The sequence below is a fragment of the Vanacampus margaritifer genome, chromosome 3 (genome assembly GCF_051991255.1).
Source record: "Vanacampus margaritifer isolate UIUO_Vmar chromosome 3, RoL_Vmar_1.0, whole genome shotgun sequence".
Lineage (NCBI taxonomy): Eukaryota > Metazoa > Chordata > Actinopteri > Syngnathiformes > Syngnathidae > Vanacampus > Vanacampus margaritifer.
In genome coordinates, this window is record NC_135434.1 from 26,982,192 (window position 1) to 27,054,280 (window position 72,089).

At 39.4% G+C, this 72,089-nt stretch overlaps 1 protein-coding gene across 1 annotated transcript; it reads right to left on the reverse strand.

Moving 5' to 3' along the window:
* Positions 1–15,629: 15,629 nt before the first annotated feature.
* tm2d2 (TM2 domain containing 2) lies at positions 15,630–30,383 on the reverse strand. Its single transcript, XM_077562439.1, has 4 exons — positions 29,991–30,383; positions 27,839–27,926; positions 25,863–25,978; positions 15,630–18,452 (listed from the first exon to the last, which is right to left on the reverse strand). Exons 1-4 carry the CDS (start codon positions 30,263–30,265, stop codon positions 18,239–18,241), a joined length of 693 nt encoding a protein of 230 aa, XP_077418565.1. The 5' UTR covers positions 30,266–30,383; the 3' UTR covers positions 15,630–18,238.
* Between the last annotated feature and the right edge of the window lie 41,706 nt (positions 30,384–72,089).

A 72,089-nucleotide genomic window follows, 5' to 3' on the forward strand; every position in this document is an offset into this window, starting at 1 on the left:
TATTCCCCGGGAAAAAAGGCCGTCAAGAAAGTGTAACGTCTGCACGCAAAACGGACAATCGAAGTGAAACGTATCTGTTGTGCAAATCCTGCTCCCTCTCCTTGCACGCAGGGCAGTGTTACAAAAAGAAAAACTGTATTTGAAACATCCACATAATTGTAAATAGTACCACAGTTGCACACATTTGTAAATAGTTTGCGAAATTGTTTTGTCAAATTGTTACACTGTTGAATGGAAATAAACGTATTTTGCAATCCAAAAACACTTTTTCATTGTTGGTGGTGGTGTATTACAGAAGTAAAGCACTATTTAGGTGTTTGTGGCATCATTTATGGACAAAAAGAAGTGTAGAATTCACTAGAGTGCATGAAATAACATCGTTTCACAAAAAGCTCTTTTTCTCCGTTTTTTTGTTTCAAAACAGAGCATTTTGGTGAAACTAACCTATTTTCTATTGTTGATTGCTGAAGAACGGAATAAGGTAGAAACAAACTTTCTTTTCTGATGAAAGATGAGAGTCCAATCTTTCATTTGGTAGTATGTGTGTTTCCATAGTCCAAACACAACATTTTCTGTGGACCTTGAAAGATCAGTCAAAATGCTTAAATCGGCTGGCACTGGCGACATCCCGTTTCTGAAAACGTCTGGCAGTCAAAGAGTTAACATATATAAACCCATCTAATTGAACCCATCCGAGCCGTTTGATAGCCATTATCATTACTCTAAAGCAAATTTTAGCTTTATCATCAATACCTCAATAAACTCAAAGCTCCTCCATATGTTTTAATCAGCTCATCCAATTACTTTAAGAAAGTTGTCCCCGAGGTGTATCTGAGATAAATGTACAAAGAGACAAGTATGAGTCTTGGCAGTTGAAGAAAATGCAAAAAGAAAGCAAAGCAAGAGCCAGAAATTATTTTGGTAATGTAACGTGAGGGTTCATTGGCAGTTAATGGCACACTCTCTACAAGATGAGAAAGCAGGATGGAGACGATGTCGGTACGAGATGTGAATGGGCTGCCAGATCATATCGGGATATAACGAACACATCACGCTACAGGATTGGCTAGAAAATATTGAATATGTAATTTAAATAATAAAATGTACGGGCTGAAATTGTAAAAACGTAAATAAACCTAAGAATATAAAAGCAAGATATATTGAATACATAATAAAATAGATTGAATAAATGATAAATACACAAATGAATTGCCTGAGATGTGACAAATATTGTCAGTTTAGATTGCTAATGTGGTCCTATAAAAATTAAGACTATTTTTGTGATGTATTGTGATTTGTGAACTGCTAAAAAAGAAACCAAACCGAAGTGAACACGTCTGAATCGCGCATTTCGTTAGCACTGCTGCACTGACGTCATCTGCAAGTTTGACGGTGCTTGAACCTTTTTATTATTTTTTTTCTTAAATCTTAAAGTATCCTGCTTTAATATTCTTAGGTGTATTTATGTTTTGACAATTTCAGTCCATACATTTTGGGATTTAAATGACATCTTTAATACAAACTCCAAAATCCAATTTTTTTCTTTTCTTTTCCAGCTCAGTGGGCGAGTGGTTAGAGTGTCCGCCCTGAGACTGGGAGGTCGTGGGTTCAATTCCCGGCCCGGGTCATACCAAAGACTATAAAAATGGGACCGATTGCCATTCTGCTTGACACTCAGCATTAAGGGTTGGAATTGGGAGGTTAGATCACCACATGATTCCCGAGCGCGGCGCTGTTGCTGCTCACCGCTCCCTCAGGGGATGGGCCAAATGCGGAGAACAAATTTCGCCCCACTTAGATGGGTGTGACAATCAGTGGATCTTATCTTATTAATTTTATTTTGTCTCTGCAATGCGGATTGGATGTACGCGCTTTGTCCTCAGCGCGTGACAGGCAGCAGCGGCTATCGTGCAGCCGCATGTATCACACGTACTGTGGGCCCGGGTTAAAAAATGGGTGGGCCAATGGAAAAAAATTCTTTAACTTTACGCCTTGAATTGAAATCTATTAATAATAGATGCAGTCACCAGGTTTGACAGATCACAGTGTATGTGCTATTATAATCTATTTACATTTCTCCTCCCACTTTGCCAAATAGTGTGTAAATCTTGCATATTCATTGAGGCAAACGTACTACCTGGATTAGGGCTATTTTATAATAATCATAATAATAATAATAATACATTTCATTTAAAAACAGCACCTTTCAGAACACCCAAGGTCACTTTACAAAGCATAAAAACACAGCAAAAGTTGAGCTAAAACAATAAAAATGAAGCTATTGGAAAAGCTGTTTTAAATATGTGGATTTTGCACATTTGAAAAACGCAGTCCTAAGTGCACACTATAAGTAAATTGGGTTGTACATTTATCTGTGTGTTTTTACTGTGCTATGAGGTCCAAATGCTCCTGGTCCGGCCCATCTGTCAAAATTTCAAACCCATTGTGGCCCGCAAGTCAAAAAGTTTGCCCACCCCTGTATTAGCCCTTGAATGCTCTGAACCAATGGCAGGACAGCTTCATGTTGAGAAAAAAAAGCCTTGGATATCGGCATCGGCCTATACTGCAAAGCTGGGTATCGGTATCGGGGGCCAAAAAACGGTATTGGAACAACACAAATTTTCACCACTGTGAGGCATCCCCTCTTCTTCGTACAACAGTCTGCCAACATCTGGGGATCGAGGAGACAAGTTTAGAAATAGGAATGCTGCCCCATTCTTGTCTAACACGCGTCTCTCTAACTGTTCAACTGTCTTGGGCTTTCTTTGTTGCACCTTCCCCTTTATGATGCGCCAAATGTGCTCTATAAGTGAAAGAAGTGGACTGCAGGCTTGCCATTTTAATACCCGGATCCTTTTCCTACGCAGCCTTGATTGTAATTGGTGCTGAATGTGGTCTGGCATTATCGTGTTGAGAAATGCAACGGCGGATGGCACGGTGAATTGTGTTCACCCACAATGTTTCCTGGAAGTATTGTTGAGCCCTTTCTTTTTTCTTTTTTCTTCTGGAGAGCTCAGTATTGTTCATTCGGTAATTTTACCGATTTGACATGTCATCATCATTGCTCTCCTTTTTTTAATATTTCCTTAAAAAAAAAAATAGTATGTGGGTTATTACGTGTATGTGCGTGTGTGCGTGCGTGCGAGTGTGTGTGTATTCATTAGTTCACCTAAAACCTATTTAAAAAAAATCCCATACCGTTCACCTAAACCAAACACTTCCAGCCAGAGTCGTGAGGCCCGTGAAGACCTCAAGAGACCAAAGGAGAGACTGAGGAAAAGAAGGAAGGACAGACGAAGCAGAGTGAGATCCACAGACACCAGCCTCCACCGATTCAATGACCCGAGGAAGATTGTGTCTGAGTTTCGATAGATGCTGGTGTGGTGGATCTGGCATGCATGAAAATCTCCACCAAAGAGGGGAGCCGTCGACCCCCGCCAGGACAGAGCAAGCGCAACACCTCAGGGCCCCCCAGGCCGCAGCAGCGCCAAAGGACAACCGCCGGGCCCCGCAGGGGCCACCGGCCAGAGAGCAAACCCAGGAGCAGGAGCGCCCCCCCACCCCAACGCGGCCCGCGCCCCCAACCCAACGCAGCAGGACGGGGCACTGCAGGTCCGCCAGGAACCCCACCGGTCCACAGCCCCTGCTCCCCCCACGACCTCCCGGCCCCCATCCACCCCCACCATCCACCCCAACCCAGCCCCAGCCGCCCCCAAACCCCCAGACACCCTCCCACCCGCAAACCCACCCCCACCAACCGGCAGCCCCCCAGATCCCGGGGATCCCCCGCACCCAGGCTCCGGCGCCGAAGAGGGGCCGGGCAGCGGAGCGGAGAGGGCATCTGCGCCCACCCCACCCCCCACCGCGTGGAGGGACGGAACACAGAGGGCAGAAGGGGAGATGGGGGCACCGGAGGACGGGCGGCACCCCCGAACCCCAGGCCCAACGGGGAAAGGTCCCGGTCGTCACTCCAGCGTTCTTAGTGAAAGTTAACCCTGTTGCTGAGTTCGCCAGCTCGCCGACTGGCGAACTCTACCCCTAAACCTTGAATGTGACCCCACCCAGTGTATATACAAGTGTGTGTGTGGTGCATTAAAATTGGGAGCAGGTGAACCGGAGCAGAGGGTAATGATATCCCCATGCTCCGATCCACCCGCCTCCCAGGCATGTCAGTGAGTGTATGTGGTGCATTAAAAAAAAAAAAATAGGGGAGGGGGGGGACACCGACAGGGGACCGCAGCACTGCTCTATACTGCGGTCTGCCCCAACCGATGGCGCCCCACCCCACACACACACACACAGTTGTGTGGTGCATTAAAATTGGAGGGGAGTTGTAGGGCGAAGACGGTGTTTCCACCTTACCCCTTCCCCCCCAAAAGTGTGTTATGTGGCCTATATGTCTATAAAAGTGTCTGGTGGAGATTGTTTATGTGGTAAGTCAGTTGTTGTTAGGTCACCTAGCAAACACAAGTTTGGAGATAAAGCTATCCTACAGTCCAAGATAGCGGAAAGTTTTTCTAAGACTTTAGTCCAGAAATACATAACCAGAGTACATAACCATAAAGCATGAAAATAAGTATCTGTAGTGTTTTGTAAACACTGGAGACAAATGTCGGAGTCTGTTAGTCCCATTTTCTTCATCATATATTGAGTAATGCATGTTCTATGAATAATTTTATATTGGATAAGTTGTAAATTTGTGTGTTTTGTCATTTTAAATGCGTTTTCACAAACTTGAAGTCTGTCTCCCATTTCAAGATGGGTAAAGACATTTTATCAGTATATGAAAGTAACTTATATATTTTTGAAAGTTTTTTTCTTGTTGTCGGAGAAAGCTTGGTAATATCTTTAGCTAAAACAGGCGGTTGGAGCGTACCCCGAAGTGTTGGAATTTGTTTCTTTATCATATTTTTAACTTGTAGATAATGTAAAAAAATTCCGTTTTATATTTTTGGAGCAAGGATGTATATGATATAAACATATTATCTGAGAAGAGATGGTGGAGATGTGTAATTCCTTTCTGCTCCCACACACCTAAATAAAACGGATTGGTTGTTAAGTTAAAAGTCGGTAATATGCCATAGGGGAGAAAGCCCACAGGGCTCCACTTGGGCTTTTGAAATTTCTAGTGCCTTCCACCAGGCAGTTAGGGTGGCGGAAATCATTGGGTTTTTAAAACAATTATGTCGCTTAATCGATGTTGTAATAAAGAGTAAATCTAGAAGTCTGAGGTTATTACAATCCTTCTGTTCTAGTTCCAGCCAACATATAATGATATATTGTAGCTGGTTAGCTATATAGTAGTACATAAAGTTTGGTGCCTCTAGACCACCTTTGGATTTACTTTCCTGAAGATAGACTAATCTTTGCTTCTTTTTTTTTATTCCAGTAAAATTTTGTAACAGCTGAGTCCAACAACTGGAACCAGTTAGCCGTAGGTTTAAATTGAATCATTGAGAAAAAATAGTTTATTTTGGGTAAAACTTTCATTTTAATGGTGGCTATTCGTCCTTTTAGAGAAATAGGAAGATTATTCCAGCGCTCCAAGTCACTATAAATGCTATCCAGAAGTGGAGAAAAGTTTAAATGAATTAAATCAGTTAATTTAGGTCAGATTTTTATGCCTAAGTATTTTAAATTACCTATAGGAAAAGAGTAGTGTGGGTCCTGGCTTGCAGGGTTCCATGAATTTTCTGTAATAGGTAGTAGTGTTGATTTTGTCCAGTTAATAGAATAATCTGATAACTGTGAGAATTTAGTTATTAAGTTAAATACTTCCCCTAACGAAATAGCAGGCTTTTCTAAATAAAGTAAAATATCATCGGCATATAGATTAATTTTATGTTCTGTTACCCCAGAGTGAATTCCTTGAATCCTTCTTTCCTGGCGTATGGCTAATGCAAGTGGCTCAATAAATATTGCAAATAAAGGGGACAAAGGGCATCCCTGTCTTGTGCCTCTCTGTAGAGTAAAACTCTGAGATATAATCCCATTAGTAGTAACTGTAGCTTTAGGAGAATCATATAATACTGACACCCAGTGGATAAACGATTTCCCAAAGCCAAATTTATTTAAAACAGCAAAGAGGAAGGACCAGTTAACTTTGTCGAAAGCTTTTTCTGCATCCAACGATATAATAACTGCCTTTTTATCATGCCGCTGTGACATGCTAATAAGGTTAAAGAGCCTCCTAATATTATTAGTAGAGTGATGATCTTTAATAAAGCCTGTTTGGTCGCTATGAATGATTGTCGAGATTACTGTTTCTAATCTAGATGTGAAAGCCTTAGTGATAATTTTAATATCAGTGTTAATTTGTGAAATCGTCGAATCTGTATCTTCAACCGTTAAGTCGTGAGAGGCTTTTGTTCAAGGGGTGCTTCTCTCATGCAATCTCAATGGAATGTGGGGCGCGTGACGTCTCCAAGTCAAATGTGCGTGCGTGAATGTGCATGTTTCTTAAAGGGTTAAGTAAGATACTTTTAGTTGATGTTGATTATAGTTAACTTCCACATTTCTTGACCGATTCCAGTCGTTTAAATTTTAAACTGTTCAGCTCATTTGCATTTTTTTAAATATATGTTCAGGGACAGTGAGATACTTTTAGTTGATGTTCATTATGGTTAACTTCCACATTTCTTGACCGATTCCAGTGGTTTAAATTTTAAACTGTTCAGCTCATTACCAGAGTCAGCAGTCCCATTCAAAATTTCCGCGGGAATTTTTCTAGTTATGGGACGCTGCTGCTCCGCGCGGAGCAAGCAGGCACATATTGTTATCCTACCTAGGACAGTGGTTTATTTTTATATTTTTTTTTTATTATTCCAGCGATTTTTCCGCTAAAATGCGGCCCGTACCGTACATCGCACCGGCACAAATGAGGTATCAAACGATGCAGCTCGATCTGACTCGCTGCGCTATTATTTTTCTAAGAATTCCCAGTTACCATGGCGACGCTATTCCCAAAAAACTCCCAAATTAACTCCCCATTGGGAATGAATGGGAAAAGGGAAGAGAAGATCACACATCAAGCACCTTTTTCCAAGACACGCTGCGCGCGCATACGTTATCCGACCGATACGAATTTTAGCTCATTTTGTAGGAATTTTTCCCATCTTTAGCTCAGTGTCGAAATCTTTTTTAAGGAATGAAAGCTCCCCCACCCCCCTGTGCGGGTTCAAAGACAGTGACTGAATTAGCTTTCTCACACACTCTGTTGGCTAATTAGCCATCCAGTGCCGGGAACCAAATAATGTATTTGAAAACATTTCACTTCAACTCGTCACCATGGCCACAATCTTTTGTCACTAGACGTCAAATTCTCACATTTTGTAGTCACGAGTGTCTTCTTTCAGACAAACTAACTTTTATTTGGCTAAGGTGTCATTTAGTACCTTTATTTTTCCTTTAAGCTCGGACAAGTCGGACCAACTCGCCCATCTCTGCCATGTTAATTTCAGGCGCCTTCCTCTCTCCATTTCTGATAAATCATAAGTTTTCAACCTGCTCTCATTTGGTCATTTTTCATCCGATTAAAAAAATGAGAACATGCTCGTGTTCCCCAAACCCTTGCCGTTCTAGCGAGCCATTTCTTGAATCTGTATCTTCAACTGTTAATTCGTGAGAGGCTTTTGTTCAAGGGGTGCTTCTCTCATGCAATCTCAATACAATGTGGGTGCGTGACGTCACTTCAACTCGTCACCATGGCCACAATCTTTGCTCACTAGACATCAAATTCTCACATTTTGTAGTCACGAGTGTCTTCTTTCAGACAAACTAACTTTTATTTGGCTAAGGTGTCATTTAGTACCTTTATTTTCACCTTAAGCATCTTGAACCGTTAAATCATGAGAGGCTTGGTGCGTGACGTCTCTCCAACGTGTTAGTCCAATGCGTGTGCGTCAATGTGCATGTTTCTTAAAGGGACAGTAAGATACTTTTACTTTATGGTGATTATGCCTAACTTCCACATTTCTTGACCGATTTCAATCGTTTGAATTTTAAACTGTTCAGCTCATTTCCATTTTTTAAAATACATTTTCAAAAATAACACATTATTATTATTATTTTTTCTATTAACTCTTTTACTGCCAAAGACTTTAAATGACGTTCTGCAAAAACCTACGGAGGAGCGCCAAAGACGTTAAAAGACGTCCTCACATTTTTTTTTATTTTTTTTTTGAAACGGGTGCTGGGAAGGCTTGCGGAGCTCTCCTGAAAGTTTCAAGCAGGTTTTTTGAGCCTAATGACTATTTTTGGCCCCTAGAGGGCAGCGATGACTCTCTTTTGACAAGATCGGGTGGGCGTCAGTAGAGGCGGAGCTAGAGCGTTGAGCAGGAGATCAGAATGGAAAACAAAGGAAAAATGGCGGCCGGTCGCGAGGAGCTAACGCCAGAGCCGTTTTTTTCAAAGACCAAAAGCATCGCTAAAAAAGCACATTGTTGATGACGATGATCATCATTGATGATGAAGATGATGGTGACTCCGTGGTTGGAAAGCATTGACGCGGCAGTAGAAGACGTTAGATGGCGCTAGATGGAGGAGGGAACGGGCAATGGCGAGCGTTTGCAAGCAGCTCTACACTTACAAGACGAAAGGCATCGACCAACGCTAAAATAGTACATTGATGACGACGGTGATCATCCTCGATGATGATGAAGGTGAATCCGAGCTTGACGGCGAAATTGGAACCGCTGACGCGGCGGCTATGACGGTGTCGTAACGCGGAACGCAACCGAGCACGCACATGCGGACGTTCGATCGGACGACGGAGAGTGCCCCGAGTCCAATGCATATTCATCGGAGGAAGTGTGTACAGTCTGCTACTTGCTTTTTATTCCCCGGAAAAAAAGGCCGTCAAGAAAGTGTAACATTTGCACGCAAAACGGACCAATGTGAAAGTGAAAGTAAACTGTTGTGCGCGTCCTGGCGTCTCCTTGCACGCAGGAGAGCGTTACAAAAGGAAAAACTGTATTTGAAACATCCACATAATTGTAAGTAGTACCACAGTTGCACACATTTGTAAATAGTTTGCGAAATTGTTTTGTCAAATTGTTACACTGTTGAATGGAAATAAACGTATTTTGCAATCAAAAAACACTTTTTCATTGTTGGTGAAAGCGTTTTACAGAAGTAAAGCACTATTTAGGTGTTTGTGGCATCATTCATGGACAAAAAGAAGTGTACAATTCACTAGAGTGCATGAAATAACATCGTTTCACAAAAAGCTCTTTTTCTCCGTTTTTTGTTTCAAAAGAGAGAATTTCGGTGAAAGTAACCATTTTCTATTGTTGATTACTGAAGAACGGAATAAGGTAGAAACAAACTTTTTTTTCTGATGAAAGCTGAGAGTCCAATCTTTCATTTGGTAGTATGTGTGTTTCCATAGTCCAAACACAACATTTTCTGTGGACCTTGAAAGATCAGTCAAAATGCTTAAATCGGCTGGCACTGGCGACAACCCGTTTTTGAAAACGTCTGGCAGTCAAAGAGTTAAATGTAACGGATTGGCAATTGATTAGGTACACCCTGGATTATCGCCACTCTGCCCACCCAGGGGGGCGGCCATCTTGGCCAATTAATTAGGTACACCAAGGATTCGCTCCCCTCCGCCCACCCAGGGCGGAGGCCATCTTGGCCAATTGATTAGGTACGCCCAGGATTCTTGCCACTCCGCTCGCCCAGGGCGGCGGCCATCTTGGCCAATTAATTAGGTACACCCAGGATTCTCGCCACTACGCTCGCCCAGGGCGGCGGCCATCTTGGCCAATTAATTAGGTACACCCAGGATTCTCGCCACTACGCTCGCCCAGTGCGGCGGCCATCTTGGCCAATTATTTAGGTACGCCCAGGATTCCCGCCACTCCGCTCGCCCAGGGCGGCGGCCATTTTAGCCAATTAATTAGGTGTGTACCTAATTAATCCCCACTCTGCCCACCCAGGGCGGCGGCCATCTTGGCCAATTATTTTTTTTTTTTTTTTTTTTTTTTTTTTTTTTTTTGGGAGATCTCAGTATTGATCATTTGAAATGTCATCATCATTGTTCTCCCTTTTTTTTTTTTTTTTTTTTTTGTATGTGTGTTTGTGCGTGTGTGCGTGCGTGTGTGTGTGCGTGCGTGCGTGCGTGCGAAAAAAAATAAAAATAAATAAGAATTCCCATACCGTTCACCTAAACCGAACACTTCAAAATCCAGCCAGAGTCGTGGGGCCGCCAGGAGACCCAAAGGGGGACCAAAGAAAAGAAAGAAAAGCGAAGCCCAGCACCGACCAGACACCACCCACCGGGCCACTAACCTTCACCAACCCCAAAGACATCCCAACTCCAACAAATCAGGGAAACCTCAAGGGCCCAAAGGAGAAACTGAGGAAAGGTAGAAAGGACAGACGAAGCAGAGTGAGATCCACAGACACCAGCCTCCACCGAATCAATGACCTGAGGGAGAAACAAATTGTGTCTGAGTCTCGATCTTGGCCAATTAATTAGGTACGGCAAGGACTCTCTCCCCCTTGCCCACCCGGGTCGGCGGCCATCTTGGCCAATTTATTAGGTACGCCCAGGATTCTCGCCACTCCGCTCGCCCAGGGCGGCGGCCATTTTAGCCAATTAATTAGGTACGCCCTGGATTACCGCCTTTCTGCCCACCCAGGGTGGCGGCCATCTTGGCCAATTAATTAGGTACGGCAAGGACTCTCTCCTCCTCGCCCACCCGGGTCGGCGGCCATCTTAGCCAATTGACTACTACTAAAATTACTACAAGTACTACTAATACTACTACTTCTACTACTACAAGTACTTGCTTACTACTTACTACTATACTACTACTACTATGTCTACAAGTACTACATACATACATGCGTGTTTCCACCTGGCAAGAGTCAGCAATTCCACATTTCTTGAGCGATTCCAGTGGTTTAAATTTTTAACTGTTCAGCTCATTTACAAGAGTCAGCAGTCCCATTCAAAATTTCCGCGGGAATTTTTCTAGTTAACATTTAAATTCTTTATTTCATATATTAACCATTGTTATACATTATTAACATTTTAATTCTTTATATTAACCATGTCGAAATGTTTTATAGATGTGAGATAGTGTTGAACTCAGTATAATTTGAGCTTGAACTAAACTGGAACATATTGTTTGGTCTAAAAAATTCCTTCTCAGTGTTCTGTGCGAAAACACACATTTGGTCCTTGAGAACAGAATCTGCTTCGAACACACACACACCCCTGACTCTGTTTAACTATAAGAAGCCATTTTCTATTTCTATTCGGAATAGATTTCACACTTCAAATGTGAAGTTGTCTGGATCTGAAAATTATACTTATCGTCCCGTGACGTGTGCGCAGCTCATCTAACGGACTACATTTAAAGAGAATGCGTTTGCATTCAGTATTAAATAAATACAATAAAAGTAATTTAATCAATCACTAATTCAATATGTGGAGCGTTTCCATTACTGTAGTTGGAAGATGGAATAGTGCAGGATATGTGTGAGAGAAGGAGAACAATGGTGAGGTGTAATGGAGGTGGGGCCGCATCACGTATCAGCTCTATATCTCCTTCCAGTTTGCAATAGTGATGGAAAGGCTGATGGATGTGAGACTGAGCAAGCAAGGTAGTGGTGGAAGTGAGAAATGTATTCTCATTCAAATTAAATATTGTAAAATATGATGCAGTTGGACATTGGCAAGGCTACTATAGTGACTTGAGTTAAACAAAAAATAGAACTGTGCTTAACATCCACATGCACAAATTGATTTGAGATTTTTAAGTCATTAGCTTTGACATGAGAAAACTGGACTTTCAGGGAACACCCGCGAGAACAAGGAGTGCGAGCTCCACAATGTCCAATTATGAGGACTGCAGTTTTTCATGGCTCAAATTGAGGCAGAGGTGGTATCACCCTGACTATGATGGGTGACTACCAATACCAGGTATCTGTATCGGTGCCAATACCAGTCTTATATTAAGGTATCGGTACTCACGGCGGTGACCGATACCATTATGGGCCGCCCCTCCTGCAGACATTTTACTGACTAGAAATTAGAAATGATATGAATGCAAAGTTGCCATTTTTAACTACAATCATTACAAATTCATCCACTATCACATATTAAATTGTAAATATAGTTCAGCGTTGTTGTAAAATACTATTATGTTTATTTTATATACAGTGTTTTTATGACTTTGGCAATGGCTGGAGCGTGCCACCTCTGCCTCACAATTAGGAAATGGGCGTGTGCAGCGATTAGTTTAGTTTAAAAAAAAGAAGAAAGAAAAGCCATTTCTTCTTCGGTTGTTGCTTCAGGTCTTTCCAATCCACTGTTGCTGATATAGCGCCTCCACAATGGTGCAACATTGCAACTGCAGTTCAAATAAGTTGTAAGTTGGTGCTGAGCTCAATGTCTTTTTTTTTTTCCTTTTCTTTTCTGGAGAGCTCAGTATTGTTCATTCGGTAATTTTACCGATTTGACATGTCATCATCATTGCTCTCTCTTTTTATTAATGTTATTTATTTATTTTGTATGTGGGTGAGTATGTGTATGTGCATGTGCGTGCGTGCGAGTGTGTATTCATTAGACACCACCCACCGGGCCACCAACCAGAGTCCTTCACCAACCCTAGAAACATCCAAATTCCAACAAATCAGGGAGACCTCAAGAGAACAAAGGAGAGACTGAGGAACGGAAGGAAGGACAGACGAAGCAGAGTGAGATCCACAGACACCAGCCTCCACCGATTCAACGACCAGAGGAAAAAGCAGATTGTGTCTGAGTTTCGATAGATGCTGGTGTGGTGGATCTGGCATGCATGAAAATCTCCACCAAAGAGGGGAGCCGTCGACCCCCGCCAGGACAGAGTAAGCGCAACACCTCAGGGCCCCCCAGGCCACGGCAGCGCCAAGGGACAACCCCCGTGCCCCGCAGGGGGCACCGGCCGGAGAGCAAACCCAGGAGCAGGAGCGCCCCCCACCCAACGCAGCAGGACGGGGCACTGAAAGGCCCGCCAGCACCCACCCAACCAAGCCACCCTGCCCCCACCAACCGGCCCCCAGATCCCGGGGACCCCCCGCACCCAGGCATCGGTGCCGTAGAGGGGCTGGACAGTGGAGCGGAGAGGGCAGCCGCGCCCACCCCGCCCCCGTAGAAGGGGAGATGTGGGCCCCACCCAGTGTATATACAAGTGTGTGTGTGTGTGGTGCATTAAAATTGGGAGCAGTTGAACCGGAGCAGAGGGAAATTATATCCCCACGCTCCGATCCACCTGCCTCCCAGGCATGTCAGTAAGTGTATGTGGTGCATTAAAAAAATAAATAGGGGGGGGGACACGGACAGGCGATCGCAGCACTGCTCTATACTGCGGTCTGCTCCAACCGATGGCAACGCAGCAACCCCCAAGAAACCCAGGGAATGGTCAAGACGCAGCCGCCAGCCAGCAGCCAACAGAGGGGCATCCACGACCAGCCAGGATGGGGACAGCACCTATAGAATTAACCCACTGGCATGCAGTGAATCCCAATATTAACCCTTGGTGCCCATTGGAGGTGAATCTTGAGGAGTTGATGATTAAGGTGTCGTTTGATGTAGTCTGATCCTGTTGGCAGCAACTGGGTTCCTGACTATAAAAACACAACCATTAGTTACAAATTGCCAAATACAGAAACATCAATGTAAGTTATCGCGATGTGGAGGCTCTCGCTAACAGGCAGAATTAAGTAACCAGATTTAGGTTAAAATATTCTATATACGTAGACCATGTTTCTATGAATTTGGTTTTTATTTGAGGCAGATATTTTTTCCATTAAAATGTGATTTATGAGGTTAGACCATTGGTCGATATTCAGAGTTTGTTTATTTTTCCAGTTAACAAGAATTGTTTTTTTTGCGATAGTAAGAAATTGTTTATGTGATAAGTCAGTTGTTGTTAGGTCACCTAGCAAACACAAGTTTGGAGATAAAGGTATCCTACAGCCCAAGATAGCGGAAAGTTTTTCTAAGACTTTAGTCCAAAAATATATAACCGGAGTGCATAACCATAAAGCATGAAAATAAGTGTCTGTAGTGTTTTGTAAACACTGGAGACAAATGTCTGAGAGTCCCATTTTCTTCATCATATATTGAGTAATGTATGTTCTATGAATAATTTTATATTGGATAAGTTGTAAATTTGTGTGTTTTGTCATTTTAAATACGTTTTCACAAACTTGAATCCAAAAGTCAGATTCCGGAGCTATAGACAAGTCTGTCTCCCATTTTGAGATGGGTAAAGACATTTTATCAGTATATTAAAGTAACTTATATATTTTTGAGAGGTTGTTTGTTGTTTTCGGAGAAAGCGTGGTAATATCTTTAGCTAAAACAGGCGGTTGGAGCCTACCCCGAAGTGTTGGAATTTGTTTCTTTATCATACACATAACTTGCAGATAATGTAAAAAAAAATCCGTTTTTAATTTTGTATTTTTGGAGCAAGGATGTATATGATATAAACATATTATCTGAGAAGAGATGGTGGAGATGTGTAATTCCTTTCTGCTCCCACACACCTAAATAAAACGATTGGTTATTAAGTTGAAAGTCGGGGTTATGCCATAGGGGAAAAAGCCCACAGGGCTCCGCTTGGGCTTTTGTAATTTCTAGTGCCTTCCACCAGGCAGTCAGGATGGCGGAAATCATTGGATTTTTAAAACAATTATGTCGCTTAATCGATGTTTTAATAAAGAGTAAATGTAGAAGTCTGAGGTTATTACAATGCTTCTGTTCTTCTAGTTCCAGCCAACAGTTAGTATCTCTGTTGGGTTGTGCCCATAGAATGATATATTGTAGCTGGTTAGTTATATAGTATGTATGTATATATTTGGTGCCTCTAGACCACCTTTGGATTTACTTTTCTGAAGAGTAGATAGACTAATCTTTGCTTCTTTTTTTTTATTCCAGTAAAATTTTGTAACGGCCGAGTCCAACAACTGGAACCAGTTAGCTGTAGGTTTAAATGGAATCATTGAGAAAAAATAGTTTATTTTGGGTAAAACTTTCATTTTAATGGTGGCTATTCGTCCTATTAGAGAAATAGGAAGATTATTCCAGCGCTCCAAGTCACTATAAATGCTATCCAGAAGTGGAGTTAAGTTTAAATGAATTAAATCAGTTAATTTAGGTCAGATTTTTATGCCTAAGTATTTTAAATTACCTATAGGAAATGAGTAGTGTGGGTCCCATGAATTTTCTATAATAGGTAGTAGTGTTGATTTTGTCCAGTTAATAGAATAATAACTGTGAGAATTTAGTTATTAAGTTAAATACTTCCCCTAACGAAATAGCAGGCTTTTCTAAATAAAGTAAAATATCATCGGCATATAGATTAATTTTATGATCTGTTACCCTAGAGTGAATTCCTTGAATCCTTCTTTCCTGGCGTATGGCTAATGCGAGTGTCTCAATAAATATTGCAAATAATAAAGGGGACAGTGGGCATCCCTGTCTTGTGCCTCTCTGTAGAGTAAAGAGGAAGGACCAGTTAACTTTGTCGAAAGCTTTTTCTGCATCCAACGATTTAATAACTGCCTTTTTATCATGCCGCTGTGACATGCTAATACGGTTAAAGAGCCTCCTAATATTATTAGTAGAGTGACGATCTTTAATAAAGCCTGTTTGGTCGCTATGAATGATTGTCGAGAAAACTGTTTCTAGTCTAGATGTGAAAGCCTTATTGATAATTTTAATATCAGTGTTAATTTGTGAAATCGCTGAGCTCAATTTTAACACAGCTAGAGCGCTATGTTGAATAATGGCTCAGGCTGGATGTGGGGAGCAGATTAGGTGGAGGTGGCCGCCTCAGAATTTTGTACACAGGAAAAACCCTGGGACACAACGTATCAGATCATGTTCTAATTAAGAATGAACACATGACAATATGGGTCTCTTATTTAGTTCACAATTGAGATAATATTTTCTAAAAAATACATAATCGTAATTTAGAGAGCAGAGAAATATCCAACATAAAACAGTTGGGTAGGTTGTTTGTTTTTGTTTTAATACTTACAACAATGTACAGTGCCTTGCACAATTATGCACGTCGGGCATTGTACCCCTGCTCCCCGGAATAAAGTTCAGGCTCAGGATTTTTTTTTCTCTTTTACTTTAAGCCCTGTATATATATTTACAACGTACATTCAGAAACAATGGAGAGTGCCTTACAAAACAATTGCACCCCCCCAATCAGACTTCAAATATAAAGCTGTAGAAAAAGTTTTTTTTCATTCCATGGATCCCACAAGTTCACAAAAAAAACATATATTCAAAGACAGAAAAAAAAGTTGTAACCCCCCCAACCAGACAACTTAACATTCACTCAAACATTGTCATTATTGTTGTCATCATCATTATTTTAAACATCATCATTGTCATAGTCATCAACCCAAAAACATAACAGAAGCAACATTTAAACAGAAAACAGTAAACACTCCAACAAAAAAAAGAAATGAACATAGGAGGGCACACATCATCTTAACATTCACACAAACATTATTATTGTTGTCATCCTCATTATCATTCTAAACATCATCATTGTCATAATCATCCACCCAAAACATGACAACAGAAGCGACATTTAACAAAAAACAGTTCTAGCACCGTCTGGTGGCTAGTTTTTTAACGCAGTTTAATTTTCACAGGGCATGTTTTGCCCCTTTTATGTTTGAAATCCATGCTAATTGTCAGATGAAAGGGAACGTAATATGCTTGTGAACTGAGTCAATATGTGTGCGTGCATAAGTGCCTTAATATTAAATGTTATTAGAGATTATAGGTTGTTTATATGCATTGCTGTTATGTTTAAAATATTGTGCATTTTTTTTTAGTATGAGCTAATTTTTTACAATATTGTGACCCCTTTTTATATCACCAACCTCCCCACAATATCGTGATAATTATCGTATTGTGACTTTCATATAGTGATATTGTATCTTGATGTTTGGGTATTGTTACATCCCTACTGGTGACCAGCTCAGTATTTGTCCCACGAGTTTTATGGACTATATGCCATGGAGAAGGCGGGACTTCTGACTTTTCACCCATCAACGTTGTTTCCGTTTCCGGTTTGCGACGTGCGGGCAGCGTCCCAGTACTTGCGCTTCCGCCTTTGTGCCCCTTGGTTGTGCGTTCCCGTCGACGGATGCGAGTGTATAGTGTCTGTCTCAGTGTCCGAAGCATTTCAGATAGCAGAGACGGCCCTTCCGCCGATGAGCGGGAGCGCGCAGTTCACACACACACACACACACACACACACACACACACACACACACGGTGAAAAGGGTCTCTGGATAGTTCTAAGTACTAAGGGCATTTGCAATATTTAATTGATATGTCCCATGAAAAAAAAATGCATGGATTAAAAAAAAAAAAAGACAGTGGTACTTGATGTTACCTATAAAAGACAGTGGTACTTGATGTTACCTAAACTCAAAGATGATCACATTTACACTTCTATTTTAAAATACAGTAATAAATAACCAGACAAAAACGCACTTTCCCCATCGTCCAGTGCAGTTGTACTTGCAGCAGGGAGTCACGTTACATGAAATATATGAAAGAGTTAGGAAAATAGTGCGGCAAAGCAATTTGTCCGGAAGCAACTGTCGGTTTGTAAACTAAAATAAGTCATTTGAAGTTGTAAATGATGTTACTTGAAGGACGTTGCCTCAGATGGGAATTTCATCTCTGTGAGCAATATTATTTGTGATTTCATTAGATGTAAATTCTGAAGGTCAAATATTTACTAGCAGTTTAAAAACCCACTGACATGCATCTTGCAGCAATGACAATCAATTTACTTGCTGCAACCAGCACAGTTGAAGGCTATCATCGAAAAATATTGCATCAAATTGTTAAGAGACTTATGTTGACTTATGCTGAAATCCACACTTCAACATTTTAATGCATATTCAAGTGGGTCAGTGTCACATAAATGATGGACGATAACTTGATTGAAATATATACAATAAATATATACAATACTTGATTTTAAACTATTTTGAAAGTAAAAAAGATTTCATGTTTGTTCTTTGATTTTTGACCGGTGTACTGTATACACATGATCAACTGGGTGTATGCTCGTGGCCAACAGTACAAGTAATGCAATAGTATGTTTTTGTTTCCCTTGCAGTATCTCAGCTGGGTCGTTCAAAATCAGCCAGAAATCACATTTCAGTTCAGAGAAAATTTATGGCATTGTTCTTCTGGTCAGTAGTAAGTGCACCAGTTGCTATAATCACTCGGCATCAAGCCACCAGTTATAAGCAGGATCAGGTCCACAAACCACCAGATTCCGAGGCCTCCAAGTGTGAGCAGCTTCCCCACCGCTGTCCCTGTGTGGCCCAGGCAGAAACGGTCCACCCCGAAACATCCGAGGAAGAAGGAGTACAGCAGAGTGGTGATGAAATAATGTCCGGTATACCTGTGTGGGGGTTGGGCGGGGAAATCAATTTGAAACACCAACAAGTTAAATGTGACTCTCCAGATGTTATGCTGGTGAGTTGATAACACTGCTAATTCGTAAATGTGTTCAGGACTAGGGCTGGGTATCGATTCTAATTTCCTCAATTGATTTGATTTTGATTCACAAGCGTTAACTCATTTGCTCCCATAAACGTACACATTTGTTATTGGATTTTTTAAAATTTTATTTATAAACGTTTTATTTTAAATATTACATTGCTCCCAAATACCTATTTATATGTTTTTTTTTTATGCTAGAGCATCCAGAAGGCTTTGATGCAGCCTCTGAACTGCAGAGAATGGTTGAATGTCAAGGACATGATAAAAGATTAAGTTCTTAAGTAAATTTTGCAGAGGCAGTAACTGGTCAAATGTCAAAGTTTATGAAAGAAAGTAACACGTGTTATAATCAGTTAAGTGTTATACAAATATTGATATTGAATAATTGTAAAGATAAATTAAAAGATCCGGAATTGCTTTTAATACTCAATACATATGACGTATCAATACGTCATAAGCTTTTTTTATGCACAAGTGAACAGGAGGGTCTGGTGCAGCTTCTGACTGAAGGAATAGGCTTGACTGCAATGTTATTTAAAATAAATGGCCAGCAGGTGACAGCAAGTATAAGATCAGCCAGTATGCACGGATCTTGTTGTAGAAGAAGAGAAGCAAAGTGTAGATTGGGACTGGGAGAGTGCGAGTGTCATGCGTTGTCGGTACCAGATGTGATCGGGCTTTCCAGATTGTATCGGGGTTGCCTACCGATGGCGTCACACTACAGGATTGGCTGGAGATTATCCGATTACAATTTTTCAATAAAGTTAATTAAAAAAAAAAAATCAGGTTGACGTCAAAACATTGGAAAAAAAATATTTAAAATGTCATTTAAATAACAAAATGTATGGACTGAAATTGTCAAAATGTAAATAAACCTAAGAATATAAAAGCAGGATAGTTGAAGATTTAAGAAATAAAAATGAATAGGTTGAAGCGCCACCGTCGAGCTTGTTGATGACGCCAGTACAGCAGCGCAAACGAAATGCGCGATTCAGACGCGTTCACTTCGGTTTGGTTTCTTTTTTAGCAGTTCACAATCACAATAAATCTCAAAAATAGTCTTAAAGATAATAGGACCACATTAGCAATACTTTGACAATATTTGTCACATCTCAGGCAATTCATTTGTGTATTTATCATTTATTCAATCATTTTATTATTTATTCAATATATCTTGCTTTTATATTCTTAGGTTTATTTACGTTTTTACAATTTAAGCCCGTACATTTTGCTATTTAAATTACATCTTCAATATTTTCTTTCCAATGTTTGTCGTCAACTGGATAATTTCTAGCCAATCCTGTAACGTGATATGTTCGTTAGGCAACCCTGATACGATCAGCCCAATCACATCTAGCGTGTTGTAGAGCAGCGAAGAGGATTGGGGAACAACCGGGAACAGCGGACTGAGCGGAGAGGAAGTAGAGCGATCGGCAAAACAAAACAGTTAACCCTGCAGATTGCTTTTTGGCAAAAAAGAAAAAGAAAAGCATCCTGATCGGCTCATCAAAGCATAACAGCGGCGATCGAGTTGCTGCACGTCGAGAAATGACGCTTCATTCATCGAGCAAACGCAACAAGCAACCGTTGAACGATGATCCGCGGGGTTAACGGCTCGTTTTGCCAGTCACGTCAACCCCTGGATGACTGGATTCTGCGGCAGAGCTGCAGTTAGACCAGTCAATTGTTTATTTTTATGTGCAAAAAACTGTTATTTTGTTATCAAAAGCACTTTTTGGAACATTTTAGCTGAAACTCTTCTATCACACATCACACCTGACACTTTTCTCCACCCGTTCCAGCCTGCTTGCACACGCTTCTTCACTTCTTTTCCACACTCTCCATTGCTCTGGACTGTTGACCCTAAATACTTAAACTCCTCCACCTTGTTGGTCTCTTCTCTCTGTAACCTCACTCTTCCACTTGGGTCCCTCCAATTCACACACAGATAACCTCCACGCCTCTAGCTTCTCCTCCATCAGTTCTCTGCTCTCACTACAGAAAACAATGTCATCTGCAAACATCATAGTCTATGGAGATTCCTGTCTAACCTCATCTGTCATCCTGTCCATTACCATAGCGAACAAGAAGGGGTGCAGAGCTGATCCCTGATGTAGTCCTACCTCCACTTTGAATTCCTCCGTCACACCTACAGCACACCTCACCACTGTCTTACAGTCCTCATACATGTCCTGCACCACTTGAACATACTTCTCTGCCACTTCAGACTTCCTCATACAAAACCACAGTTACTCTCTGGGCACCCTGTCATAAGCTTTCTCCGGATCCACAAAGACACAATGCAGCTCCTTCTGACCTTCTCTGTAAATTTCAAGAAAACGGTAAGATACAAAAAAAAGTAATAAAATTTGCCTTTAACTCTTTTACTGCCCAAAACGTTAAATGACGTTTAGTAAAAACCTACGGAGGAGCGCCAAAGACGTTAAAAGACGTTCACCAAGTTTTTTGGGGGTTTTTTTGGAAACGGGTGGAGGAAAGCCTTGGCCAGCTGTGCTGAAAGTATCAAGCAGATCTAGTTAGTATAATGCCTATTTTTGGCCCCTAGATGGCAGCGATGACTCTCTTTGGACAAGATTGGGTAGGCGTCAGTAGAAGACGTGAGGCGGAGCTAGAGTGTTGAGGGGACAATGGCTGAGGAAGCCATAATGGCGACCGGTTGCAAGCAGCTCACGCTTGAGCATTTTTTTCAAAGACGAAAAGCATCGACCAATGCTAAAGAGTACATTGATGACGACGATGATGATGATGGTGACTCCGAGGTTGACGCCAAAGTTGGAAGCGTTGACGCGGCGGCTATGATAAAGCGATGCTAACGCCGGAAAACGCGGAGCACAACCGAGCACGCTCAGGCGGACGTTCAATCGGACGACGAAGAGTGCCCCGAGTCCAATGCATATTCATTGGAGGAGTGGATACAGTCTGATCACAGAGAAGACACTGGTTATGGACTACGATGCCACCATGAATGGAGCGGATAAGATGGATTAACCACCCGGTATAGGAACTGAAGGACATGAGGAAGCCAGACGTAACACCACCGTAACGTCACCGTATCATGATCCTGAGAGTAGACTTGATGGCAACATGGCCAAGCACACACTGCGTTATATACTTGCTATTCCCCGGAAAAAAAGCCAGCAAAAAAGTTTAGCATCTGCAATCGCAGTGAAACTAATCTGTTGTGCAAATCCTGCTGCGTCTCCTTGCACGCAGGGGAGTGTTACAAAAAGAAAAACTGTATTTAAAACATCCACACAATTGTAAATAGTACCACGGTTGCACACATCTGTAAATAGTTTGCCAAATTGTTTTGTCAAATTGTTACACTGTTGAATGTAAATAAACGTATTTTGCTATCAAAAAACACTTTTTCATTGTTGGTGGTAGAGTTTTACAGAAGTAAAGCACTGTTTAGGTGTTTGTGGCATTCATGGAAAAAAAAGGTCTCAAATTCACTAGAGTGCATGAAATAATATCGTTTCACAAAAAGCTTAATTTCTCTGTTTTTTGTTTCAAAACAGAGCATTTGGGTGAAACTAACCATTTTCTATTGTTGATTACTGAAAAACGGAATAAGGTAGAAACAAACTTTTTTTTCTGATGAAAGATGAGAGTCCAATCTTTCATTTGGTAGTATGTGTGTTTCCATAGTCCAAACACAACATTTTCTGTGGACCTTAAAAGATCAGTCAAAATGCTTAAATCGGCTGGCACTGACGGCATCCCTTTTCTGAAAACGTCTGGCAGTCAAAGAGTTAAAATGTTATTTTCTTGAGAATTCATGGGAAAAAGATGGTTTTATGAATAAATATCGGGCTTGAAAAGGAAAATCAATTTGATATCGATTATTTGATTTTTTTTTTTTTTTAAACCCAGCACTAGTCAAAACATTATCTCAAACCTTATTACAAAAGATATGGTATGCTAGAGTATTGTCTAAAATTCTTTGTTTCATGTAGTAAATATACATTCATGAGTAGATATAAACTATGTGTTTTATAATTCCTTGATCAATTATTAACATAAAGGAAATATGGACCATAAATTTATAAAACATTTGACGTTATATCTGTGTATCTTTTCCGTATAAGCATTTACAAATTTGTCATGTATAAAACAAGATCCGATTATAGCTTCTGTTGTGTAATTTTCTTTCCTGCTTGGTATCAATATGATAAAATGCTGCGGTTGAACACAGAACACAAGACATTATGAATGACAATCAAGTGAAGACTGGGTGTAGGACAGTACTTGATACGTTTGTAAATATTGTCCTCTAGAGGAAAAAACTGATCGCAGAGGACTAACCCAATGATTTGTCTTGGAGTTTCAAAATACAGAGGGCATAGAAATGACAAATAGTAAAGTAAGACATTCATTAAATCCATATCATGTTATGTGTTGTCTTGCATAGATTAAAGCCTACAATATTTGACACTTCATAGCATCATAGATGAATACAAGTGCAATTCTCCTCAATAGAGATGTTCTGTTTTTCAAAACCGATACCAGGACAAGTGCTCAACTCGAGTATTCACTGATAGAATCTAGTAACTGACATCACGAGTACTTTTGATACATACAATTTGAATTAAACCAATGACAGATAACTTCAAAGACCGTTTATGAATTTAAGATTTATTTTTAACAAATTACCAAAATAAAATTGACAACCCCATGAATTTTAGTCTTTGTTCAAAATACGGCCACAGGAGCATGCCATTAAGTATCGGCAGCCATCTTAAGTACTCGCTAACATTGAAATAAGGCTGTTATTGGCCCGATTCAGATACCTGGTGCCAGTACCCCTCCCTTATCCTGAATATTCCTTAACAAAAAAAATATATTTAACCTTAGTACACTAACGCCGGGTGTTTTTCAGCCAACATAGGCTAGTACATGAAGACATGAGGAGGGGTCATGTCAGCTGTCGAACAGTGCGTCCTCACCATTGCTACCCTGCCTGTACCGAGTGCTTGTAAGGCATAAGTTAAGTTGTACCAGAATGCGCATGTAATTCTTAATTAGTATAATGGCTACGAATAAACATCACTGAAAGGGATACATGACTCATTGAGACATTTTCAGCAGTAAGGAGATAATATTTTGTCTATAATTAATGTGATACCTTCATTATTTTTCATGAACAATTAGTACCTTTCAAAATTATTTTGCCACTTGTCGACTGAAGATGATATCACACGTGCTGGGGGAAATAGGTAATGAACAATCATGGCTCAGTTTGCTGACCAAACCCAGAAAACAGGCGAGTATGTATGTACTCATAAATTTTGGTGACAATCAGTCGTGTTTTTTGGAAAGATGTCATTTTTTTTGTGTCTATGGCGACTGAGCCAACGTACGAAGTGGGGTAAAAAAATATATAAAAAATACTCTGAGCTTCATTTTATTTTCAGACTGTAAACACATACACATGTACTCATTTTGGGAACAGTCAGTCACGGTTTTAATTAATATGCCAACGGCTGTGCACTTATGCAATTAAATGTATTTTTTTTTCTCAAAGAAGGAAAATGAAAACTGAGATCGAGTGATATAATTATGGCAATACTTGACAACGCCATTACTCATTTTTATAGAACAATTAGACCAGGAAACAAGTCCAAAATGAACAGGGGCATGTTGCTTGCATGCAAAACCGTTCACAGCAATGACATGACTGGACAAAAATGTCCAATAATCACATTTTCATACTAAGGAAACAAAACAACAAAATAATTTTAATCTGTTGGGTGGGTCAATTTGACTTAAATTTTAGGTAAATTCGCACACTGCCTCAAACACGTTGCAGTTATGTTGCATTGACAAACGACAGGGACGACAACCTCATATTTTGCGAATCCAACATTCGCAACGTTCTGCAATGCTCGCAGCTCAGTGGGATGCAGGCAGCCTTTAATAATCTGTTTGATCTGAGTAGGCTTTTCATGTTAAAGGTACAATGTGTAATAAGTGACCACTAGGTGTCACTAAATCATAAAATGTAGCCAAAGTGCATGGATTTAGAAGCATGCACACTACGGTGGCTCAGAGAGACCAAATTTCGCAAGCCTACTACCAATACTTATTTTGTGTGACCAAACGAGCGTCTCGCTGAACGACGGCAATATGGCAGCTGCTGTGAAGCCCGGCGAGCAATGCGAAAACACAGAGGAGCAGCTAACCAGAGCGGCTAGCGGGAGTTAGTCGAAGCTATAGGCTGGAGTGGCTAACAAAAGCAGCTAGCGGGAGAAGCTAGTAAAAAAAGAAGCCAGTAAAAGCATGCGAGAGCAAAGCAGAAGGTGACAAGTGACGGGAACCCGAATCACGGGACTCAGCGATGACCACCTGCAGGCCCCAGCTGTGGAAGGTAAGCGGTGGTCAACCCTTTGGCTTCGACACGAGATGAAAACTCCACCAGGCCTAACTATGCTTGCAAGCTTGGCCTTTGGGCATCCGTAGCAGGAAGATGGCAGCGAAACATGTCAGCCTCTTGTAAAGTGAGACCCCAGCCATGTAATATAATTAGTGATTAATAGACCTACAATTATATAAAAATATGTAGATTGATGTGATAGAACATATTTTTGTGCATATTATTGAAATCAATAGTGGGGTTATTAAATTTAATGAATTATTAGTTCACCAATAGATGGCACTAAATATTACACATTGTCAGTTAATAAAAATAAATACAAAAAATTACTACACTCTAATATATATATATTTTTTTTTAGTTAAGTATTGTGTTACTCTACATAAAGTCCTCGGAATAATATTGCTATGAAATTCATGTCACAAATAGGCTTATATTGTAAAATTAAAGTGCGTTTAACAACGAAAAATGCACTTTTAATTTTGCACCGTGAATTTGTCTGAATTAAATGGAATTTCAATTCTGATTCCTGCAATTTGAATTGCAATTCTACTTCCTGTTTGCCAACTCTATTCAAATTCAATAATTGAATTGGAACTTAGGGGTCATTCTCAATTCAATTCAAAATTTTGCCCAGCCCTCCACAAGACACACAACAGGGTTAAAAGCAAATTATCGTTCAAATTTTAAAGCACACAACAGAAGCTGGGAACATCCCCGGAATGAACAAGACTGATCGCAGATGTGATCAATAACGGTGAATTATGACATTACAACTAATCACAAAATCTGCATAAAATGCTAAACATAGACCAATCCGATATAGTCTACTTTTTAGCCACTGACATATTCTACATAAAGTGTAACCTATAAAGGTACAATATATATGTACTTGTTTATCCACCAACTTACTTGATGCAGGGTACATTCCCCCTCAGGAACTCTCTTGGCCCGGCACATTCAATATCATCAAGTGCAGTGCAGACAACTGGTGTGTGGTTCACTTCTTTCTTAGTCTGTCCTCCCCACTATCAATGAAAACAGTGAATCAGTGTTGTTAATATAAAGCAATCAAATATGATGTTAAAGTTGTGCAGTGGCTGCTTTCTCCAATTTTACTTCCTTTTTTATGTTAAAAAGATAGTATAAACAAATGTTTGTTGCCTGATAATATGTTTACAGGCACTTCTTTTTGTATGTATAGTTTTTTATGATTAGTATTCAGAGTGCATAGTTTTGGTTCAATTTTCAAATGCATGAAACGTTTACAGCTAAACATGTTATGGCCGGAGTATTGTCTTCAATTTAATTTGCACCATCACATATAAAAATGGGTGGCAACTAGATGTGCACAAATCAATCAGCCAGGATCGGCACCAATTTCCTTGATCAGCCAATCCCTTCAAGTAAACTATATTTTGTCCACCGATCTCTACCTCCACAGAGGGCTGAAAAAGTCAGCCACTGTCCTCCCCCGTTGCGAGGCGACAAATAGGCGTTTCATGTTTATTTGTGAACTTATTCATGTGAAGTAAAAAAAAAAGAAAAAAAGAATGAGTATTCGTTCGTGGGGGGGGGGGGGGGGTAGATGGCTGAGGAGGAAGTGGTGCCCGTTTGCAAAGCAGCTCTACACTTACAAGACGAAAGGCATCGACCAACGCTAAAAAGAGCACATTGATGACGACGATGATCATCATCGATGATGATGATGGTGAATCCAAGCTTGACGGCGAAATTGGAACCGCTGACGCGGCGGCTATGACGGCGTCATAACGCACAGCACAACCGAGCACGCACAGGCGGACGTTCGATCGGACGACGGAGAGTGCCCCGAGTCCAATGCATATTCATCGGAGGAGTGTGTACAGTCTGCTACTTGCTATTTATTCCCCGGAAAAAAAAGCGGTCAAGAAAGTGTAACGTTTGCACGCGAAACGGACAAAGTGAAAGTAAACTGTTGTGCGAGTCCAGCGGCGTCTCCTTGCACGCAGGCGAGCGTTATAAAAAGAAAAACTGTATTTGAAACATCCACATAATTGTAAGTAATACCACAGTTGCACACATTTGTAAATAGTTTGCGAAATTGTTTTGTCAAATTTTTACACTGTTGAATGGAAATAAACGTATTTTGCAATCTAAAAACACTTTTTCATTGTTGGTGAAAGCGTTTTACAGAAGTAAAGCACTATTTAGGTGTTTGTGGCATCATTCATGGACAAAAAGAAGTGTACAATTCACTAGAGTGCATGAAATAACATCGTTTCACAAAAAGCTATTTTTCTCCGTTTTTTGTTTCAAAACAGAGAATTTCTGTGAAAGTAACCATTTTCTATTGTTGATTACTGAAGAACGGAATAAGGTAGAAACAAACTTTTTTTCTGATGAAAGATGAGAGTCCAATCTTTCATTTGGTAGTATGTGTGTTTCCATAGTCCAAACACAACATTTTCTGTGGACCTTGAAAGATCAGTCAAAATGCTTAAATCAGCTGGCACTGGGAACAACCCGTTTCTAAAAACGTCTGGCAGTGAAAGAGTTAATTTACACGAAATGATGGTTATATAAGAGCAGCTGCTTTCTGGTGCGATACGCATCAAGTTTCACATGATCCGATTTCTCGACTAATCGCAAAAACAAATCAGTGAATAATCAATTATCAAGATTGTTTATGCGAGCTCTAGTAGTCACTAGTGTTTACCAGCCAACTGGAAGTTATCACTCCACTTTAAAACAAACGTGGAAGTGCTGTACTGTATGCATAGTCCACTACTGTTTTTTTCTTTTTTCATTGACAACATATAAGAATAGTAAGAAACAATGATTACTACATACTGGGAGTTTGTACACTTGAGACCACAACTGAAGATGATAAAGTAAATTACACTTACCCCTACACACCCATGGCCCATCTCCAGAAAGGCGCTATGATTTCCAGCATGATCTACGGGGTCCTGACAGTAGATGAACTCCTCAGGCCTTCATAGAGTAAAAACATGAGTGAAATGATATTGTGAAGAAAGGAATGCGACAATATTTGATCTAAAACATTATCTTGGAAAACCTTTATTATTGACACTTTCTGAAACATATTGTGTATTTTTCACTGTAGAACTACAGTAATCTTAAACAAAGTGGATATTTTGCCGTGACTGGCAACTCGCCACCTACTAGCACTACTTTGTCGTGAATCAGGTGAGAACTACAAGTACAAAAAAATTATGCGGCACTGAATGTGGAACAGCATCGCATAGTATTTAAAGCTGTCGGCCGAAAAGGGCTGGTCCATGGGATCGAATTCCGCTCTGTACATTTTTTTAAACTACAATTTCTGGACAACAGCCTTATGTTTCTGCTGGTGATCCCAATAACAGCCTATCTTGAGTGACAAAACTAAATGAAAACTTTGTGAAAAGACAGGAGATGAAGCGAGGCAGGTCCCACCATAGGGTCCACGCCCAGTGCCTGACTCAGTCCAGGTGTTGTGCCAAAGTAGTTGGCCCCGGAAAAAAAATTCTAACCCCTGCCGCGGGATCTTATAAATTTTACCACACTTACCCACTTTTAAGTGGCTATTTTTCGAAAATATTCCTTACCCTAACCATAATCATAAACTTCAAACGTGGAAGAAAACCCGAAAATTCATTAACATATCAGTCGTTTGAGCTTTTTCTATGTATACAGACGCTCCCCTACTTACGAACATTCGAGTTACGAACAACGGTACATACGAACATGTCTGCGCGCATGCGCGCATGTCAACAAATGTTCGGAAAGAGAGCTGTAAGTTAGATTTTTTATTGCGCACCTTTTTCCGAGTACTGTAGTGCTTCTTTCCGCCGCTAATACCGACGCTTGGCGCTGTGAGAGCTCACCCAGCATTGGAGGCTCAGCAACGTGTCGAGGAGGAGGAAGAAGAAGAAACGCCTGTCGCTCATAGATAAAGCCATCGCACTCTTCGAGCAGCAAGACCCAAATATTGAACGTTGCACAAAGGTTGCAAATCAATTGAATGATGCCATACAGTGCTACCGCATCATTTATGATGAAAAAAGAAGAAAACTGTGCAATTGTAGTTAGATCGCTTCTTTCGGCCAGTTTCTAGTAAATCCTCCAAGGAAGATACTCATCAACCCTCATCTTCTTCTCCGCGAACCTCAACTTCTTCCTACATTGAAGTTACGGAGGAGGAAGTAACTTTTGAAGCCCATTCCAGCGACGACGAAGAACCTCTCATGATATAAAATCCTCCTCTTCCTCCTCCTCCATCAAATATTTAAGCATCGAGTACATCTTCCAAAAGTAAGTTAAACTTCATTTTATTTATCTTATTACGTACATGTACATACTGTGTGTGTCTCTCGCTCTCTAACATACGTAGTACAGTACTGTACGTATTCTCTTTAAACATAAATTATAATACAAAATATAACACTGAAGCAACTTACGAACAAATTCGCCTTACGAACGATCGCTCGGAACGTAACTCGTTCGTAAGTTGGGGAGCGTCTGTACTGAGATTTCCTACTGCCTGCGTGGTCAAGGAACACACCTAGAGTCCATCGCAATGCGAGCGTGTTCTTGCTTTTCTTTTGTTTATCTGAGATAAACATGATTTTTCTTGTTACAAAACTTTGTTTCTAAAACTCAAAAACACATGTGCCTTCTTCACGCGTTTATTGAAAAACATGCGTACCCGCAGCAGGGGATACACATTTTTTCGGGGTAACTACTTTGGGACAACGTCGTTCCGGCGATTGACCAATCCTAGCCGTTCACGGCTAAAAAACAACAACAAAAAAAACACTGGCAGGATAGTTGCTAGTCACTGCAAAAATATCCACTACCAATCTTAAATACAATGAACCAGAATATATATAGGAGTACTGTTCTGCGTCAAACCAAAGTAAAGCAAATATCTATATAGGGTAAAAGTGCCAACCATACGTAATTATAAGAGCAAAGTAATAAACTCGACTGCGTTTTTGAGCTAGCGTTCAGCGCTAGTGTTAGCATATTTGCATTAACAACAAGGCGACTTACAAATAACTGCAGAGTACGACGGGTGACAGAGCCGTGTACTCAAATGCGTCTGTAGAATTCGTATTCTCCTCTGGTAGTTCATATTTTACAGTTTCTGGGGTCTCTTCGGAAAAAGGAACTACTGTCGAACCAGGACCAGGGGAAGCCGTAGTTGCATCTGTGGTGGACGAGTTTTCGGAGTGGATCCCTTCCAAACATTGTAAAAAAATGACTGTAACTAACAAGAGGAATTGTCCACACAACAGGATGTAACTTACGGAAATCATTATCAACATAAAAGAAAAACATAAATCCCGTTTATATTGTCATAATCAGCAAAAGACACCATCCTGTGTCATTCAAAGCTGGGTCCTCCGACGGCCGAATTTGTCGGCTGCATGACGTCACTCCCGGCGCGACTCGACAGCACGCGCAGAGACATGGGAATGTAGAGATTGGTGCGTTGATACCTCTTAACCACCAAGCAGCGCCAGAGACTAATTATTGATTTTGCAAGCGTGTGCGTAGGGTTCAATAAAGGAGTGTTTCTCAACCTTTTTTGAGCCACGACACACTTTTTTTTCATCGAAAAAATCTCGAGGCACACCACCCATAGAAAATGTAAATTGAAAAAAAAAACGGGGAAAAAAACGATCTAAACTAAAATGGCTATAGCGTTATTTTTTTTTCAAAAGTTTTATATTATATCTACTGTACATCATTGAACAACAAGTTCACATAACTTGGAAAAGCGCAAATAATTTCTTAAAATCAAAAGTAAAATATTCTTACGTTATGCACATAATCAAACTATATAAAATAACTTGCCAATGCTAAGAAATATGCAGTGCTGAATTCTATCATGACCAACATCATTGCTATAACTACTACTCCATACATTTCCTCCTCAAAATCATCAAATTCCACTCGATATCTCTGAAAAACATACTTTTGTACACTTTCAAATAAGAGAGCATTGTGATATATCTTCAGTTTATAATTCTACACATTTTTAGACATGTTTAATGATTAATTTACATCAAGAAACTGCCCAACTCTAGGCTTGATATGCATCATTCACAATTTCACATCATAATGTACTAAGTACTGCGCACAGTACAGTACAATTTGTTCGGTGCTACCGACAGACCTCGACTCCATCGCTTCCTGTAAGTGTGATTTGCAGAGAGTGCATATTTCTTTCAACACTTTTCTCGTGTTTAGCACTTGTGAAACACTTGTCGAAGGACGGCTTTATAGTTCACCAAAGCTTTAATGCAGATGGTCCCAATATTGGTTTGCATGGTCATTTAATTTGCCGTGATTCCATTCATCCATTTTCCAAACTGTTTATCCTTACGAGGGTCCGAGCTTTTAGGTGGTAAACGCTTCGCATTTTCTTTGCGGTCAATGTCAACACATTCACTAGCATAAAAATATCTATGTTCTATAGCGTCTAAAAACAGGATTTGACATGTAAGCTTTCTTCTTCATGAGTTCAGCTTGGACGTGAGGGCTTTCTTCTACCGCCCGCTGAGCTATTTCAGACAAAAGAACCCAAAACTGAAGTGAAACGTGCATTTTGAAAATGTATTTGTTGCGGGAAAGTTGCAGTGTTTGGACAAAGTTGCGTGTAAGTACGATTTTGCGGGATTTTCTTGATTTACTTGAAAACGACACACTATTTGCGGATAATAATAAATTTGTTGTTAGCAATTAGGTGGAATTGGACAATTTCCCACAGCACACCAGACAGTATCTCACGGCACACTAGTGTACACTGTACTAAAGATGCTCCTTTGATTGTTTTCCTGAATGTATTTGCTCTGTAGAAGACAAAGTGGGACACGGTTTGTCTTCTTATTTGTCATCTGCACACCTGCTTCCTAAACATACAAATTATCCGCATTTACAGTGCGAAATAAATACTTTCTCAGCGTTAGTCATATAACAAAAAGTAGGATTTGCACCCAAACGGCGACACTGAAAATCGTCCACAAAACCTCCACCGTCGATTAAATTAGCACAAAATATCTTAACATCGTAGCAGCATATCACTATGCACAACATTTATCTGTAGCACCAACATAAATGGCTCAATTAAAAAAAAAAAAGTAACAAAGTAGCAGCTCTCCTCTCACACAACCCACCCTCTGCAAGTAGTATTGCAATGTGAGGGTGAACGGAAATAATTACGGAAGCCTAAAAGGCTGAATGGAAGCAGTGTACGCGGATTACCCAAGAACTGAAAAAACACTGATGAATTAAAAAATGTCTCAATGAGATTAAATTCACAAATATACAAAAATAACCACCAAATAATAATTCAAAGTAAAAAATACAAGAGGAATGAAAAATAATAAATTAAGCACATTTTAACTCCTTTACACTAGTATTGCAATTACTTACAATAGCACAGTCTCAGGCAGTAGGCTGCTCAGCAAGAGTTCATTTTACAAAGCAGGTTTAGTGAGAACCCTGAGTCAGTTAACCCTCAAATGCGGGAAACTGCGTTTTCTGTTTCAGAAAGTGAGGTAACTGAAACCAGAGAAAGAGAGGCAACTAGCCTGTTTCATAAAAATAGTTAACTTCAGTTACCGTAATAACAGCGTCTATGAACCTAACCCTATCGGTACCAGATTTATCACAATGAACCTCGAGTTTCTCTCTGTCTCCGCCTCATTTCAGCCACACACGCAATTTAATTTCCTCATTCATTCAGTCAGCTCGCGAGTATTGGTGTAACATAGTTCTGCCGTATGTTATTTAAAAAAACAAAACAATGAACAAAAAACCCATTCAATAGGCCTATATTACGTCCACTTCTTTCACAAACATGGCATGTTCTTTTGACAATGATCCCATTGATGAGGGTGCACAGAATTGTTGAACCAAATTAAGATTACAAATTTAATTTTTGACCAACTTAATACAATTACTTCAACAGAGTTCCCGTGTAACGTCATCGCGTCATGCGTCTTGCTTATTGTTTAGCTTTCGTAGCATTTGGCACAGTGCGCGCATGTAAATTTTAAGCAAACAAATGTTTCTTTTCGTAACCAAAATGTTTTTGTGTTGGGTACAGGGTTGCACTAAGGAAGCTGACATAACTTGTAAATTGGGATTCTATTGCATTCCAACGATCTAAGTACATGAAGGTGATTACACTAAATCACTCAGTGATCACGTCTCAGACTGTGGTTCTGTCGTTAGTGAAGGTATTATTTGATTACTTTATTAAGTGTAATCTTTGCGTGTTCAAAATAATTGCATTGAGATCTCATGAAGAAGTTTTCCTTGCAAAGATTTATTAAGCGCTCTTAAGACGCAAGTGGAAGCTTACATCATTAAGCAATGTTTAGCCAGCAAGTGTGTACCAGAATAGAAAACATCCACTCTTTTTATACATGAAAAAGCTTTCTCTCCCCCTCTCAAGCTGGACAAAGGGTTAGTAATTATAATAAGCAGACATGTGATATACCGACATGTTTACTACAGCTCCCCTACCAGCCCGGAAATATGATGTAGACAGGTAATGGCATGAGAACTTGACTCCCATACACATACACATTCTTATCTTCATGAGAACTGGAAGGGAGTAAAAAGTTCCAATATATTTCACAACAACATTATCACAGTGTTATTTTTTTTAACTACACAGTTATATGGCATCTATATACTTATAAGTAAATTCATAAACAGCAAAAATATAAATTGAAAATGTTAAATGTCAACATTAGCCAATGTCAACAGAAAGGATGAACCGACGCAATACTCCAAGATCTGCTCAGATCATTTCATCACAGGTTAATTCGTTTTCCTATAAACATTTAGTTTTTTTACTAAGCATGTTTACATTGTGCACATTGTCTTAGTCCGTTCCTGTCCAGTCTAGCGTCTACATATTAAACCCCACTGTAGTAAACAGTACAACAGTCCCCTGCCCCCGTTACAATAAATGGCTTCACACAACCACTTAGCATGAGTGAAAAAAGGGCATTTCTGTTATCATACAAATCCTCTCTAAAATAGCGCGCACACATGTAAAAACATTATGCCAGGGTATTTTAATGAGCACAACTGTATTTTCCATTAGTGCATATAAGATCAGCTAGCTACGACGTACCTTTGCCATCACCAACATGGAGGTCACAGTCATGTTTTGCACTTTGCGCACCCATCCACAACACACAGCTGGTTAATTGCCTCCATTGTTTTATATGCCTTTAGTTGTTCAAAGGTATACGCACTCTTCGCATTTATAAGGTAGTTCACAGTGTCCATGTACGTGACCAGTGGCTGGCGTTAAAATCTGTTCACCAGATCTTCCTTCTATAGGGATCTCTCCCGGAAATCAGTCCAATTTTTGTATCATAGCGCTGGCGTTTCTTTGTCTTTCCCAGTACAACGTGGACTTTTGCGTGCTCATTTCTCTCAATTTAGCCCTTTTATAAGCGTGTTTTCATACTTTTTTCTAGGCTTCGAACCATGACATTCCAAACAATATGGTGAAAGGAAGCTGGACATGCCCACCGGCTGTCTTCGTGGGAACTATCTATTGGTAACGCACGATTTAATTTAATTAATCAAAGTGAATATATTAAATTTAATGAATTATGAGTTCATTAAACTTAGTATATTTACTTTGGATTCATTTGAACTTAATTCACATAAATATATTACATTTAATTAACTCATAATTCATTAAACTTAATATATTTACTTTGGATTAATGTAATTCAATTGTGTGTTACCAATTGAAGCAATTTTATTAAGTTGGCGGTATAATTCAATTTGTAATCTTAAATTGGTTCAACAATTCTCTTTTCAGAGTGCATGCAGCATTACTTCGCAGGGAATTAAATATTCGTTGTGAGATGGTTATCAGGCTGCGCATAGATGTTCTGGCATTTCCAGACAGTTATCTTTTTGAACAGTACCTTTTCACATCACAGTCCATCATCTACATACACAACTTAATCCGTCCTTACATTTGCAACATTACCAGCCATAGTCATTCGCTCGCATCCCAACATATATTGTGTGGTGCGCTCCGTATTTTTTCTTACCATTTTGACCAATGTTTTTATATTTCAAGTTGCTGTCAAGTATAGTAGCAGCCTTTTTAGAGTGGTGGTTCACGCGTTTGACTCCAGGTGAAACTACTCTGCGTTGATCAAACTAACTCAAATCAGCTGTCCTGGAACCGAAAATTGAGAGTTTCCTATCTCAGGGTAGGTCAACTCACAGTTCAGGGTTAGTCTCAGAGTTTGTTGAACCTGCTTTGTGAAATGGACCCCAGGTGTTCATGCAGATGCGAATATATTTGTGTTTGTATGTGTGTGTGTGAGAGAGAGAGAGACCATGCGCATGCGTGTGCACGCACACGTTCGCATTCCATTGCTGGCTGAGTTATTTTCGAAAAATCGAGTCTTATTCATGTGCATCATTAGCGCCGCACACACACCATTGGATTGCTGCTATATTTTTTTTCTTTCTGCAAAATCATCTCTTTTCGCTTATTTGCATGCATGAATACATGTCTGTCTGTGTCTGCATGTACACGAAGCTGCGCCCACAAAAAAAAAAAAAGCATGTTGTTGTTATTGTTTGAATCTATTGGCTGGATGTTTGAGTTTGTTGGGCCCGATTGGTTGTAGGGCATTTCAGGGGAGGAAAAAAAAATCTCCGACTCTGGTTAGCACATTTACCTACGAGCAAGCTGAGTAGTTTGATGGCGAGGAAAATTCCACTTGACAAGTCGCTGCGCGCCATTCTCGCAAGTTTTGAAGAAGATTTGTCTTTTAGCTTCCAGAAGAGGAGGACAGCAAGGAATTGACCTTACCGTGGCACGCCCCTCCCCGCCCACATATTTACCGGTCAAGATGCATCCACAGTGATGGCAAAGTTGTCAGATTTTCCTCGTGATTTCTCTGTCAGGTATTTTTAGGATGCTGATATTTCTCTTCAAAGCAAGCAAAGGGGCTTGAAATTATTATTATTTTTCTTTCTTTTCTGGAGAGCTCAGTATTGTTCATTCGGTAATTTTACCGATTTGACATGTCATCATCATTGCTCTCACTTTTACATAAAAAAATTAAATAAATAAATTAAAAAAAATTATTATTTTGTATGTGGGTGAGTATGTGTATGTGCATGTGCGTGTGTGTGTGCGTGCGTGAGTGTGTATTCATTAGTTCACCTAAAACCTATTAAAAAATCCCATACTGTTCACCTAAACCGAACACTTCCAGCCAGAGTCGTGAGGCCGTCAGGAGACCCGAGGAAGGACCAAAGAAAAGAAAGGAAAGGGGCTTTAAAAATTTTAGTGAATGGTATCTTCACTCAATCACCATGCAATTTTGCCTATGTCGCCTACGGTTGCAAACTGCCTGAAAAATAAATAAGGGACACCTCATCGACAAGGACAGCCATCCTGATTGCCTTCAACCTTGCTGGTTTAGCTTTTTTTTTTGTAGGTGAAGCAATTGACTATTTAAACCTGAGTTGAATAGGATGCATATTTTTTAATGATACGAACACATGAAAAAGTTATTATCCAGAAATGTACTTTTATACAAACAAAATTAACTTATCAAAATAAATATCTCTCAAACAGAAACCTTTTCTGCTTAACTTTAACTGTGTAAATTTATATAAAACAATAAATAATAAGCAGAATATTCATCCTGTAACTGATGAAGAGGGGGAGGCACAAGGCATTTAAAGGCTTTGAAGAATGCAACAATGGCACAACTGATGGAAACAGGCAAAGCCCTCTTTTTTCCTGATGGTAATTTAAAACTAGGTTTGGAAAGCGATTTTCAATTTTCTATACGAGACTTCACTGAAGAGATCATTTCACCACAAACCACATTAAATGAGCAGTATGAAAAGAGAAAGGTGAAATCATTACGGTTTTATTTGTCATGAAAAATGGTCTGTGCTGATGCCCCTGGAGAAGTGCTTGATGAAACACATGATACCTCTTCGAGTTTGCCTGCATTGGAGAAAACAGCCAATGTGCTACATCCCTTGGAAAGTGAAATTGTGTGAGCAGTAGGTGGACTCTTAGAAGCTGATATTGCTGATGAAGTTATCATTGCTGATGAGGAAATTGTCTTCAGACATACATTTGCTGATTTCGCCACTTATGATGTCGATGATGCTCTCGATGACACCATCCCCATGGAGCTTTTTGTGGAAAATCCAGCTCCAGTTCAAGAATCTCATCCACTTAAAGCAAAACTTAAGCTGCACAGCGGAAATGTTTTCAATGACTTAAATACAGCCTTTCAAAATGGCACTGTAACTCCTGAGGAGATGCTGGTAGAGGTCGAAATGTTCCAACCCAATGGTTCCATGGAAAAAGAAGACGATAATGGTGGTGTGTTACGTGACGCGCTAAGTGAGGACTGGGAGACATTCTTCGGTAGATACACCCATGGAGGCACAATGAAGATACCAATGACCCGACACGACATGACAGATGAATGGGTTAACATCGCTAAAGTCATGGTCCTGGGATACAACATGGTTCAATATTTTCACATAGCATTGGCCAAGCCCTTTATTTTGGATTGTCAAGCTGATGAAGTGGTTGAAACTGACCTGCTTTCGGCATTTTTACACACAATTCCCTCTGGAAAAAAAGAAGTGGCTGAACAAGCAATAGATGATTTTCTGCCTTTTGCTGGATCTGAGGAGTGGGTTGATTTTCTTGACACTCATGAAGTTAAAGTTGTTGTCAATACGGCAAATGTGAATAAAACTTTAATTGAGGTGGCACATAAAGAACTAGTTCAAGATCCTGCATATATAGCAGCGTGCTGGTCCAGTGTACTGAAAGGAACTAAAATTACCACTGGGAGGCTTGGATGAGGTATATGCTGCCCTTAACCCGACACCAAGAAGGGTAACCACCATGTTACAGCATGAGAGCCTCAACATGAGGAAAATGCGGAGTTTTGAATTCCTGAAAAAATTCATCAGGAGCTGCAATGAACGACGGCTGAAGTTTTTTCGATTCTGCACCGGTATCTTTTCAATTTATTGTAATTTGTATTTATGAAATATATTTAATACAATACACTTATTGTTCATTGTAATTACAAAAAAGAAAAATGTTAAGTTAGTATTTTAACTGGATTTTTTGTGTGCAAAATTATGGAAGCATGTTAATGCCATACCTAAAAAAAAGAAAACTTAGCATGTTTGAGTAACGTGATAATGCTCACATAATTATGTGATATAATGATAATACGAGTGACTTCTTAATTCAGCATAACAAAACAAAGCATTTCAGGTCAAGTGCTGGCGGAGCATTTTCCATGTAGGGCTGGACTGGCCATCTGGCATACAGGTCCTATGCCTGGTAGGAAAGTATCTCTTGGGGCCAATGCGATGCTATTTAATTATTATTTTTCTCTATTTTATCCTAAAAGACCATCCCACCATTTAAAGGAATCCATTCACAATATAAACAGCAAACTGAACCAATCAACAACAGCAACAGAGCTACGTGGTAGCCAGGTGTGGTCAGGAGACGGGCCGGCTGGTGGGCTTAAGTCAAAATGCTAGGGCTTTTAGTTATTTATTTTTTTGACAGTCAAGCCCTGGTACAAAGAATGTGCCTTCTTTTTAAATGACAAATAATTTTAATCAGGGCGTCACAGTCACTGACTGGTTAGCACGTCTGCCTAACAGTGCAGTGGTTGTGGGTTCAAATTTGGGCTTCGGCCTTCCTGTGTCTGCGTAGGTTTTCTCCGGGTACTATGTTTTCTCCCACATTCCAGAAACATGAACGGTAAAAGGACTGCACTTAGGTAGCACTTTTACTGTATCTACAACAGGTGAATTAAACAGTCTAAATTGTCCATCACTGTGAAGTGTAAAAGGTTGTCTATTTGTGCCCTGCAATTGTCTGCCTACCAGCTTATAGATGCACCCATACTCTCACCTATATACAGTGAGGAAAATAAGTATTTGAACACCCTGCGATTTTGTCCACCCACTTAGAAATTATGGAGGGGTCTGAAATTTTCCTCATAGGTGCATATCTATTGCGAGAGACACAATCAAAAACGAAAACTCAGGAAATCATATTGCTTGATTTTTAAAGAATGCAATATGATTGGCACATATTCAAATACGTATTTCCTGTTCTAATGTACGAATAAATTCTTTAAAAATCAGAGTTTTTATTTTAGATTTTGCCTCTCACAGTGGACATGCACCTATGATGAAAATTTCAGACTCCATAATTTCTAAGTGGGTAGACTTGCAAAATCACAGGGTGTTTAAATACTTATAATGATCTGCACTAATTCTCCACTTCTGGTGAAACTTGTATTGTTATAAGGTGAAGTTGAATTTTTTTTTTCCTAGTGTGGCAGCAATAAGCTTATATAAAAAAATAACTGAACAACTATTGCATTGATTTGTATGCTTTAATTCTCAAAAAAAATTCTGAAAATGCCTCATTCCTCAAAGCATATGCCAGGTGTAATGGACATATGGCATCTACTGGCCAAAGAAACTACTGCATCCACTTATCTATTTACTGCGTAGATCAGTGAGTCAAAAATACTGTACAGTATTGTCCTTTCCTATGATCCAAAAGGAAGCAGTTTTTCTTCTCTCCTTGACCCCATGACATATACTAACTGAAATTAGGAAATCAAGCGTCTTACTTCGATTGGCTTGTTTCCCTTGAAAATTACGTTTTACCTGTATTTTTTATTTTATTTTTAGATTTAATTAATGAACTAACCAACCGTGTGGGTTAGAAAAGTACAATTTAATGAGTCCCCTCTATTACCAAAATTACCATGTTTGCTTACTATATGGAAGTTGACTAAAAGCTTTAAAATTGCATGAGGCATGTCCTTTAAAAAATGTTTTAGTGTAGTTCACACATTTATGCATACACAACTATAAAAGCCAACAATTACAGGGCATGCGAGTGAGGACATGGAGTTTGTGTCGTATAGTGGGGGGTAGTATGTGATGTGGAACTAACATCTTATTTTTGCTTTTATTCCAAAGGTGCTGATTTTTTTGTGGCTCAGAAGATCTACGTGCGATTTTTCGAGCCGGAGAGTCCATTTACAAGGAGACCAATACCCTGAGTTGACAGAGGAATTTGAAAATGCACTTGATGCAAACATGTCGGTGATGGACATAATTTAGTTTTCATCTTCGCAGCTGCTTTGGCCAGGATATGTTTGTTGATATTTTGTGATGTACCGTTGTATGGTCAGATTTTTGGGGGCCAGATTAACACAATGTTATACGGGCAATTTGTATACTCTTATGCTAAAAATGTGCATTGTTTACATTTATTGACTGAGAGTCATTGTTAGCATTCTTTATTTGCAAATTTAGGAAGCACTTTAATTTACTTTGTTGACCACCATTGACTTGAAGTCATGTTTTTTTTTTTTCATAAAACAGCTCTACTGCTTCTATTGCTAGCAGCTTGTATTGTTTTGCTGGGGTCCACCACAATGCCTTGTTTTATACTAATTGTACAGAAATAAAGTGTGAAAACATTCCTATCGGATTGTTTTCTTTCTGTCAAGAACCCCAAATGAACTAATTTCACAGACAGACTTTATGTAGAAATTCTGTACTGTTTGAATATTGAAATTTCAAGTGTACAGCTATAAGATTGCCACCTTGCTGCCGTCATTTTTCAATACAGTATACATTTGTGTAAATTTGACCACCTTGCTTCAAATCATTAGTCATTGCCCTGTACACAAAATTTATTTTGAGCTTCACTTACAAATACCAGTTATAACTCAAGCTAGTGCAATCAATTTGGATGCAACCATTAAGCCAAATACACAATATATATATACAGTACAGTATATATTTAATTAACTGTAATCCTTGTCTATAAATTTCCTTATGTGTATACAAGTACAGTTCTTTGTTTCAGAAGACATCCACATTGACAGAGCAGCAATTTCAGACTATTATGTACTTCCGAGGAAGGACAGCAGAAAAAGCCGGCTGTTATTATCCGTTTTATGAACAGAAAAACTAAGATCGATTTGCTTCTGGAACAAATGTTTACATAAACGAACATTTAACTAAGAAGAATGCCGTTGTGACCGATGTATGGACAAGGAAGACCAAGACCGGTGGTAGTGAAGCTGCAAAGATTTAAGGACAAATCAGTTATTCTACAAAAAGCTAAGAATATTAAGGGAGAAAAAAAATCATAAATGAGGACTATACAGATGCTGTTAAAAGGGGGGAAAAAAGAACTGATGCCTGAACTGAGAGCTGCAAGAGAAATAGGAGATTTTGCATACTTACAACATGACACGTTGATTACTCATGCCCGTACCAGTACACCAAAACTCAGTAAAGGCAAATAAACCACAAAAGTATGAGAAATATACAATCTCTAGGGCATTCAATACAATAAACTCACTGTAGATGATGACAAAAATACACCACAAGTACATATCAACAGCAGCACAGTAAACAAGGAAAGATGAACATGATGAACACAAATAATATGGACTTGAAAACATTGGAATACACTGACTACAAGACATTCGACCCTGAGAATAATTTGGACCCAGACAATCACTTTTACAAAAATGATTACTGCAGTTTCATTTGCAACTATTACATGGACAGTCATTTCAACCAAAATATAAAATGCACTTTGAATTATACATTTCAATAGTAGAGGTTTCTACAGACATTTTTACAAAAATCAGAGAATACCTGAATAAATTTAATACATTCTAAATAATTGCCATATCAGAAACATATTACATTAACATGTAAAATTAGTTACATGGGACTGGAAGGATATGAATTGTTTGCAAAAATAGGGAAAATAGTAAGGAAGGTTGTGTCGCAATATATGTAGACAAAGCTCTAAGAAGCAGTAAAATTTAACATTTAACTACCACCATTGACAACATAATGGAATGTTTAACCATTAAAGTACATATTAAAAATGCACCAAATGTCATTATAAGTGGTATGTATAGGACTCTAGGATCATATCTTGACATATTTAATGAAAAACTAACAGCCATTCTCAGTTAAACAAATTATTTAAAAAACGCAAATAATGTGTGGTGATTTTAACATTAATTTGTTAAATCCAAATTGGCATCAGAAAACAACTGATTTAAAAAATACAATGTATAGTAATAATCTATTCCCAGTAATTACGAAACCTAGCAGAATAACAATTGATACAGCTACAATAATATATGACATATTTAAAAATTAAATTGACCATAAAATAGAAAGTGAACTTTTTATTTATGATATAAGTGATCATCTTCCGGTCTTTGCAATCTTCCAAGACTATTTTGATCAAAATAAATAAAATCAACAATAACTTACACATCAGAAACAAGACTAAAAACACAACGCTCCCTTTAAGTTGGAAAGGTTTAGGGTTAATTGGTCTGAGGTCTATTCAAACAATGATCCCAATATCGCATACAGTGGATTTCAGTCTACCATTATTTCTATTTACAATAAACATTGTCCATTCACTGTCCAAGTCACAAGAAAATATAAAGGTCTAAATAAGGCATGGATGACGAAGGGGATAAAGAGTGCATATAAAAAGAAAAACTTTTTATACAAAAGATTGATTAAATTGAGAACCATTGGAAGCTGAAATAAAGCACAAGAGATACAAAAATAAACTATTGAATATTATACGAACAAGTAAGAAAGATTATTACCATACATTACTAGAGCAGAATAAAAGCAACACACAAGAAATATGGAAAATGCTAAATGATGTAATAAAAAAAAATAGCTAAAAAAAATAGCTTATTAGAATATTTTATGAAAGATAACAATATTGAAATTGAAAAAAATTCAGACATAGCTAATGATTTTAATGAGTATTTTGTTAATGTTGGCAGTAATTTAGCAAAAGAAATACCGGAGCCAAGAACCAAACATGAAATAGATAAGCACATATAATTCATATTCAATAATTCATCCACTATGTGGCTTAACCCTGGAGAACCCAAGAACCCGTTTCTTCTTTGGAAAATTATGAATTATACATTAAATGACTGCTATAAGTTCACTGAACACCAAAATATATGTTTTTTCAATTTTAACCCTTGTTTTTTGAACTAGCTCAGAGTTGCTAATTTATCAAAATATATATATAAAACATACTCCTAGGCATTCTGCAACATGATATGAAATAGATTAACAAAAAAAACACAATTTTACCATCTGATGGTTTGTTGAGAAGATGGTTTTGTTTGGATTGATTTCCAGCTCAACAAAACAGCATGTTGCCAGCCATCTTGTCATCACCACTCTGGCTCATGTAAGTGCAATATTCATCCACTAGATGGCCCCATGCAGAGGTCAGAAGTGTCACTCTGGACTTTTGAAGTTAAATTTGTAAAAAAAAAAAAAAAAAAGGTCTTTGTTATTTGAGTAGCAGAATTTATAGGGGCCAAATTTGAGCCCGTGGGTTCTCCAGTTAATGATACAGGAGTATTAAATGTTAATGATACAGAAGTATTCAATGTTAATGATACAGAAGTATTAAATGTTGTTAAAACATAAAAAAATACAAATTCCACTGATTGCTTCAACATTGATATAACATTATTCGAAAGTATTACACAATATGTTGTGCAACATTTGACATTTATATGTAATTTGCCCTTTAAAGCCGGTATATTTCCATCAAAAATGAAAATAGCAAAAGTTATTCCTATTCATAAAAATGGAGAAAGACATATATTCACTAATTATAGACCAATATCACTGCTGCCAAGATATGGCATAAGAGGTTTGACATATAAATGGATGAAAAGTTATTTGGCTAATAGATATCAGTACTTAGAGTTTAACAATATACAATCAAAACACTTAAAGATTACTCATGGAGTCCCCCAAAGGTCTGTGCTAGGCCCCAAATTATTTATATTGTATTTAAATTATATCTGTTGTGTCTCAAAAATATTCAAAAGTGTCTTATTCGCCGATGACACAACTCTACTGTTCAGGAGAAAACCTGAAGCAGCTTCTGACTACTGTGGAGTATGAATTAAACACATTAAAAAAATTTGGGATATGAACAAATTATCACTAAACTTAAATAAAACAAAGTTTATAGTTTTTGGTACTAGACAAACCACACAACAGGTCAAAATTATGGTAAATTCAATTGAAATAGAAAGAGTGTATGAAAATACATTTCTTGGAGTAGTTATTGATGAAAGATTATGTTAGAAGTCACACATAGATAATGTCAAAAGGAAAATGTCGAAAATTATAGAGATACTCTCTAAAACTAAGGATGTCTGAATAAGAAATCATTATACACATTATATTGTTCATTATTATTACCATATCTGACCTATTGTGTGGAAATCTGGGGAAACGCATATAAAAACAAATACCGACCCTGTTTTCAAACTGCAAAAAAAGAGCCATAAGAATTATTAATCAAACCAACTCATTCGCTATTTATTAAAACAAATACAATGAAATTGTACAACTTAGTCGAATTTAAAATAGCACAAATAATGTATAAAGTACACAACAATCTACTCTGCCACAGAACTCAGAAGCTGCTTGAAATTAGAGAGAGTCCTTATAACATAAGGGATAAAAGTGTCTACAAAAAAAATTAAAACAAGAACAAATATTAAGCAAAGGTGTGTTTCTGTAAAAGGTGTTAATTTGTGGAATTATTTTGGAACTGACCTGAAAAGATGTCAGTCACTTGCTGAATTTTTTTATTATTATTTTTAAAGCAAAGTTAAAAAAAAAAATGCTTAAATCAGACAAGAGCTGTTAAAATTGTATATATGCTGTAATTTCTTTGGATGTATCGGTATGAGTGTAATGGAAATTGTTTATGTGAGTATGACGATATTATTTATAAATGTATTATGGTATATGCCTATGAATTTCATGTACATATGTTGCTGGCAAATGTGTGTTTGTTAAAGTGAACTTGTATATATGACTAGGTTTATACATTTTTCTTTTATGGAAATACATTAACCTTATCATTTTCAACATAAAACGAATAAGGAGTAGGACTACATAAGTTTTTAACTTCCTCCTACGCCTTTTAAACATAAACTATTTTCTCTCTTCCTATTCTTTTTTTTTTTTTTTTTACTTCAACTTATATTTTATACTTGTAAAGTATTTTGTGTTTTATTCATGTTTATATGTTCAATAAAATAAAAAAAACATAACCATAACCATAAACTGCGTCGACCCTGCAAAAACGCGCTCAACTCAGTAAAGTGCTTATAAGGAAGTGTGACTGTCAACGGGATGCAACTGCTGAAACTCTAAATCGTACGGTTCCTTGTGCACATCTTTGTGGATGATGGAGCAGGCCCAGGGGAAAAGAAAGCCGTCTGCTGTGTGGGACCATTTTGAACTCCTTTCGGAAAATAAGGGTGTATTCAGACCAAAAGTCCTTTAGTCCGCTTGTTTGGTCTGGACCAAAAGCGGACTTTATTTTTTTCGTTTGGTGCAGTTCATATTCACACTGTGCTTTTTGCAAGTGGACCATATTGCGTAATCATTTCCACCGCGTGACGACCTGTGCTCCCATTGAACAAAAATGACAAGGGCTGAACGCATAACCAAACCCGGAAATAGAGGAAAACATGAAATTCCAACATGCTTCATATGCCTTGCATATTTGTGGCGTTATTAGATAAATAAAGAGAAATATTTGCGAGCAATGGCAGCTCATTCAAAGAAGGTTTCTAATTTTGGAACGCATCGTCGATTGCGTGCAGTAACCGGAGGAGCAGTTGCGCTCCGCGTGCCCACCACAACATGCTAAACAGAATACGGATGATTAGGAATTAATCTAGCACAACATTCACTACCGGGCAATATTCGCCCCGCGATGCTTGGCTACGGTGGCTTGTTAAGCCCAAAAACGCTCATATCTCCTGCAGTTGGAGCGGATCAGCCGTGGTTTGTATTCAGACTGCAAAGTGAACTAACCTAGCCAGCTCCTCTCAGATTTTCGACTTGTTCCATTCTAATTCAAATTAATTTAAGGCTAACTCTTAATTTGCTATTTATGTTATTTTTGCAGGTGAAATGTCACATTTGTTCCTCAGAGTTGTCCTATACCAACAGACTTTCTCACAGTTGTTTTGTTGATAATTAATTGGGAATCAGTAATTATTATTGATTAATTCTCCACTTCATCAATCAAGTTCCATGAAGCAGTTGCTTGATCAGGCACTGCTGAATTTTATTCTCAAGGACTGCCAGCCCCTCAGCATTGACGAGAGTGAAGGGTTCAAGGAACTGATTTAGGTCCTTGAACTTTCATATGTTTTGCCAGCAAGAAAGGTGTGTGGAAGTGAAATAAAGTAGTAGGCTAGTTCAGTGGCGTAAGTATCGCCGGTGCGACGCAACGGGGCCCGTGGCACAGGGGCCCATGACAGAAGGGAAGAGAGAGGGAGCGGGAAAAATAAATAAATAAATAAATAAATATATATATATATATATATATATATATATATATATATATATATATATATATATATTGTAGATAGACAAATGATCATTTCCACCTCCTATACGAGCTGATCATTTGTCCAATCACCTGACTTGGGCATCTGTCAATCACGATGACGTTATGTGAATTGTGGGGGGAGGGGGAGAGCATGGGAATCAAGCAAACAAATCAGTCAGTGGACGTGCCATAAAAAAAAAAATAATGCACCCGGGTCTCTCAGCATGTTGTTACGCCACTGGGCTAGTTGATATAGGCAATTTATTTCATCTTTAAGTTAAATGTATTGATTTGCTATTGGTTTAATTTTCAGACCATCAAACAAATGGTGGCCAACAAGTACCAGGAAGAATGGGAACAAGTGAAAAGGGAAGTACAGCAAGCTGTGGCAGTGAATATAACAACTGGCAAGTGGACCTCTTTGAACATGGAGGCTTACTTGGCTCTGACCCGCAGTTCCTCCAGGTGCACTGAGGCCATAACCAGACTGCGGTCTGAGTGAGTCCGTGTCATCGAGCGCACAGATGAGGCCCAGTCCGGACCATCATCACAGCTCCTTGCAACCACATCCGGCATGTTATTCATCATTATTTGTTTGTTTTTGGAAATGGTACTAAAATGCCAATTTTGTTGCTTTTTTTGTTTAGATGACCTGTGGCAGCACTTGGATGACAAAGTGGGGAGACTTGGTAGAAGTGCAACAATTGATGCAATATCTGAAGTGCAGCGCTACTTGGCAGATGGAAATGTTGGGCGGACACAAGATCCAATGATATATTAAAAAAGCCAGCAGACTGGCTATCCCAACCTTTTTCAGCTAGCAAAAGAGTTCCTGTGTAGACCAGCGTTATTGCTGCCATGTGAGCGTGTGTTCTCCACAGCAGAAAAAAAACACAACAGGCTCAATTTTAAAACATTGGAAAAACCTTTTTGTTTTCTAATAAAAACTTGTGAAGACAAGACAAGACAATCTCATGATTTTCACTTTCTACTGACTCTTGTCACTGACTGAGCAATTAAGTTTAGGAATTAGTTCAGGGTTCACCAATTCCTGTCCTTGAGGTCCGGAATTCTGCAGGTTTTAGATGTTTCCACCAACCAGCACACCTGATTTATATAATCAGCTCATCAGCACGCCTAATAACGATCCTGATCTTTAGTATTGGGTCTGTTGGTAGGCGAAAACATGTAAAACTTGCAGGATTCCGGACCTCGAGGACCGTAATTGGTGAATCGTGGTTTAGTTAATATACCCTTTTATTTTTCTATTAGTTTGCCACTAAAGATAGATTGTTCCTCTATGTGTGTCAGCATTGCTCCTTGTGTGTAACAATAAAATCAATTCAATTTTATATATGTCTAATTTCCATCACTCCTTCAAAAAATCAGGCTATGTCCACACAGGCATGCCCCATTGACCTTCATTCATTATGTCTCCAGGACAAATGAATGTCAATTTTTAAGGTTGAGTTCTGATAAACGTCCAAGTAAACAAACAAGTAAACAAACTAAATGAACTTTGATGACCCAAGAGAATATACTACTGTTAAAAACGGTACCGTAGTCAACATTTCCCACTGAACTTTGGACAATTAACTCTTTTACTGCCAAAAATGTTAAATGACGTTTAGTAAAAACCTACGGAGGGCCGCCAAGGACGTTAAAAGACGTTCTCCAATTATTTTATTTTTTTGGGGGGAAATGGGTGGAGGAAAGCCTTGGCCAGCTGTGGTGAAAGTTTCAAGCAGATCTAGTTAGCCTAATGACTATTTTGGGCCCCTAGATGGCAGCGATGACTCTCTTTTGACAAGATTGGGTAGGCGTCAGGAGAAGACGTGAGGCGGAGCTAGAGGGGACAATGGCTGGGGATGGGAAGCGAAAATGGCGACCGGTTGCAAGCAGCTCACGCTTGAGCATTTTTTTCAAAGACGAAAAGCATCGACCAGTGCTAAAGAGCACATTGATGACGACGATGATCATCATCGATGATGATGATGGTGACTCCGAGGTTGGAAGCGTTGACGCGGCAGTAGAAGACATGAGGCGGAGCTAGATGGCTGAGGAAGCGAACAATGGCGACCGGTTGCAAGCAGCTCATCGACCAATGCTAGAGAGCACAGTGATGACGACGATGATGATGATGGTGGCTCCGAGGTTGACGCCGAAGTTGGAAGCGTTGACACCGAAGTTGGAAGCGTTGACGCGGCGGCTATGACCACGTCATAAAGCCTCACCGGCTAGCGATGCTAACACCGGAAAACGCGGGGCACAACCGAGCACGCTCAGGCGGACGTTCAATCGGACGACGAAGAGTGCCCCGAGTCCAATGCATATTCATCGGAGGAATGGGTACAGTCTGCTACTTGCTATTCCCCGGAAAAAAAGGCCGTCAAGAAAGTGTAACGTCTGCACGCGAAAGGGTCAATCGCAGTGAAATGAATCTGTTGTGCAAATCCTGCTCCGTCTCCTTGCACACAGGGGAGTGTTACAAAAAGAAAAACTGTATTTGAAACATCCACATAATTGTAAATAGTACCACAGTTGCACACATTTGTAAATAGTTTGCGGAATTGTTTTGTCAAATTGTTACACTGTTAATTGGAAATAAACGTATTTTGCTATGAAAAAACACTTTTTCATTGTTGGTGTTAGTGTTTTACAGAAGTAAAGCACTATTTAGGTGTTTGTGGCATCATTCATGGACAAAAAGAAGTGTACAATTCACTAGAGTGCATGAAATAACATCGTTTCACAAAAAGCTTGTTTTCTCCGTTTTTTGTTTCAAAACAGAGCATTTCGGTGAAACTAACCATTTTCTATTGTTGATTACTAAAAAACGGAATAAGGTAGAAACAAACTTTTTTTTCTGATGAAAGATGAGAGTTCAATCTTGAGATCATGATATTTGTTTTTGTGTGTATTCCATGTTTGTCTAGTACAATTGTCTGACGTCATTTATTATTATTTTTACGGGGGCGCCATGAGCTATTTTGTCGACTAATGATATTGTATTATAAGTGAGACGTCACTGCATTTATAACTATTAATACGACTTAAATATAATAATGACTATAATATAATATAATAAGCTATAAACTACGGAGGTCAATAATTAATAGAAATTATGAAAGCTCTTTTGACCGCGACACAGAATGTTTTGCACTTCCACTTCATGAGAACAACATGAAGTTGCTAACGCATGCGCAGTAGCTGTCGGAGCCATGCCTACGGAAAAAGACGTGAAATTAAAGACGAATTAAACGAGTGGATGTACAGTTGCTGTGAAAAAGGTTTTTCCCACCGTTACAATCTACGGTATGTTTAATATCATTGATGAAAGCCGTTGAACTTGCATGTGTAAAAACGTCATGCGCTGGACGAACTCATACGAGACGCATCTGTAATTTCTTCGAGTGGAAGAAAAGCGAGACATGATCGTGGATTCGTGGCTAAAATGATGAATAATGCTAGAATGCTAGCTTTGGGTATTTCTGTGAAGTTATAACTATTTATATAACTTAAATATAGTAATAACTGGACAGGTTGATGTTTAATATAAATTACGGGTGCGCTTTTAATCTGAAAAACCGAATGGGTTGACCTGATAGTACTTCCGCTAGACGTCTTGAGAAACTTCCGAGTTAAGGAATCAGCCGTCAAATAATGACGTGAAATGTATTTAATATTGAACTATTGGATTTAAATTTATTGTGGAAAAGGTTAGTTTACTCCAATAAGATCTGGGGTTTGTTTGATGTCTTTAAAGGCGGCAGTTTAACTGTATATGTACGTAAACGCCGATCGCTGGTTAAAAAAAGTGTTAGAGATATATGTATTTTTTTATATAGAGGAAAAACCCGGACTTAACTGTAAGAAAAGTGTATTAAATGATGATTAATGCTGAAATGTTGACTTTGGATGGTTTTGTAAAGAAAGCTCGTATGGTTTTGATGTGTCTAAGTAAATAGCTTTCTATTTTTCTCGCTTTGCAAATAAAAACAGCTGTAGACGACGAATTTACGTAATAAAATAAATAAAACCGTTTAGTAAAAGCTGAACGGAATAAATCGATTGGGACGGTAATATTACTAATAAAAATCTCCAACGCGACTGTTTTACAGGCCGCGAACATCAGTGCCTACGTTAAATAATTAGACGGCATTACATAAATTGTTGCCGTAACTGATTTTCTAAGGCCCTCAATCACATCTCCTAAAGACTGATGTTGAATACTTGATCTGGCTTCACAGCGCAAATGCGTCATATATAAATTATGTTTAATACAAAACGAACGAATACATAACACGCACATACCATGGAGGTACATTGTTAAAATATTGCAATACTTCCATGTGTACCTCACGTTTATTACACATACACAACTGTAAGACTGAATGTATTGCTGTGATATTGGAATATAAATTAAATAGGTGAATCACTTTGAAGATTATAGTTGCTATGGCTCTAGCTGACCGCCAGATGTCACCCTTTTTCCAAATTAAATAGCCAAAAGCCTTAAAACTTTTAGAAAGAGGGAATATAATTTTTTCTATAAAAGAAAAGGTGTTAATTGTGTGATTGTTGCACTTGTATGTGCATTAATTAGGTCTGCTTTTAAAGTTTAATGAGAAAATATATATTTAAATTTTTTTGGATTGTTTTTTACATGAAATATTTTGTTATAGTTGATTTTTTCTCCCTCATAATTTTCCTCGTACGTGAGAACATTATTTAACCTTGAGTCTCTTTCCAGAATCTGGTGTCAATCATTTAGAGGGGCATTCCTGACACTTAAAGTCCTCCCTTTGTTGATTACAATTTAAAAAGGGGCCTTTCCCCATGCTTGTAAGTAGAAAAATAATTTTTAATTTTTCCTGTATATATTTAACCTTTATTTTCTGCCTGGAGTCCCATTTCAGAATTTGGAGTCGGCCATTTTGCATGCGAGTCCCTGAGACTGGACAGGACATTACATGAGGGCGTCATCTGGGAGTTGTCACATTTTTGACATAATTTGAGGTGATATGTAATTAAAAATAATCTCTGACTTGATGTTTGACCAAAAGCTGACAAGGGGGGCTGCGACTTTCATTGACCGTGCTCTTGTGGAATATTCATTGAAAACTGGACACTTGCCAATTGACTCTGTATTATATTTGTAAATTTTTAGAGCAAAGCTGTCCTATCTCATCTTAAGTATTATTTACGAAGGTATGCAAAACATATTAAATTAAATACTGTAAAACATAACAATACTGAATTATAATTAGCAAATATTTAATTGCAAACTTTTAGAATTTTATTATTTTTTATTTTTTCATTTTTTATTTTTTTTTTAAATAAAGGAGGATTTTGTTCTTCCGACTTTTTACTGATATGTCATCACCTAATAATGTTGGGGCAGATTTTATTATGTTTCAGTCAGGTGCCTTTCATTAATCAAGAAGATCATTGTCTCAACTGAGGTCAACTGCCTACTGGACAAATGACTGTAAATGAATGCAGACAGGACACACGTGGCATCTGGAGCAGAGGCTGCAGACAACATGGTCGCGGCTTCTATCAACATGAACACGGCTACTATCAACAACATGAACAACATGGGCGCGGCTACTACCACCAACAGAGGGGGCGTGGCTTAAGTACGCGGGCATCATCACAACAATATCTGCCCTTTTCCCCTAATCAGCACTACCTGGCGCCGTCTGATGAACAACAGCAGTCCCGGCCGCCACCTGATGAACAGCAACGGTTCCTGGCGCCACCTGGTGGACAGGTTCCGCAATGACTGTACCCTGACATGCATAAGTTTTAAATGCAAACAAACTGCTCCAATACACAGTGCTCCGCACAGACTTTGCATGCATTCCTGCGCCCCGAACTGTCCTGAGAATCCTATGGGAAAGGATCTGCTCATAAAAACTGCTCCACTGCGCTGGTGACTCCGCCCCCACCAAGAATGTTTCCTTGAGTTAGTGATCTCAGACCATATGATGCGGTATTTGACTGTGTACACTGCACTCTATTTTTTGACAGGTATAAGGTGATAACATATACAGTAAAACTGTCACACCGCGGTGAGGGTGTCTTGTCATTTCCTGTTTTATTGTGAAAAGTCTGACTCCTCTCGTTTCAGGTCACTTGCCCTTCCTCGTGTGGTGTCTGTGTCAACCCTGATCCCTGATTGTTTCCACCTGTTCCCCATTACCCTCATGTGTTAAATAGTCTGCGTTTTCCCTGTCTTGTGCCAAAGTGTTTTCGTTTGAGCCACTGAAGCCTGCCATAGACCACAGCCTTGATACCCAATTGCCTTGTTGCCTTTATTGCCTTGTCTCGTGAGAGGACCTTTGTTTGTAATTTTGTATAGCTTAGTTTTGTTTAGTCATAGAGTGATTTTTGTTTTTGAATGTAGTTTTGAACTTCCTCCCTTTTGGAGCGCTTTCAGTTAATGTTTGTATAGTCTTTATTTTTTCCCTCTCATTGAAGAGCTTTTGTTTTGTTAATTAAAAGCTGCTTTACCCTCCACCTCTTCCTCTGCGTCTGAGTCCAAAAACAGCCTCGTTGTGTCAAAAACATTCCGTACACAGAAGCAACTGATTGGCAATGCTCTATACACACAGATTTATTATATTCTAAAACTCTTGATGCCTATTTTGATTTAATCTGATTTGTTTTGTCTCTATGTCTATTTTAGAACAAACAGCTTTTTGGACCGACATCAACAAGGGGGACTAGCAAGCTTGATGGTGACATGTTAAAACTACAAAACTAAACTAAACTGCGGCACTGTGGTCTATTGACCCAACTGATGTGGGCCTGTCTAAAGTGGCTCTAATAACTTTTTAAAATGAATACCCCACTCCGTTTGGGTGCCGCAATATTAACTCTTTTACTGCCAAAGACGTTAAATGACGTTCTGCAAAAACCTACGGAGGAGCGCCAAAGACGTTAAGACGTCCTCCCATTTTTTTTTATTTTTTTTTTTGAAACGGGTGCTGGGAAGGCTTGCGGAGCTGTCCTGAAAGTTTTAAGCAGGTCTCGTGAGCCTAATGACTATTTTTGGCCCCTAGAGGGCAGCGATGACTCTCTTTTGACAAGATCGGGTGGGCGTCAGTAGAGGCGGAGCTAGAGCGTCGAGCAGGAGATCAAAATGGAAAACAAAGGAAAAATGGCGGCCGGTCGCGAGGAGCTCACGCCAGAGCCGTTTTTTTCAAAGACCAAAAGCATCGCTAAAAGAGCACATTGTTGACGACGATGATCATCATCGATGATGAAGATGATGGTGACTCCGTGGTTGGAAAGCATTGACGCGGCAGTAGAAGACGTTAGATGGAGCTAGATGGAGGAGGGAACGGGCAATGGCGAGCGTTTGCAAGCAGCTCTACACTTACAAGACAAAAGGCATCGACCAACGCTAAAAGAGTACATTGATGACGACGATGGTCTTCATCGATGATGATGAAGGTGAATCCGAGCTTGACGGCGAAATTGGAACCGCTGACGCGGCGGCTATGACGGTGTCGTAACGCGGAGCACAACCGAGCATGCACAGGCGGACGTTCGATCGGACGACGGAGAGTGCCCCGAGTCCAATGCATATTCATCGGAGGAAGTGTGTACAGTCTGCTACTTGCTTTTTATTCCCCGGAAAAAAAGGCCGTCAAGAAAGTGTAACGTTTGCACGCAAAACGGACCAATGCGAAAGTGAAAGTAAACTGTGTGCGAGTCCTGGCGTCTCCTTGTACGCAGGAGAGCGTTACAAAAAGAAAAACTGTATTTGAAACATCCACATAATTGTAAGTAGTACCACAGTTGCACACATTTGTAAATAGTTTGCGAAATTGTTTTGTCAAATTGTTACACTGTTGAATGGAAATAAACGTATTTTGCAATCTAAAAACACTTTTTCATTGTTGGTGAAAGCGTTTTACAGAAGTAAAGCACTATTTAGGTGTTTGTGGCATCATTTATGGACAAACACAACATTTTCTGTGGACCTTGAAAGATCACTCAAAATGCTTAAATCGGCTGGCACTGGCGACAACCCATTTTTGAAAACGTCTGGCAGTCAAAGAGTTAATGATAAATGAAGGGCGACTTCATATCTTAATAATAATTGATGGTTGGCTGAAAACGGGGGTTCTTTGTAAATTTATGGGCTTAAGCTACAATATTTCTATTTTTTTATAGTAGAAAAGATAATACTGGTAAATTTCGTGTGGTTTCGGAAATTGAAAACAGCTTATGTGAATAAGGATAGGATAAAATTTATTTCAATCTTAATTATTATATTTTCCGTTATTTGACGCTTATTGAATTTGGTCTTATATTTTCCCAAATTCTCTTTTGAAATTTAAACAACTGAGTTGGGACGAATTGGCGAATTTACTGGTTAAATTTAAAAATAAAAATAAATTTTAAAAAATCCCTCTTTTTAAAGCAACAATTTATTTACTGCTGCAGTTCTATTTTTTTATATACTGGTCTGAAAATGATCTGAGTCGATCTTTTTTCAGATGGGGGAATTACTGGCCTGTCTGGGTATATCGTCGCGAAGGACACAAACAGTCCATGTTGAATTAAATATAGAATTATAAATTAGTCTCAATGTGATAACTATATAGTCCGTGAGAATGAATGAATTCACAGGAGGACGATTGGTGATTGGACCTACAGACATGGAAGAGACGGCGAAAATAAGGTGAATATGTTCTATTTTATCTCTCCCCAGGGTGCTCACGGTCCGGCCGGACGTGATGGCCCTGGGGTCAGATGTTATTTTATGATTTTACTTGCTGGTGATAGTTGCATTTATTTTATGGCTCTAAGCACATTCATGCCATATCTATAACAGCAAACATTATGACAAAACATTTCATTAATCATTATAAGCTGTAGACAAAAATTGGCCTCGTCAGATTTGAATTGGCTATAAGATTTTCATTGTTGCATTAATGAATGTGCTTAGGTCATTAAACTCAGCCAAAGGCTGGATTTTGATTGAATGTCACAACAAACAGAATTTTTCCCCAGGACGGACCTACAGAACTTCACTAACATTTACTAACTCCAAACTAATAAAAAACTACCAGTTGCTCTTTCAGAGAAGGGATGTGAATATGTATGTTTATTAGTGACTAAATGAAAATGTTCTGCACCCAGATGAGGTGATGGAGAGGTCAATCTGGTCCAGTTCACTGGGGGCACATCGTTCCACATCTTGTCTATCAGACCTGCCGGGTCCGCCTTCTACTCAACCCCCACCAACGGGAGCGACCTGACGAGCCAACTGGAAAACCAGCCAACTGCTTCCAGTGTCCACCTGACGACCTGAGGACATCATTCAATGGAGCTGCTCTCGCTGAGGACATCACTCAATGGAGATTGAGTTTCGTTGAGGACATCACTCAATGGAGATTGGAGGCACGTGTCCTTTTCCGGGCATCATTCCACAAGGGTTGAGTCACACCTTGGGAAGACAAATCCCGGTGATCCATTCTTGCATCTCTGGCAGTTGACGTGGGTTCTAAAAGAAGCTGAAGGACCCATCCATCCATCCATTTTCTTGACCGCTTGTCCTCACAAGGGTCGTGGGGGTACTGGAGCCCATCCCAGCTGTCTTCGGGCAGTACAAAAACGGAACTGACAAACGTCCTTCTCATTCAACAAAGAACTTCATCGCTCAAAACAAAAACACGTCTTCAATTGCGTCTTCAATTGCGGTTACATCAGGACACCCTTTCTCATATTGACTGTCATGCCAATCTGGTATTTCTGGGATCCCCTCGCCACAACTTTTGAACATAACCACAACACATCGTCTTCATATATGATATGCTTATTTTACTGAATAAATCTTTTAATGAATCACATTGTTTTTGACATATGACTGACCTCCTCTCCTGCTAAAAGAATGTTTTCATTTTCTCTTATTCTAATATTGCACCAACCATTGCGACGATGAAGATCACGCTGGAATCTTTTGGTAAAAATGTTTAAATGTTTAGTTTTTGGGCTTTTTCAAGCCCAACAGGAGGAATGTTAACATTATTAACATTTTTAATTCTTTATTTCATATTCTAACCATGTTGAAATGTTTTATAGATGTGTAGAGCAGGTGAAATAATGTTGAACTCAATATAATTCGACCTTAACCTATCTGGTACCTTGTTTTTGTCTAAAATTTCTTCCCAGTATCCTGCGTGAGAACATATTCTGTTTTGAGACACACCCACACACACTGTTCCCACTACCATCAGGAGCTGTCAAGTTCAATCTGTTTACTGAGATTCTGTTTTGGGAAAAAAGTACGAACTGGAACACTGAAGAATATGTTGTGTCTAAAAGATGAACACAGATGCGAACGGTGTACTGAGATTCTGTTTTCTTCTCTGTTTTTCTTCTGTTATGTAACATTGTGAGAACCAATCTGTTTTTCTTATTCACGGGAGGAGAAGAAGGCGTTCTTCTACAGACTGGGGTGTATAAAGAGCTCTCTCTCGCAAGGGAGGAGGCACGCACTCTTGGATTGACACACTCTTTACGTGATATTCAATTTGTGTGACCGGAGATCTCTGTAATAAATCATCCTTCGAAGGAGCCTTTCTCGCAGAGAAGTTTAATCTCCAATTTTTGGAACACGCAAAAGATGACAAATTATATAATCATTTAACGGGAGCAAAATGAAATTTTATTGTGGAATGAATATGTGATCAAATTAATATTTAAAGTATAATTTATTCTATTCATTTGTTTACTTTTAAAAAGAGTAGTTTTGATTTTGTTTTTAAACATAAATCTCATGCCAGCTAATGACTTTGACCCGTCCAGATATGTACCAGAACCATCTTGAAATCAGAACATGTGCGTATAGAAGAGTTTTTATGACCTCTCCTGATGTTTCTGTTTCTCTCTACTTCACATAAGCGATCTTTAAACCTTTTTCACAACAGCATTCCACTTTGTTGCATTCTCCATGCGCAACAGTTTTTCAGCTGCTTTGATTTTTTTGTAGCCAATAAATCGCCATGTCATGAAACTCACCAGTCTGAATTTCATAACCCAGCATCAACAAGTAGTCCTTTTCTGTGTGCTATCTCTATAAGCGAAGTTTCTGTCTCGTCAAAGGCAATCATTTATCAGCATGCTGACGGAATTTCTCCCACCGTCGGGCAGAAAAAGCATTCACCGTTTCTCCATCCCCAAATCTTTGATGAATTATACCTTCGCCGCACATTTATTTATATTTTATTCGGCGCTAATATCGAAAAAATGCAATGTAGAGTTCCGGGACGCTTTCAATGGTCATGGCGACGTGAGCGCCTGTGGTTTTCCCCACAGTTATGACAAAATTTTGCTTATATTGGCTTCAAACCTGGACGGAAGTTAAATTGTTTTATTTTCCTTTTTATGGCTCATTACAATCTCAGAGTCAAGAAGAGTTGTTCATTTAAAGATATCGTCTCTGGTTGGTAACCCGGTGGGTAGTAGGTAATATCTGGTCGGTGCAGGATTTCACTTTCCTTTCTTTTCTCTGATCCTTCCTCGGGTCTCCTGACAACCTCACGACTCTAGCTGGATTCTGAAGCATTCGGTTTAGGTGAACGGTGTGGGATTTTTAATAGGTTTTAGGTGAACTAATGAATACACACTCACACGCATGCACACACACACACACACGCACGCACACACACACGCACGTGCACATACTCACCCACATACAAAATAAAAATGAATAAAAATAAAAATAAATTAAAAAAAGAGAGCAATGATGAGGAAATGTCAAATTGGTAAAATTTCCGAATGAACAACACTGAGCTCTCCAGGAAAAAAAAGAAAGATATCGTCAACACCACTTCCTGTTTGACAACAATGGCGTCTGGAAATGAAGGATCTCTAACGTTGGAGTCGGTGCTGGAAGCTATCCTTAATTGCAAAGAGGACTTATGGAAACATATTGAAGCTAAAACAAGTAACATTTAATCCACGCTGACAAAGATTGAGACTTCGCTGACAACTGTATCGGAACAAGTTGAAGCAATGGAGGGGCGAGTGTCGGCGAATGAGGACAACATGGCAGACGTGCTCAAACGGCTTGAAAAATCTGAAAAAGAATTTGCGTTTTGCAAGAGAAAAAAAAAGACTGATCTCGAAGGTAGGAGCAGGAGAAACAACATCATTATTCACAACATACCAAAGAAAGCCGAAGGTCATGACGCTACTTCGTTCCTTGAGCGTGTCATTCTGGATATTTTAAGTCCCGTTGCTTTTGACCCCTCCATCGTTGTGGAGTGATGTCGATAAGAAGAACAGACCCCTGATAGTCAAGCTTCTCAACTTCAACCACAAGGAGAAGGTGATCCAGCGGGCCAGGAAGGAGGTGTTTTTGGAGAATAGGAGAATCTACATTCAGCCTGACTTCAGCCCCGAGATGATGAAAAGTCGAGATGCCTTCCAGGCTGTGAATAAACGACTGCAAGAGAAAGGTATCACTGATTACCGTTTGTTTCATCATGCTAAACTACGTGTCAACCAGAATGGGACTATCCTGTGGTTTGTTGGATGAAGGATTCTTACTATTTGCGTGTTCATGCCGTTGATTAACAAAACATACAATGAGATCTGTGAAAAGAGATATTTCCTTATGGATTTATTACACAAATTTGTGGACAGACAAGATTGGAGCCTTCCGGCTCCATCTCGTTTCTCATCTGTGTCGTTTCTCACTCCGCTCGTGGGTAATATCCTTTGTCCTAGAAAAGTCCCTCTTAGAATCACATGATATCTCAATACAGTTGACCAACTGCCCCCCTCTTAGTCCCAAGATGGTACACAGGTAATCAGATAAGGGTTGACGTTGTTTACAGAAGAGACAGAGAGAGAGAGGCTGGGGAGCCGTTAGTATAACAAAGGGGTCTAATTAACACATTCGCTTTCCCCCACCTCATGCTCTCAGGAATGTAATGTGAAAAGAGAAGAGAAGATCACTCCCTGACATTTGAATTCTCACACAAAACTACACTAAGTAAATCAAAGCAATTTTGTCCGATTCTAAATAGTTATAAGTAAATCAAAACAGTTATAATTAAATTGAAACAGAAGATTCACTTCAGGTTCCACTCTCAGGCCGAAGTTGATGACTATCTGAACAATCAGGAGGATTAAATGTTCCACTTTCACGCATGAGCCTAGTAAACCGGAGAGTAATTTAAGTTTTTGCGTTTTAATGGTAATACATTCTATTCCTGCCTATTGGATCGGGAGGGATGGTGTCTTGATGGGGGGTGGTACGGGTTGCTGGGTGGGGGGCTGCTGGGGGTAGGGGGTGTCTGGGGGTTTGGGGGACTGGGGGCAGTGGGGGATGGGCTGTGGTGGGTTGCCAGGAGGTCCACCGGAGCGGAAATACTTGTAATATTGTCATTTTGTCCGCTACATCGTGTGGTGCTTGCCAGTAGCTTAATTGTGTGACTGTGTCTTTTAGTCAGTAGTTATTTTGCAGCGACCGGCAAATCTGCTGTTAGTGTTATTTTGCCGTGAACAGTCGGAACGACAAATTCTTGGCCTGCCCTGCCATGAATACCACGATTGCTTATAGACATTTACAAGCGTATATGAATAACATAAATGTGCACGTCCAGTTTGCTGCACCGCGGTGACGGCGGTGTTTAGCACTGCGTTAGCACCGCAAGGTCACGTTAACGTAAGATTTAATGAAAAAATAAAAACAACCTGAAATTTATTCTGGTTTCTGTGTATAGACAATACTTTGCACTGCACATATTTGGAATGAATTTGTTAGACATGTTTATACTATTGATTGATTTGCATATTCGGTGTGAAGTAGTGTTAAAGTTTAACTTCGAAGCAACATTTTGAGGTATTACAATTTTTCTCCACAGGTTTGGCACATTTCTTGAAACTGAAATGACTTTTTCAAAAGACCATCGACAAATCCCAAAACCACCTCACAATTGATGTCAACTGAATGGCATTTCTCATTGCTTTCATCAAATTGCCAATGTCTTAGTACATGTGTCAATTACCTCAGTGGATCTTTGCAAATGTATTTAGCCTATAGTTGGCACAATGTGCCCACATTTAGCACATTTTCCAAATGAATAGATCTTGCTGATCGAACTGGATTAGGTGTTATTCAGTCTAATGGTTGTCCTCTCCAAAACATGTCAGCAGGATTTCAGTGTGTCGCGTCCGTTTGGACACCTTATGCAGGATAATCCTCCAGCGATGACGTAATGGTCGCTGCTCGATGATGATGCATTGTCGCAGATTGATGACGTATGCGCCAATTCTCGCATGACTGCGCGCGAAGCATCAGTCTGTCAACAACAATGGCGGATAGCTGTGTCGTAGTCATTTTTGCGCAGCCTCCTGAGCTTACTTATGCTTTTGCAGCAAAATATTTTGCTTCTTTATTCCCACGTTTAACAAGTGGTGTTGTACTTGAATCACCCGCCCTTGTCACTTCTCATGTGTTCATCTTTTTCGTGTTGTCTTGATACATGCAAATCCATGTTTGTTCTGTAGATTGCAATAAAGTTAGGGGGAAAAGTTTGTCTTCTTCGCTGATTCTTCTTCTACGTTCTCCGTTAACTCCCTGTGGCTGCGCTACAGCGCCACTCCAGACTTGGCATATCTATTACAGCCGTTAAACGTCCTCTGCGTCTTCTTTTGGACACACGCAAGTCTTGAAATGCTCCTGTGTGATGCGAGATTTGTTTGAGGAAAGAAGCCGGCTTTGTTTCCGTCTGGACGGGGAGTCCTGCATGTTTTCGAGGTTTCCCACGTTCAACACAGTTGATTCACATTGTTAACATTTTTAATTCTTTATTTTATATTTTAACCATGTTGAATTTAGTTATAGATGTGTAGAGCAGGTGAAATAATGTTAAACTCAATATAACTCGACCTTAACCTATCTGTTATCTTGTTTCGTCTAAATTCCCTTTCCCTTGTCCTGCTTGAGAAAGTGCAAGCTGGCATATTGAGATTCTGTTTTGGGAAGAAAGTTCAATCTGACATATTGAGATTCTGTTTTGGGAAGAAAGTGCAAGCTGGCATACTGAGAACCTGTTTTGTCTAAATGTGAAAGATCAACATAGCATACTGTGAGAATGTAATCTGATTTTCGTATTTGATGGGAGGAGAAGAGGCGTTTTTCTGTACAAACTCTGATTGTAATAAAGGGCTGTGTCTCCTGGGGGGAGGGACACACATTCTTGGATGACACTGCTTTGGTGATATTCAATTGTGTGACCAGAGATCTCTGTAATAAATTCTCCTTCCAAGGACCCTTTTCACGGGAATCTCATCTTTGATTTATTTGAACATGCAAAAGATTACAAAACTTATTATAATCCTTCAATATTTAAGATCAGCAAGCTCTGCAGAAGCCTGACAATTATCCTGATCATTGAATCAGGTGTGTTGGAGTAAAGAAACCTCGAAAATATGCAGGACTCAGACCCTCGAGGAACTGATCTTGACACATGGTGTATTTAGTCTCTTGTCTTTTGTTCAGTTCTTGTTGATTCATTGTCTGCTTGTAGCTATTTGTTCATGTCATGTCTAGTTTTGCTTCTTGTCATGTCTAGTTTTTTAACTTTGTTTTTTTTGTTTTCTTTGCACTTTGTCTTGTCCTTCTCCTTATTTTTGTTTAATTAATTCTTCTACTTCCCTGCACTTGGGTCCACACCCACACCGCCTTGTGACAAAAATTAGTCAAGCATATAATATATAAATCCCATATTAGAATTGCATTAAATATTTTATCAATTCATTACAGTAATTGATAGTCAGATGAAAGTAGAACTTGACAAACAAAGGAGTTTTCTACATCTCAGTAGACTAATGGGACAACGTGAATTTCCATCGTGGCCATCTCATCAGAGCCTGGTTTGCAACCCATCCAAGGATGCTCATGGAGCTACTACCACCATACTCTCAGGGGACATCACAGGTGATCAGTGTAGAGCATAGGTGTCAAACTCCGGTCCTGGAGGGCCGTGGTCCTGCAGGTTTTGGAGGTTTCCCTCTTCCAACACAAGCTGTTTCCAATCAGCAGGATCGTTATCAGTCTTATGCAGAGCTTGCTGATGAGCTGATCATATATCAGCTGTGTTGGAGAACGGAAACATCCAAAACCTGCAGGACGGCGGCCCTCCAGGGCCGGAGTTTGACACCTATGGTATAGAGGATGGTTGAGACATTCGCAGTTTTTTTCCTCGCTGCATTTTACTCTAAAAAGACATTATTCGGTCCCACTTGGTGTAAACTTTTACACTTGAAAGAGTGAAATACTAAAAAACAAACAAAAAAACAAAACAACAGCAATAAAATGCTAAAGGGTTGAGGATCGATCCCACAACCTTTAACATAGAAGACAGCTTCTCTACCACTTAAACTATGCTAGATTTATTGTTAGCTAACATATTGCCAGCCTTGGGGAGTAACGGAATACATGTACCACCGTTACGTAATCAGATTACGAAAAAAAATGTAACTGTATTCCGTTACAGTACAGGAAAAAAAAAACATGTAATCAGATTACAGGTACATTTATTAAGAATGGGGATTATTTCGAGGGATTACAATTCCGACGATGAGAGCGAGAGAGAGTGCGATTATTTAAATGGTTGCCAATTATACTATGTCACCTGCTAATAGCAGGGGCACACGGTATGGAAATATAAATTGTGGTGATATTTATTTTTATTTTGAATTCATGATCATACCTGGTATTGGAGTAATCCAAAGTAATCATTACATTACTTTAATATTAAGGTACTTGGATTACGTTAATAACTAAATTTTTTAACAGGTAATTTGTAACTGTAACGGAATACATTTAAGTAACCTTCCCAACCCTGCATATTGCTGAGGTGTCGCAAAGGAGACCAAAAAATGGAGTGATATGAGGATTCAGCCGGACAGACACCTGCGATATATTGACAAAGAGTAGCAGTGGCATGGGTCAGTGGTTAGGTTGGCTGTCTCCCCACCTGAAGGTTCTGTGATTGTTCCTCAACTGTTGTTGTTTTGTTTTTGTTTTGGAATATTTTACTCTCTTCTGAGTATAAAGTTTACTCTTTTTAGACTGGGTCCGAATAGCCTAAAGTCTTTTTCAGAGAAAAAAATTTACTCTACAAAATTTACTGTGAAAATATCTGCTGCGATGTGAATGAAAACCTTTGGCCAAAACAAAGAGCAGCGTATGGATGGCCAAGGAAATGAGGATGATGGCCAAGAGGGGGAAGGTGATGATAGTGACTAGTAAAACTGTTAGAGTAATTGGTTCTTCATTTATGCTGTGCGCTAGATATAATTATTAGTTTTTCATAAATATACAGAATTCGTTTTACACATTATTTTGTTGCTCTCTAATGTTTAAGTAACTTTGTGTGAATAAAAACTGTGGCAAATTCCTTGACTGTGAGTGGACTATGTCAAACCGCAAACTTTGAAAACTGCTCTTGTAAAATCCTTTTCCCCCTGCTCAGTTTTATGTATAATTGTATTTTGTTAGTGGAACCTCTGCTGTTGTGACAAAACATCGAATGATTTTGACCTGCAATGCTCACAAAATGCCAAAGGGATGATGCATTTTGGGGACACTGACTACTTGTATGACATAGAAATTAGATTTTGACACATAGGTCAGCTGTTTAGGGAGAGATGTGAGCTTTTGCAGATGATCCACGGTGTTGTGCAAATTCATCCAAGTTATTTTTTGGGCAAAAGCACTAAGTGAATGCAGATGAGCCAAAGCAATTGAGAAGGATCTTTGCAGTTGCGACAGTACCGACTGTTAGTTTGGGAAAGAAACTTGGAGTGAAGCATGTGTGACCAGTTTTAGGATAGAAATGTGCTTTTGCTAATGAACTGATAGGTTGTGCATTAATGTAAGTCTGTTTGGCCAAATGAGCTTGCAGTTTTGAAAATGTCATTTCAGTTTCTAGAAATGTGCCAAACCTATGGAGAAAAACTGTAATGGGGAAATGGAGCATATATTGTAAAGTTTGAAAAATACCCGGCATTCCCATTTTTGTATCTACTCGTTAATGTTAATACTCGCTGCCATGTTTGGGGCGGATGTGACGTCAAGTCATTGGACGGTATTTAAATTAAATGGGGAAAATAATTGTCCTGACTAAAACTAGACTACTATGTTGACAGTTTTTGTTGAAAAATAGATTAATAAAATTGTTTTCTTGGACTAAAATGCTCAATTTATAGTCAACTAAAACTTTACTCAGTAAAAACGGGATGGAATTGACTTTGTGTGATAAAAAACTAACAAGCACAAATGAAACTGGACTAAAACTGACGTACGTTTAAAATTGGCATAACTAAGTTAACACTAGTGTAAAGTGTTAACACTGCAACACCATACTCTAGCCTTAATACTATGAACGTATCATACCACTGGAATGTAATATTGGTGTAAACCTAGTCAATAACTGTAATGTTTTAATTTTGGTTCATTATTTTTTTCAATTCATTTAAATACTGTTTTATTTCTGTCAAGTCGGTTGTATGCAACTGAAATACATAGACTGAGGTTGTCCCTTTGAGGTGGCTTACTTTGATTCTATTGCCGATGACCAACTTAAAAAGATTTGCCTCCCTCCATCACACAATTTTCACCTCTGCTCCATCCGGTAAAATAAATATCCAATGAGTACCACCTGCTAAAATGTACATTTATATATACCATAGACGTTCAGGTTAAACTGAAAAGGATTTTGTGTTCTAAGTTATTTTCAGGTTATGTTTAGTCACATCTGTATGTGAATGACAACGATGTTTGAAATAGGTTTCATCCGGTGAAACCTATGTGTGTGTGTGTGTGTGTGTGTGTGTGTGTGTGTGTGTGTGAACATCTAAGGAAGAAAGGCACATTTTTCATACATACTTTTTAGAGAGAGAGAGAGACAGAGAACAAGAGAGAGTGAGAACAAGAGAGAGAGCATGAGTGAGTTGAGACAGAGAAGTATTGAGAGGACAAAAGAAAGAGTGAAAGCGGGAGAGACAGAGAATCTGAGAGAAAGAGTGTGACAGAGAGTGTGAGAGGAGGTGAGAGACAGAAAGAAAAACAGGGAGAGAAAACAAGAGAGGATGAGAAAGGTGAACAATAGAGTGTGCCTGCCTGGTCCTCTAGCTCTGCAGGCACGTGTTGCAGCGGAAATGTATATTGCCGTATTTGGGCGGGAGAGGAGAATCCCTTGTTCTTTCCACACCCCATAATTGCAGAAACGGTAGGATCTGCCTTGCCCAATGTCTGAGGCCAGGGCCTCAAATAAAATCTTTCACACATGTTGACCATCAGATATGACCACCACAGTGTTCTTACATGAGCCCCCAGGCTTTACAGTGTCATCATCTTGAGTTGTCCAATATGTATTTTGTGGTGACATTAACAGCTAACTTCCAAAGTTCAGCTTGCCCTGACGCTGGCCTGCAAAAGCGGAAACGTGTAGGCATTTTTTTTTACTCAACTGGCCATGTTTGAATAAAGGCCTTTTACTTCTAACACCTTTGAGTGCCTCTGTTTTCTCTGGGGATGGGAGCACTTCTTAATGGGCGGACACAGCCAACTATGGCCTTCCAATGGTAACAGTTGTGGCGCCCCTGAATAATTCCAACATTTTTGAATGGCAAGTCCACCTTGGGCTATCTGTACATGCCACTGTCGACTTTGTGCGTGGGCAGGAAGTGGGCGGAACAGCCATTTTGGACGTCGGCTCTCAGCCAAGACGGAGCCGTAGAGCCACGTGAGCACATTCAGCGTGTTTGGGGTACCCTAAAATGGGTACAGATCTTGGTTCTGAGTGTATGGGCCTCTGGATTGTAAAGGTAGGCAACAAAATGTGCCCCACCATTGAATTGTGTTGGAAATGTACAATAGCGCTCTGTGTCTAGCAGAGAGAGCCAAATCGCAGCCAGACCATATTATCCTTCCCAGTGTTTTGCAACGTGACAAAATTGATTGCATTTTTCTTCTTAATTTTTACTACACACTTGCATATTATTTATAAATTTAATCTGGCACAGTATTTTGTACGTGCTTTCTTGCTTTTCTAAGTATCTGTTTGTAAAATACTATAAAATTAAGTCAAGGGATGTTCAAAACCAATTTTTTCCCCCCACACTAATACCAGTACGAGTACTCAACTGTTAAGTACACACTGATACCAAGTACCAATACCACTAGTACTTTTGAGACATACCATTTCCAAGAAGAACAACAGATAATTTTAAAGACCTATAGCCTACTGCATATCCCAAGATTACATTGTGCTTTCAAATTGCAAGATTTCATGTCAATCTTCTATTCTTCACATTTCAAACTGCCATTTCCCGAACGTAAAACGGCCACAAGAGTGCGGCCAATAAAGGTATCGGCCACTGTTGTGCAACTGAAAATATGGCTGGTTTCATTTTTATTAACTTTTTACTAGCCCCACTCAAAAATGTGTGGGGGTGGAGGAATTTGACCGGTTGTGCAAACAACATGGCAAACAAAGGAAGAAAGGGAAGCAACATGTGAGAGGACAGAGGCAGAGACTAAACTGGTGTTTGACAACTGCCGATGGATGGCACTGTGGTGTTGATGAACTGCTGACAAGTTCTTCCTTTTGGTTTGCTTGCTGATAGTGGATTTGCATGGTTTGGACCTTTTCCAAAATGTGGAAGTATATAAAAGGTGAGAGACATTTTCACCCATTTTAGTGTAGCATTGTGTAACTCACAAGAAAGACTTAGCAACATGAATAATTGCTTGTGCTCTAGCCATTGTAATTTACAGAGACTCCTCATCATACTTTTAACTTTTAAATCATTTTAAAAGTTAAAAAAGAATCAACCTGACATGTACAAACACTAATTTGACACATACTACCCAGAAACTGCTAAATAGAAAGACTCTGTGAAAACAGAATGCCTCTGAGTAAAGTTCACATCATCTTGATGCCTGCTGTGAAGAAAAGTGTGCTGGTAACTGTTTGAATAGAATTTACTATTTACTGGCCCTGTCGAGAAAGAACGAGGCGACATTGTTGACATTTCCCAGCCACTTACTGTTGTGTGCACTTTCCAAAAGGCAGTCACACAACAATGTGAGGCTCGAAAAACATGCTTTTAATGCTGTCTTCTCTACCACTATTTATTAAGCATGCCACCTGTTGTATACGGCTACCAGTTGGAACTCTAAAATAAAAAGCTGTGGCACATTAAATATTGGTTAGTTGTGTTTGTATGAATAGAAGGATTTGTGGGGTGCTTGAGAAAATGGTGGTGTGGCGTCGTGATGGAGGGATCGTCTCATCAGAAGATGTCACGTAAACTATGTTCCTTACAAGGGCTGCTAGTGTAGCGTATATATATATATATATATATATATATATATATATATATATATATATATATATATATATATAAAGAGGGCTGCACGGTCCGGGCTTCGGCCTTCCTGGGTGGAGTTTGCATGTTCTCCCCGTGCTTGGTTTTCTCCGGATACTCCGGCTTCCTCCCACATTTCAAAGACATGCATGGCAGGTTAATTGAACACTCCAAAGTGTCCATAGGTGTAATTGTGAGTGTGGATGGTTGTTCGTCTCTGTGTGCCTTGCGATTGGCTGGCAACCAGTTCAGGATGTACCCCGCCTGAAGCCAGCTGGGATAGGCTCGAGTAACCTCTATAATTCCTTTATTTTTGCTGTGGATTGAAAACATTGGGTTTGAAATCAAAACAATAAATATGAGATAAGATCAGCATATTTTATTTCCAGGTTTTTGCATTTAGAATTGATAAACATCTTAGAAGACAGCACCTTTTGTTTTACTCCAGCCATTTTTCATGTGAGCCAAGGGTATTGGAAAGTGCAACTTACGTGTGTCTTGTTTCCTAGGTGCGCCCTACTACATTGATTATTTGAACAACACGGTAAAAGCTCTGAATGTCTCAGCTCGGTTTTGGGTTTTACCTGACCACTACACCATAGTTAGAAGTTTTAGATGGTTTTAGCTAGGGCCAGTGGTGTAGTGGTTCTTTGAGAATTGAGTATGCTATAAAATTCCTTTTTTTTTTGTCCGGAAAACCGTCCTGTTTACGATACAATGACATTTAAGAATAATCTGTAATTTTTACTTGCTCAATAATAAAATGATCATGACTTGATTGACTTCAACAGTTTGTAGTTATGACTAGTAACAAGTGGCCTGAATTAATGTGAAAAGAGTTTGTCATGAGACAAATATACAGTAATGTTGTAAAACAATATTTAGTGAACAATTAACCAAAATTGTGAACAACAGTCACTATTAGATCTCAATATTGTTTTAGGACAAATCTTAAAGTACACGTCTACATTCTTGTGTTTTAACTTACTTTAAAATCAACTAGCAGTCTAGATACTAAAACAAAACTGGATCATGTAGGTAAGTGTGTAACCGGCGGCACCCACTCTGGTGATAGTCTCTGGTGTACGAGCGTGATGCGCTCTGGTTGAGCTAAGAGTGTGGAATGCCGTCGTTGCTCAGGACAAGATTTGAAGGATCATTTACCCAGTTTATGACCCACTCTACTCTGCCTACAATTGGCTCATCAGTCCTCATATGTAAAGTTAGCCAATCTAATCTGCGAAGGCATCGCCTACCTAGCCTGGAAATCCAGACTCACTCGCGGCTTTGTCGGAGAGTAAGTCTGGTCAACCGCCCTATCAGTCACATTTCTGAGGCGGGGCAAACCTGAGCTAAAAGACAGTGGAATGAACCAATGAGCGAAGAACGGATGTGTTGCCAGAAAAGCGATTTGTTGAAGTCTTTTTTTGTTTGTGGCGGACACGGAGTAAAAATCCAACGTGGTTACTAGCCGAAGAGAGACAGTAGTAAATGACGTCGATGTTGAATGTCGTTGTTGTGGGAAAAACTTGAAGAGTAAAGAGTGACGTTGCAACGAAGACAACGTCACACAAATACACTAATTTGATTGGCCCGGCCTGTTTTCGGCCGGTGCCGAATCGCTGTCTATGGATGCCTGTCCAGACCCACTTTCTTTTTGAGGAAAGTGGGTGTGGCTTACAAGACTATCGCCTACCAGCCAATTAGAGGCAGAGGAGGGTGGGCCATGGCTTTACCATCCTCACATATTACTGAACAGCGCGGCACGCATCAAGGAGGATTTAGAAGCGGGTAGACGCAATACTGAGGATTTAGAAGTGAGTAGATATATACGCAAAACTGACAGAAAAAGTATATGCCGTATATCTGCGCATACCTTGGACTACACCACTGGCTAGGGCCCATATGAATCCCATCTTGAGCCCATCTAGGCTTGCCCACATATCCATGCCCATACCCAACCCACATAGGTGTAGTGCTGTGTTGTTTCGTAAAAAAACTAATCATTTCAGTGAATGTGAGTGAACGGGTCACTTTCTGAAGTGATTCGTTCTTTTCTCAGTTCATTTGAGCTCAGCGACACTCGGCAATCTTCGCGAGCAACCAATCAGCAGCCAGCGTCAGACGGGGGTTTGTTGATAGGGCGGATCCCCTTGCTGACTATCCAGTGAGAGCTTTGGAATTTGTAATGTAAGGAGATTATTTATTACACATACTTTATTGTACAATGTGCGTGTTTCATCTATTCTAAATTATGCTGCTGGGGCTTGAAGAATAGATAGTTACCGTGTGACGTTACGTCATCACGTCATGTGTCCACCATATTTTTGGGCTTTCCTAGCAGTTGGCAAGGTGCGCGCTTGTAAATTTCAACAAACAAGTGTTCCTTTTCATAACCAATATGGTGGTTTCATGTTGGGTACATGGTTGTACTAAGAAAGATGAGGGAAATTGTAAATTGAGATTCTATTCCATTCCAAAGATCCGAGCATATAATTTCACTAAATCACTCAGTTGATCACGTCACAGACTGTGGTTAGCCAGGGTCAACAAAAAAGATGAACCCACGAAATACTCCAAGAGATGCTCAGATCACTTCATCACAGGTTGCCTGCATTGTTTTATATGCCTTTAGTTGTTCAAAGGTAAATGCACTCTTCGCATTTATAAGGAAGTTCATGGTGTCCATGTACGTGACCCGTGGCTGGCGTTTAGCACCATTCACTAGATCTTCCTTCTTCAATGTATAGGGATCCAGGCGATCAGTCCAATTTTTGTAAGGTACCGCTGCCGTTCCTTTGCCTGGTAAGCTTTCCCAGTACAACGTGGACTTTTGCGTCCTTATTACCGTCAATGTATATGCGTTGTTTTATACTTTTGTCCAGGCTTCGAATCACGACATTCTAAGCAATATGATGGTAGGATGTTAGACACGCCCACCGGCTGATTGGGAACTATCAAATTCAAGAATATAAAGCTTTTGAAGATGTTGTTAATCCAATATATTAACAGGAATAGCCTGTGCTGTATTATTAATTACGTTACAAATAAGTTTCTCCTTAAGTTTGAAGAAACCTGGTTTCAAGAGGTTTTGTAAAACCACAAATTGATTATTGATTATTTGCCATTTGGTGTAGCCTGTGACAAGAAAATTTAAATTTCATATTATATCTCAAATGAATTTGGCATCATAAAGAAAATTACATTTTGATGGTTCAACATTGCAGTTAGTTTTTTCCCTAACACATCAACAGTGTTGTTGTTTTTACAAATCACTCTTTACAAATATGCGCTGCTTGCATTATGGAGCGTGGAGAAATAGCTTTAGAAGGACAATCACGATCATCTTTTTATCTTCAAGTTTCATATTTCATAGCTCATACTTGATTTACATTTCATCCCACTTAAACGACCATCAAGTGGAAACTTGTGGTGGTAGCCATGTTGCAGACTGATTTCTCAATAGTCAGGTTTCCATCCAAATGTTTCGAATTTTTTAAGCAAATTTTTTGAAAATGCGCAAAACGGACATGCGACTTATGCCCATTTACATCTGTTCTTCTTTTGCGACTATTGAGAGGGGACTCCGCCGCTGTAGGTGCCGGTTATACACCATAGAGATGTGATCAACCAGCAATTTAGGTAGGCATTAAAAAACTTTTACACTAAATTCCAATTCACTATTGTCACTCAACGCCCTCGTGACACACGTCTTGAAACGTTTCTGTGTGTACAAGATTATTTTAAGGAATGAAGCCGGCTTTGCTTCCATGTGAACAGGACCTCAGTGTGGTGATCAATGACTGATTCACTCACCTGCGTTACTGTAATGAGATCACCGTGCACATCGTATCCGCATGGGCTAAATCACAAAATGCCGACAGCCCTGCCACAACACCGCACAATGATGATTGTGCAGAGCAGAGGGAAGAGCGACAGAAGTGAATTCACCTGCATGACTAAATAACTACGAATGGCACAGCCCAGCAACCAAATAGGCATAAATGGCACAGCAAGAGCAGGCAGGGGACATGCCTCCACTGGTACATTACTTGTGCTGAAATCAAAGCATTTACGCAAGGAGTCACTCAGTGTAAGACTCAACAAAGAACCCTTACATCAGTCATTTCCCTGTAACCCAATCAAAACAGTTGTTTTGTTGAATTCCG

Coding starts and splice junctions, on each gene's coding strand:
- tm2d2 (XM_077562439.1), bottom strand. CDS start 30,265: ATGTTGATAATGATTTCCGTAAGTTACATCCTGTTGTGTGGACAATTC. Junction 25,979..27,838: donor TGGGCCATGGGTGTGTAGGG/GTAAGTGTAATT, acceptor TTTCATTGATAG/TGGGGAGGACAGACTAAGAA. Junction 18,453..25,862: donor GGGAATGTACCCTGCATCAA/GTAAGTTGGTGG, acceptor ACCCCCACACAG/GTATACCGGACATTATTTCA.